General features: G+C 40.0%; 2 protein-coding genes, 2 long non-coding RNA genes and 1 pseudogene across 5 annotated transcripts; 2 read left to right on the top strand and 3 right to left on the bottom strand.

Moving 5' to 3' along the window:
* Window positions 1-14,125: 14,125 nt before the first annotated feature.
* Window positions 14,126-17,660, bottom strand: LOC120721879. 2 transcript variants are annotated; one of them, XR_005693280.1, is made up of 4 exons: window positions 17,437-17,660; window positions 16,188-16,853; window positions 16,028-16,099; window positions 14,126-14,488 (listed from the first exon to the last, which is right to left on the bottom strand). It is a non-coding gene; the product is annotated as an uncharacterized LOC120721879 (long non-coding RNA). The 2 variants fall into 2 exon arrangements; XR_005693279.1 differs by lacking the exon at window positions 17,437-17,660 and having other exon boundaries at window positions 16,188-16,980.
* Window positions 17,661-37,791: 20,131 nt separating this feature from the next.
* LOC120721922 lies at window positions 37,792-42,363 on the bottom strand. Its single transcript, XM_040012566.1, has 7 exons — window positions 42,246-42,363; window positions 41,715-41,936; window positions 40,864-41,027; window positions 39,926-40,103; window positions 39,601-39,809; window positions 38,841-39,051; window positions 37,792-37,929 (listed from the first exon to the last, which is right to left on the bottom strand). The coding sequence occupies exons 1-7, from the start codon at window positions 42,280-42,282 to the stop codon at window positions 37,811-37,813; spliced, it is 1,140 nt and encodes a 379-aa protein (XP_039868500.1). The 5' UTR covers window positions 42,283-42,363; the 3' UTR covers window positions 37,792-37,810.
* LOC120721923 lies at window positions 39,647-43,989 on the top strand. Its single transcript, XR_005693296.1, has 5 exons — window positions 39,647-39,758; window positions 39,969-42,841; window positions 43,403-43,453; window positions 43,722-43,781; window positions 43,905-43,989. It is a non-coding gene; the product is annotated as an uncharacterized LOC120721923 (long non-coding RNA).
* Window positions 43,990-43,993: 4 nt separating this feature from the next.
* On the top strand, window positions 43,994-45,871 carry LOC120721906. The gene is made up of 5 exons (XM_040012547.1): window positions 43,994-44,145; window positions 44,267-44,326; window positions 44,407-44,469; window positions 44,629-45,714; window positions 45,842-45,871. Exons 3-5 carry the CDS (start codon window positions 44,452-44,454, stop codon window positions 45,869-45,871), a joined length of 1,134 nt encoding a protein of 377 aa, XP_039868481.1. The 5' UTR covers window positions 43,994-44,145; window positions 44,267-44,326; window positions 44,407-44,451.
* A 16,966-nt stretch (window positions 45,872-62,837) lies between these two features.
* LOC120721905 lies at window positions 62,838-64,562 on the bottom strand (annotated as a pseudogene).
* Window positions 64,563-72,089: the final 7,527 nt, after the last annotated feature.

The following is a 72,089-nucleotide window of genomic DNA, read 5'->3' as shown; positions in this document are numbered from 1 at the left end:
CCTGCTTCTTGCACCACACCGAGGACCTTAACTCGGCTGCCGACCAAAGCCCGCAAAAAAACGGGAAAAGGCCATTCACTCGTTGCTCCCGTCTCTCCTTCACTAACGTTCTGTTTCTATTGCTAAGCCCATCTTTCTTTCTCTGGTTGCTGCTTGTTACTCTATCATTTCCTTTTAGTCCTTGTTTTTCTTCTCACCTTTACTTTTAGAATTTCTTAATAGAATGTACGGCTGCTAACCCTAGCTTTTATTTTTATATAGTTCTAATTATTACGCCCAGATTGATTAGGCAGACGGTGGAGGTGGGGTCATGACGATATGTGCATTTCTTTTCCTTTTTTTTCCCGAACTTGGTTCCACCCCCCCGTTGAGCATCCCCACACGACTGGTTTTCCCCTGAATCCCCCCATTTCAGTCCCCCAGCTAGAACCTTCCACACCTTTTCCCGTGCGCCCCTATCCCTGATGTGACTTGCTCACTTCGCCCCTTTGTTTTCTTTTTTGCCCCTTTCCACCGTAACGACGCCCTCCGGGACTTTCGCTTCGGGCTTAAATTACAACCATGTCCTGCTCCATTAGTCTCTTTAGCGATAACCCTCATCCTACATGTGATCTTTTTTAGACGAACACAACCGCTTAGCGAGTGCATAATTTTTTTACCCCTTGTGTGTGTTTCTCAACAGTCTTTAAGCACTGGTTTAATCACCGGCACAGTTTCAAAAGTAGCCGGTGTTTTGGCACCGGGTATCAGGGATGAAAACTAGAACAATACCATCCCCTAGTTCTGTATATTCTATCCGTCGTGTTTCCATACAAACGCTGTTCTGCTGTACATCTATCCTTGTTTCACAAATTCCGGTTGTTTTCATTCTAATTCCATTGTGTTTGATTCAGATTCGGTTTTTTCGATTCTAAATTCTTGTTTTCATTCAAATTCTACCTCTTTTTATCAAATTCTTTCAGGGTTTGTCATGTAAAATTCTGTCATTTTCATAGTATCATTGCATCTATGCTTGTTTTTTATTCAAGTGCATGTTGTTTTTTTGATTTCAAATTCGTTGTTTGAAGGTGTGTTTTCATTAAAATTCCGTCCTTAGGTTCATGTTAATTCCGTTGGTTTCTATCTAATTTCGTTGTTTTGTTTTAACAATTCGCATGTTTTCATTATCAAAAGATTCGTTGTGTTTCACTTAAAATTCCGTCCTTTTCATGTTAATATTCCGATTGTTTCATTCTAAATTCTGTTGTGTGGTGTTAAACTTCAATTGTTTTCATTCAAACTCTGTTCTGTACATGTCTAAATTCTGGTTGTTTTCGTTCAATTCCGTGTTTTCATTGAAAGTTCGTTGTTATTCCATTGAAATATCAAATGTGTTTGGATTCAAAGGCTGTTCTGTACATTTTCTAATGTCCGTTGGGTCGGGGTTTTTAATCTGTTTTTAGGTTGTTTGTTTCACGTTTCCAAACCGAAATTTTGGGAAATTTCTGTTCTGTTCTATTCGTTTTCGTTCAAAATTCCGGTTGTTTTCATGTCTAAGTCCGTTGTTCATTCAAGACTCTGTCTGTACATTCTAATTCAGTTGTTTTCATTCAAACTCTGTTCTGTACATTATAATTCTGTTTGTTTTAACATCAACGGTGTTCTGTACAAGTCAAATTCTGTTGTTTATATTCAATTTCCATTGTTATTGAGTCAATCAGTGTTCTGTACATTCTAATGCGGTGTTTTCATTTGAAATGCTTGTATTTCATTCTCTAATTACTCATCTTGTTACCCCAATGCTGGTTGGTTTTCAGTACAATTCTGTTGTGTGTGTGATTTGAATCGTTCATTTATTCTTCATTCTCTGTTGTTTTCATTCAATTTCCAATCGTTTGATTGCAAATTCTGTTGTGTCATTTCTAAATTCCGGTGGTTTTCATCAAACTCCCATTGTTTTGATTCAAATTCTGTTCTGTTCATTCTAATTCCGTTGTTTTCATTCAAACTCTGTTCTGTACATTCTAATTCCGTTGTTTTCGTTCAAATTCCCGTTGTTTCATTTCAGAACTCTGTTCTGTACATTCTAATTTCGTTGGTTTCACATTCTATTCTGTTGTTTTCAATCAAACTCTGTTTCTGTACATTTCAATTCTGTTGTTGTTCTCATCAAAATTCCATTGTTTTATTCAAACTCTGTCTGTATCTAGTCTATGATTCACTTTGTTGTTCAGGTCAAATGCTTTTATTTTCATTCTAATTCTACTCTTTTTATTCCAATTCTTGTTGGTTTTTCATTACAATTCTGTTGTTTGTTTTAATCTTCCATTGTTTTCATTTCAAATTCTGTTGTTTTCATTCAAAATTCCATCGTTTTGATTCAAATTCTGTTGTGTTCATTCTAATTCCGTTGTTTTCATTCAAATTCCATTGTTTTGATTCAAATTCTGTTCTGTACATTCTAATTTCCGTTGTTTTCATTCAAACTCTGTTCTGTACATTCTAATTCTGTTGTTTTCATTCAAATTCCGTTGTTTTCATTCAAACTCTGTTCTGTACATTCTAATTCTGTTGTTTTCATTCAAAATCCTTTGTTTTCATTCTAATTCTGTTGTTTGTTTTTAAATTCCATTGTTTTGATTCAAATTCTGTTCTGTACATTCTAATTCTGTTGTTTTCATTCAAATTCCTTTGTTTTCATTCTAATTCTGTTGTTTTCATTCAAACTCTGTTCTGTACATTCTAATTCCGTTGTTTTCATTCAAACTCTGTTCTGTACATCAGAATCAGAATCAGAATCGTGTTTATTGGCCAAGTATATGTGCAGACACATACAGGGAATTTGGTTCCGGTAGATGGTGGCTCTCAAGCACAGCAATGTAAATCTCACACACACACACACACACACACACACACACACACACACACACACACAAGTGTCTATATAGACACATTACACATACATACACAAAGCTGTGTAAACCAATTATAAATAACGAATCTAAACTTATATACATAAAATACAGAAATGAATGAGGTGGAATGAATACTACAAAATGTACATAAGGTGCAGTTGCAGTCTGGCAGTGGAATGAATACTACAAAATGTACATAAGGTGCAGTTGCAGTCTGGCAGTGGGAGCAGTGTGACAGGTCAACTGTTAAGAAGGGAGATGGCGAGGGGAAAGAAACTGTTCCTGTGTCGGGTGGTCCTGGTCTGCAGGCTTCTGTACCGTCTGCCAGAGGGCAGCAGATCAAAAAGTCTGTGTGCAGGGTGTGAGGGGTCTGCGATGATTTTCCCTGCCCGTTTCCTGGTTCTTGAGAGGTACAGATCCTGGATGGAGGGCAGGGGGGCGCTGATGATCCTTTCTGCTGCCCGTACAGTCCGCTGCAGTCTGCTCCTGTCCTGTTTAGTGGCTGCTCCATACCAGACTGTGATGGAGGAGCACAGGACAGACTCAATGACCGCAGTGTAGAACTGGATCAGCAGCTCCTGTGGAAGACTGTACTTCCCCAGTTGTCTCAGGAAGTACATCCTCTGCTGGGTCTTTTTGAGGATGGAGTTGATGTTGGTCTCCCACTTCAGGTCCTGGGAGATGGTTGTACCCAGGAACTTCAGAATCAGAATCAGAATGGGGTTTATTGCCAAATGTTGAGCAGGTTTACAACATTAGGAAATTGCTGCGGTGCTTCAGTGCAAACATGGTGTCATAAATAACACTTAAATAGACATGGAAAAAATAAAAGTAGGGATAAGAATTAAAAGTGCTACGTGGAAAGATATGTGCATGAGATATACATGAGATATATACATGAGAGTAAGAATTAAGAGTGCTACGTTGAAAGATATATACATGAGTGCAGGTGGTGATCAGTGCCAAACATGGAATGATACAGTGAACACAGCGTAGGGTCATGTGTTAGTGGTGGGGATAGTCATATGGTTATTGTTCATGTGTCCAACAGCAGAGGGGAAGAAACTGTTCTTATGGCGAGAGGTTCTGGTGCGAATGGACCGGAGCCTCCTGCCTGAGGGGAGCAGGTCAAACAGACTGTGACCAGGGTGAGAAGGGTCAGCTGAGATCCGAGCTGCACGCCGCAATGTCCTGGAGGTGTACAGGTCCTGCAAAGATGGGAGTCTGCAGCCATCACCTTCTCAGCAGAGCGCACAACACGCTGCAGTCTCTGTTTGTCCCTGATAGTGGCTCCAGCGTACCACACGGTGATGGAGGAGGTGAGGATGGACTCGATGATTGCGGTGTAGAACTGCATCATCGTCCGTGTTGGCAGGTTGAATTTCTTCAGCTGCCTCAGGAAGTACATCCTCTGCTGGGCTTTCTTGATGACGGAGGTGATGGTGGGCTCCCACTTCAGGTCCTGGGTGATGGTGGTACCCAGGAAGCGGAATGAGTCCACAGAGGTGATGGGGGTGTCAGTCAGGATGATGGGGGGGAGTGGGGCTGTGTGCTTCCTGAAGTCCACAATAATCTCCACTGTCTTCTGGGCATTCAGCACCAGGTTGTTGTGGCTGCACCAGGACACCAGACGTTCAACCTCCCTCCTGTAGGCAGACTCGTCCCCGTCCGAGATGAGTCCAATAACGGTGGTGTCATCTGCAAACTTGATTAGCTTGACAGACTGGTGGGTGGAGGTGCAGCAGTTGGTGTACAGGGAGAAGAGCAGAGGAGAAAGAACACAGCCCTGAGGGGAGCCGGTGCTGATGGTCCGGGAGTCCGAGACATTCTTTCCCAGCCTCACATGCTGCTTCCTGTCCGTCAGGAAGTCAGTGATCCACAGGCAGATGGGATCAGGCACATTCATCTGGGAAAGCTTGTCTCGGAGATGGTCTGGAAGGATGGTGTTGAAGGCAGAGCTGAAGTCCACAAACAGGATCCTGGCGTAGGTTCCTGGGGAGTCCAGATGCTGCAGGATGAAGTGTAGGGCCATGTTGATGGCGTCATCTACAGACCTGTTGGCTCTATATGCAAACTGCAGGGGGTCCAGGAGGGGGGCCGTGAGGGTCCTGAGATGGGAGAGAACTAGGCGCTCAAAGGACTTCATGACCACAGATGTCAGAGCCACGGGTCTGTAGTCATTTAGTCCAGTGATCCTAGGTTTCTTGGGGACAGGGATTATGGTGGAGGACTTGAAGCAGGCAGGCACATGACATGCCTGCAGTGAGGAGTTGAAAATGCCAGAAAACACTGGGGCCAGCTCGTTTGCACAGTGTCTGAGGGTGGCAGGAGACACGCCGTCTGGGCCGGGAGCTTTCCGAGCATTCAGGTTCTTAAACTGCTTCCTCACATCTGCTTCATGAATATGAAGAGTTGTGGTGGGAGGAGGTGGTGTGAAATCCTCTTTTGTGTGGGGTGAGGAGGGGGGTGTTGTAGGTGAACGGTTTGAAGGTGGTGATGGCTCTATGGAGGGGGGAGAGGTGGGGGAATTAGTGTCCAAAGTGTCTCTATTGTTGGGGCCGTTGGAGGTGTGAAGGCTGCCTGATGGCTCGTCAAAACGACAGTAGAAGTCGTTAAGGGTGTTGGCCAAGAGCAAGTCATCAGTGGAGTGGGGGGTTTTAGGCTTGTAGTTTGTGATATTCCTAAAACCTTTCCACACAGAGGCCGAGTCATTCTCTGAGATCTGCTGCTGCATCTTCTCAGAGTGCTGATGTTTAGCAATGTCCACTTCTTTAGTGAACCTGTACTTGGCCTCTCTGTAGCAGTCCCTGTCTCCGCTTCTGAACGCCTTTCTCTTTTCCCAGCCACAGCTTTTTGAGTTTAGGAGTAAAACCAGGGTTTGTCATTGTTATAACTCACCCTGGTGCGTGATGGCACAATGCTGTCCTCGCAGAAGTGGATATAGGAGGTGACAGTGTCCGTAAACTCGTCCAAGCTGTTAGAAGCAGCCTTCATTGTGTCCCAGTCTGTAGACTCCAAACACGTGCGAAGCTCCTCCACAGCCTCGTTGCTCCACAGTTTTTTAGTCCTCACGACAGGTTTGGAGAGCTTCAGCCTCTGTCTGTACGCGGGGATTAGGTGGATCATGACGTGGTCAGAAAGTCCGAGTGAAGCGCGGGGCACCGCGCGATAGGCCCCGCTGATTGTGCTGTAACAGTGGTCCAATGTCCTCTCCTCTCTGGTCGGGCATTTAATATACTGCTTGTATTTTGGAAGCTCATGGCTCAGATTGGCTTTGTTAAAGTCCCCAAGAGCAATGATGAGAGAGTCCGGGAATGTCCGCTCCGTGTGGAGAATCTGCTCCGCGAGTGCGCACTGAGCTGCCTGCGCATCTGCGTCTGGCGGGATGTAAACAGCAGCCAGGATGAATGAAGCAAACTCCCGCGGAGAATAAAACGGTTTGCAGTGAATAAAAAGATATTCCAGAGAGGAAGAGCAGTGCTGAGCAATCACTGTCACATCTGTGCACCAGCCACTATTGATGTAGAAGCAGAGACCTCCACCTTTGGACTTACCGGAGAGAGCGGCCTGCCGGTCCGCGCGCAGCAGATGGAAGCCCTCCAGTTTGAGCGCGCAGTCTGGGATGTTCTCACTGAGCCACGACTCCGTAAAACATAAGACACAGGAGGAGGCAAAGTCTCTGTTCATGCTTCTCATCAGGGCCAGTTCGTCAATCTTATTCCCGAGTGAGCGTACATTAGAAAGGAAGATCCCAGGAAGAGCGGTTCGCAGTCCGCGTCTCCTCAAACGCACGAGTGCGCCGGCTCGCTTCCCTCTCTTTCGGCGTCTCGCTTTCCTGGTCAGAGTCAGCAGTAAATCTGCCGCAGATGCGACAAATATTGGAAATAAATCCACAGGCGTTGTAGTCCTGTAGTTAAGGAGCTCTTCTCTGGTGTACGAATATCCAGAGGAGTGCCCAGACACAGAAGAAATGCACAAAAACAAAACAAAAGTAACGCACTGAAGCACCAGGGCGACCATCCGCGGCGCCATCTTGGTTCAACTTGAAGGTCTTCACAGTTGACACAGGGCTGTCTGATATGGTGAGGGGGAGCAGAGTTGAGGGATGTCTCCTGAAGTCCACTGTCATCTCTACAGTCTTAAGAGTGTTCAGCTCCAGATTGTGCTGACTGCACCAGAGTACCAGCCGCTCAACTTCCTGCCGGTATGCAGACTCATCACCATCTTGAATGAGGCCAATGACAGTGGTGTCATCTGCAAACTTTAGGAGTTTGACAGCCGAGTTATTGGAGGTGCAGTCGTTAGTGTAGAGGGAGAACAGTAGTGGTGAGAGGACACATCCTTGAGGGGCACCAATACTGAGGGACCGGGTTTCAGAGGTGATCTCCCCCAGCCTCACTTGTTGCTTTCTGTCTGTCAGGAAGCTGGTGAACCACTGACAGGTAGCTGGTGACACGCTGAGCTGGGAGAGTTTGGAGGAAAGAAGTTCAGGCACAATGGTGTTAAAAGCCGAACTAAAGTCCACAAACAGGACCCTGGCATAAGTTCCCGGGCGGTCAAGGTGTTGCAGGATGTAATGCAGCCCCATGTTCACTGCATCATCCACATTCTAATTCTGTTGTTTTCATTCAAATTCCGTTGTTTTCATTCAAACTCTGTTCTGTACATTCTAATTCTGTTGTTTTCATTCAAATTCCATTGTTTTGATTCAAATTCTGTTCTGTACATTCTAATTCCGTTGTTTTGATTCAAATTCTATTCATTTCATTCTAATTCCATTCTTTTTAGTGAAATTCCGTTGTTTTCATTCAAATGCTTTTGTTTTCATTCTAATTCTACTCTTTTTATTCAAATTCCGTTGTTTTCATTCAAATTCCATTGTTTTGATTCAAATTCTGTTCTGTTCATTCTAATTCCGTTGTTTTCATTTCTAATTCCATTCTTTTTAGTGAAATTCCGTTGTTTTCATTCAAATGCTTTTGTTTTCTTCCTAATTCTACTCTTTTTATTCAAATTCTGTTGTTTTCATTCAAATTCCATTGTTTTGATTCAAACTCTGTTCTGTACATTCTAATTCCGTTGTTTTCATTCAAATGCTTTTATTTTCATTCTAATTCTACTCTTTTTATTCAAATTCTGTTGTTTTCATTCAAATTCCATCGTTTTCATTCAAACTCTGTTCTGTACATTCTAATTCCGTTGTTTTCATTCAAACTCTGTCCTGTACATTTCAAATTCTGTTGTTTTGATTCAAATTCCATTGTTTTGATTCAAATTCTGTTGTGTTCATTCTAATTCCGTTGTTTTCATTCAAACTCCATTGTTTTGATTCAAATTCTGTTCTGTTCATTCTAATTCCGTTGTTTTCATTCAAACTCTGTTCTGTACATTCTAATTCCGTTTTTTTCATTCAAACTCTGTCCTGTACATTTCAATTCTGTTGTTTTGATTCAAATTCCATTGTTTTGATTCAAATTCTGTTCTTTCATCTACAATTCTAATTCCGTTGTTTCATTCAAATGTTGTATTCATTTTCTAAGTCTTTTTGTTTCAAATTCGTTGTTTTTTCAAACTTGTTCTTTACATTCTAATTCTTTTTCTACATTCAGATTCTGTTGTTTTCAGGTCAAGTCCATTATTTTGATTCGAATTCTTGTTCTGTTCATTCTAAATTCCCGTGTTTGCATTCAAATTCCGATTCATTTCATTCTAATTCCGTTCTTTTTATTGAAATTCCGTTGTTTTCATTCAAATGCTTTTGTTTTCATTCTAATTCTACTCTTTTTATTAAAATTCTGTTGTTTTCATTCAAATTCCATTGTTTTCATTTATCAAATTTAACGGAGTTAGAAGTTAGCAGGAAGTTAGCTCGCTAGTTTCCATGTAAACATGATATAGCATGTTCTGACTGAGAGATTTCTGAAAAAATTGAAATGTACAGGTCTGCTATCACTTCCAACATAAATGGAGACAGAAAACTAAACAGCAGTGACTTTTGTAGGGTTACTGAAGTCGGGCTAGCTGGTATATAATGATGTGCTACGTGATTGCTAGTGACACAGCTATGTTAGTATAGGGAGTGCAGAATTATTAGGCAAGTTGTATTTTTGAGGAATAATTTTATTATTGAACAACAACCATGTTCTCAATGAACCCAAAAAACTCATTAATATCAAAGCTGAATGTTTTTGGAAGTAGTTTTTAGTTTGTTTTTACTTTTAGCTATTTTAGGGGGATATCTGTGTGTGCAGGTGACTATTACTGTGCATAATTATTAGGCAACTTAACAAAAAACAAATATATACCCATTTCAATCATTTATTTTTACCAGTGAAACCAATATAACATCTCCACATTCACAAATATACATTTCTGACATTCAAAAACAAAACAAAAACAAATCAGCGACCAATATAGCCACCTTTCTTTGCAAGGACACTCAAAAGCCTGCCATCCATGGATTCTGTCAGTGTTTTGATCTGTTCACCATCAACATTGCGTGCAGCAGCAACCACAGCCTCCCAGACACTGTTCAGAGAGGTGTAGTGTTTTCCCTCCTTGTAAATCTCACATTTGATGATGGACCACAGGTTCTCAATGGGGTTCAGATCAGGTGAACAAGGTGGCCATGTCATTAGTTTTTCTTCTTTTATACCCTTTCTTGCCAGCCATGCTGTGGAGTACTTGGACGCGTGTGATGGAGCATTGTCCTGCATGAAAATCATGTTTTTCTTGAAGGATGCAGACTTCTTCCTGTACCACTGCTTGAAGAAGGTGTCTTCCAGAAACTGGCAGTAGGACTGGGAGTTGAGCTTGACTCCATCCTCAACCCGAAAAGGCCCCACAAGCTCATCTTTGATGATACCAGCCCAAACCAGTACTCCACCTCCACCTTGCTGGCGTCTGAGTCGGACTGGAGCTCTCTGCCCTTTACCAATCCAGCCACGGGCCCATCCATCTGGCCCATCAAGACTCACTCTCATTTCATCAGTCCATAAAACCTTAGAAAAACCAGTCTTGAGATATTTCTTGGCCCAGTCTTGACGTTTCAGCTTGTGTGTCTTGTTCAGTGGTGGTCGTCTTTCAGCCTTTCTTACCTTGGCCATGTCTCTGAGTATTGCACACCTTGTGCTTTTGGGCACTTCAGTGATGTTGCAGTTCTGAAATATGGCCAAACTGGTGGCAAGTGGCATCTTGGCAGCTGCACGCTTGACTTTTCTCAGTTCATGGGCAGTTATTTTGCGCCTTGGTTTTTCCACACGCTTCTTGCGACCCTCTTGACTATTTTGAATGAAACGCTTGATTGTTCGATGATCATGCTTCAGAAGCTTTGCAATTTTGAGACTGCTGCATCCCTCTGCAAGATATCTCACTATTTTTGACTTTTCTGAGCCTGTCAAGTCCTTCTTTTGACCCATTTTGCCAAAGGAAAGGACGTTGCCTAATAATTATGCACACCTGATATAGGGTGTTGATGTCATTAGACCACACCCCTTCTCATTACAGAGATGCACATCACCTAATATGCTTAATTGGTAGTAGGCTTTCGAGCCTATACAGCTTGGAGTAAGACAACATGCATGAAGAGGATGATGTGGACAAAGTACTCAGTTGCCTAATAATTCTGCACTCCCTGTATAACATGAACACAGTGAAGCTGGAGGATGAACACTAACATTTTGTTGTTACAGTGAAATAAATAAAACTCATAGTTGAATTTTTATCTAAAAATGTTGAATTTGAGTAAAAACCAACACTCCGTAGTGCGACACTGCCATGACAGAAAAAGTGAATGTTTAAAAACCTGTTGGCATGATGGGCATGAATTTGAAACGCAATATGTCTCCTTATCAGCTGGAAATATTAAAGCGAAAACTTACAACATCAACAACTTTTTACTTCCTGTAAAGCCGAGCTTCCCAAAGAGTGTGTGTGTGTGTGTGTGGGGGGGGGCAGAGCCATTGCAGGGGGGCGCGGTATGAATTTAAAAAAAAAAGAAAAAAAAAAGAATACATGGACACTGCTAGCATAATGTACAGGTTTTTGACAGGGCTCCCATGCAGACGCAAAGCAGAAAATGAAGCATCGCCAAATATGTTTCCAAACCAACTTCCTTCCAAGCCAAATACTAGAAAATATGATAAAGCATATCTTGCCTTTGGCTTTACCTGCACAAGTGCCAAGGTAGGTATCCCCGACAGAATTAGTTTCCCCTGCGTGGCGAGCACGCGATGGGCTGTCCAAATCATGGACAAACAGTACCTGACCTTGTTGATTTTTAGTTCACACACACTTCTTATAATGACTAATTACTCCTTAATTTTGGAGGTGTTAGTTCTTTCCCACATGGAAAAGATATATATAAATCTTATAAAGTTTGTATCTGTCTTGTGTGAAACTTGTATGAAAAGCATACAAGAGTGAAAACAGATATAAGATCCCTTGAAAAATTATAGAAATGAAACTTGTATGTTTTGGTTACTTAACAAAACAATAAATGAAAGTAATGAGAAAGTGGCCACTTTCATGAGTAAATCATATAAGCCTTATATGATTCACTGTATGAAGTAGGCCACATCTTATGCAAGTTTTTTCTATTTCCTTTCCATATGGGTTACACAGTAAAGTTACAGTGGGATGCAAATAATATCAGGCTGATCCTACCACAATTTGTTCCCCCTCTCCAAATCACGAACAAACAGCATCCCACAAGTTGTTTATGTTTTTCAACCCATTTTGCACAGAGGGGCATTTTTAAAAAAATGTATTGATAGCAATGTTGAATATTATTACACAGGGAAATAACAACTACATGTAAAATAATTACACCATGACGTCTTCTAAATGGAGCGACAGTAACTGCGTGTGTGAGCGTGTACAAACTGCAGATAGTAAGACTAACAGTAACAGTATTTTGTCTTTATCCGCCGTCAAAAACTTGACAAAAGGTACATACCTTTGACGATGCGTGACAAACTCCATATTCCTTGTCCACACATAAACGAAAAAACCTGAGTTTTCGAAAAAATCTCCAACCTGGCAGGAGTTTTAAAAAATGTCAGTATTCGGTGATTCGAAACGCTGTTTACGTATGAACGAAAGGTCCAAACGCATAGAAAAAGCTGTGTAGGTAGGTGTGGACGTAGCGTAAAAGAGTTAGTAGTTTATACCTGTAATTTATTGCAGTTTACTGTTGTTTTTGATGTGAAATAAACTGCAGTGGAATTTGAAAACAAAATGTGGATGTGTGTGGTCGGAGAATGTGGTTGTGCTGGGGGGGGGGCGAAGATTTTCTTGTAAAACAAAGGGGGGCCTAACCAAATTTTTTTTTTAAAATAACTCTGAATCACTCTATGGTAAATAACACACTATCTGCAAAAAACAGTGATAGAATTGTTTACTCCGGAACAAATAAAACACAGAAAAAAGCCAAACAATTACATTTTTAAGTTATCTGAGTGACTTATATATCATGTTTAACCTGAGTAGTGAAAGACAGCGGGGGTCTGAAAATGATGAAGCCAGGAGTCAATGTCCTATGACCATTGAGTGACCATTGAATCCCCCGGCTAGCTATCAAGCAGGTGGGTAACAGACATCTCCGAAAACGTCGGTGCACTTTTGCAAATATGTGATGTCTTGATAAACCAAGCAAATATTTGAAGTTTACACAGCTACTTTCTCGCCTGAAAATATGTTAAAAGTTTATTTTGTGACCCAGAAAGATTAATAAGTGTAATTTTAAAACTTCGTCACCTGGCTGTGACGTACTTGGCCTTCAAATGCAGCCTCCGAAGGAAGCAGCCGACGTTTTGGGACACAGCTACTCACTCACTCACCCCCTCCCTCCTGGCTCACAGCTTCTTCTTCTTGGTTGGCAACCAATGTTAAGCTAAATTACCGCCCCCTGGCTCGCGGGGGCCCATCGCGTATAGGTGTAACGGAGAAACAGCCAATCAAATTGCAGCTTTTCAGGCATTGGAAAAAAATGGGGTTTTTTTTACACTGAACTGTCGGAGCGCGGGTTCGAGTCCTGGTTGGGACAAAGGTTGTGTTACATTATTAAAAGTTAAACACCATTTTCAATTTACTTATTGTGGATAACATTTATTTTTCACTTTGCTTTTAATTTTTATTTCATTATCATTTTATTTATATTATATAGTGTTATGGCCTGTGGGGCAATTTTTCTGCATTACGTACCTATACTGTCACAAAGTACATAACTCAGACTAAACTGTATCATCACAGTCTTGAGATGATACATACCAGACATATAGTCTACAATTATGGAGACATCCAACTTTTAATACAAAGACTAAAGCTAAAACTATAATACAGATATATTCTGATGATATAGAAAATGAAGCTTATACATAATTTAAACAAGGCATGTCTGTAATAAGTCATCTGTCTGCTTCCTGGTGGCTGTTAGTTTATATCTATTCATTTTCCAGCACAAACTCAGTACTGACATCATTACTTTATTCCAGTCATGCTCTTGCCAGCCTCCACTCTGCATGCTTTAAATCTGTTGCTCTTCTGCTTCTGCCATTCTGTGTTTCAGATCCGCAGCCATGCAGCCCGCCTCCTCTCCTTTCTCCTCCCCACTGTGGTCACTCAGAACCCTGTCCCAGCCTCCATCTTCATCTTCATTACTATCAGCATGTTGACTCTGGGGTGGTGGTTGTGCAAAATCCTGTCACTGCTGGGATTCTTTCTGCTATGATGGGTCATAACTGCCAAACAGTTACATTTATTTCTGTATCTCAATAAATCATGTTGAGTTTTTCCACATGATCTCTCCTTATTGAATTATTTTTGTAGATAAGCTTCAAGCTAGCAAGCAACAATACCTAAATCAAAAATATTATCACCAGAAGTGAGAAACTGTCTGCAGCTTCAGCTGTGTGCTGCATGTATTAAAGATAACTTCAGACATTGTGTGGGGGTCATGTCTGAAACAGGCTGTACAATCACACAGATAAAAGACAGCAGTCATGTTTCTAATAATATAAATGAAAACAGAAAGATTATGAAGATAAAAGCTGTGAGACTCCTCTAGAGAAAGGATGGCTTGTTATCATTACATGAAGTGATTTAGAAATAGTATGTAAGCTTTAAGGCCAGCACTCACAACTTATTAAAACTGATTACCTGATGGTGAGCACACACAGATATATAAACATATAGGTGAACTCTAAGAAGAAAACTGTGTTGATATTTTTGCAGAAAACTATTTATTTACACTTTTATATTTACAATCAGTTTATATTTATATAAACAAAAGAAACATTCACAACTAGAACAAAACTGTCTTATATACAATATCAACCGTTTCTCCCTTATTTACTGTTTTCTTCCACCATACAGCCAGCATACAACTATACTATTAGAGGAACATCACTGGAAGGTGGCCAGAACACACAAAAACAAGAACAAGACAATATATAAAAGTTCAAGTTCAGGCTCAGCTTTGCAGAGCAATTCATGGAAAACAATTGTACTCCAGTTCTGAAACCTTTCATTTGAAAACCTGTTTGCTCCTGAAGATCCTCTGGGTGTGGACCCTGCTGCTGCTGCTGGCACAGTGACTAGTAATGCAGAGACAGAGGACAGGGACATATGAGACAGAACCAGACTTAGCCATTATCACTTCTGACATTTACCGTATTTTCACGACCATAAGGCGCACTTAAAAGTCTTAGATTTTCTTCAAAAAGTACGGCGCGCCCTATAGCGCAGTGCGCCCTGTGTGTTGTAATGAGGACGTAGTAGAGAACACCATGAGAACGCTAAAGGGTGAAGTGTGGCCGAGTTGGAGGAAAGACTCGAGCGGTGGATCATCGAGCAAAGAACGAGCGGGAGAAGCGTTTCGACGGTCACCATTCGGCTAAAAGCAGTTTCACTTTCACTTTTTATGAAACGGTGCCATTTTTCCATTAGGACCGGGACTACGGTAGCGCAGCAACTTCCAGCGGATTATAAGGAAAAGCTGGCCATCTTCCGCTCCTACTGCAGCAAACACATCGGCGACAAAAACATCCAGCCCAGCCACATCACTAACATGGACGAGGTCCCGCTCACTTTTGACATCCCGGTGAGTCACACTGTGGAGAAGAAGGGGACCAGCACGGTAGCGATACGCACAACGGGGTATGAAAAGTCTTCTTTTACTGTTGTGCTTGGCTGCCATGCTAATGGACAGAAACTGCCGCCTATGGTGATTTTTAAGCGAAAGACTTTGCCTAAAGAGAAGTTTCCAGCAGGAATCATCATTAAGGCAAATGAAAAGGGCTGGATGGATGAGGAAATGATGAAAGACTGGCTGAGGGAGATGTATGTAAGGAGACCAGGTGGTTTTTTCCACGCATCACCATCGCTCTTAATCTGTGACTCTATGCGTGCCCATCTCACAGCCGATGTGAAAAAACTAGTGAAACAAATTAACTGTGAGCTTGCTGTCATTCCGGGAGGCCTGACAAAGGAACTCCAACTGCTGGACATCAGTGTGAACCACCCGTTCAAAGTAAGGCTGCGACCGGCCTGAGAGCGATGGATGACCGATGGAGACCAGTTTCACCAAGAGTGGAAGGCAGCGCCGGGCGAGTTACGCCACAATTTGCCAATGGATTGTAGATGCTTGGGCTAACATGTCTGCTGGCACTGTTGTTCGAGCTTTCGCAAAAGCCGGCATCGTTTCCGAGGAGCCGCACGGCACGGAAAGTGACTCTGACGGTGAAGAAAGTGAACCTGGAATGTTTGATGGAGATTTAGCGCAGCTGTTCAATTCAGACACAGAGGATGAGGACTTCGATGGGTTTGATTGATGATAAAAATGTGAGTACCAAACTTTGTTTTGCTCCTGCTTTATTTTTAAATATGCACACTTGTATGCTTGTGTGTTGTTGATGATGACGATTACCAGTAATAGAAATGTGAGTAAGGTACCGAACTCAGGTTTGCTCCCGCTTTATTTTTAAATACGCATACGGTACTTGTATGCGCCCTATGATCCAGTGCGCCTTATGTGTGTGTTAAATACAGTAATGGCACACATAACTGAGACTGCGCCTTTTAGCACAGTGCGTCTTATGGTCGTGAAAATACGGTAGTAATAACGCAGTACTTACAGCTCTATAATTGTAGTTTTACAGGTGAGATGCTCAGCATTGTGTCCTCCAGGTCTTTATCCTCATCCATCCCTGTGATGGAGGCAACAATTAGACAAATATGTACGGAATTTATATTTCATGTCAACAATGTTATTAAAATCTTATTAAAACAACTTACCAAGAGATTGTTTAGTTGGGGCGTTTGTAGTAGCAGGCGCAGACTGCTACTTCTTCCGCAGGTACTGCTGCAGCTTATGAATCCGTGTTCCTTGACTGCAGCTCTTCCTCATGATAAGGTCTGCATAGCCGTCACCTCTGCCGTCCCAAATCTCCTTCCAGGTGCTCTTGGCTCATGAGCCAAAGCCAACCAGCTGATCATCCTCAGAGGCTTCTGCTGCAACACTCACTCCGCTGGTCTCGTAGCTCAGAAGAGTTTTTATCTCTGCAAAGCTGAGGGCTTACTGTACAAATGAATGCAAGCTCTCCTTGCCATGCCATTCGCCACAGAGGTCCCTGCAGCCTCTTGCTTCTGGAGATCTTTGATCAGGTACATGGTGTCCCCGACATCATTCTCCAGAAGCCACCGGAAAGATTTCTCTTTATATTTTCCAAACTGCAGGATGTACTCTCCCTGCACTTCCTTCATGTCAGAGGCATCCCCTCCTCTCTGATAGATGACAGTCAGAGCATCGTCCTCCCTCACAGGTGCAGACTTGTCCTGAAGCTTGGGGTCATTTTTAATCCTTTGAGCTTCTTTTGACGAGTCCTGGAGAAGGTATCCAAGTGGCCCCTTGCGGAACGCCACAGAGATTTTCCCTGGATATGGCGCAACTTTCTTCTGCATCTTGACATGCAGTGAAAAAATAAACAATTATATTAAACAAAATTGATTCCAAACACAAACAAAGACATTTCAGGTTACAATCTTGCTGCACATTGTGGCTGGGTTTAAACAGCAGGATGCAGGAGAACAATAACGAGACACAATTATTCATACACGAGTGGGCATTGCTCATGTTATAGTGATATCAAAACAGATTTTCGCATTGATAAGGTGACTGACCATTACAACATGAAAGCAATACATTTTCTTTTAAAGCAGGTTCAGTTATTTAGCATGTCATCTCATAACAAGACACTTATTGGTTATTTAATTGTACCACATTATAGTAATGTCAGTGTCACAGCAGTCGGAAACCTACAAAGTTTATTTAATGGCAAAACACGTCAATGAAACACACAATTTATTTAAGGATCACGTTCATTCATTTTTTACCGTGCCACTTTACAACAGCAGATAAACTCCCACCGTCTTTAACTGAGCGATGGATGCTTCGTAAATGCAATCGCAACACGCCTATTACCTGTAATATACACCTGTAAATGTATTCTGTTGGTTTACTGTTATTTCAAACGACGTTTCTTACCTTTGATCAATGAATGAGGAGCGTTGGGATGTGTTGAGTTACTTGTTTTCTCTCCCGAAACGTAAAAGAGGAGATTTTTTAAAAGTGCCGCCGCATCTCAAACTCGCAACAGCGCCGGAAGACCGTAGTGGCCAAAAATATATTACATCCATAGTGGTTTAGCACTACCATAGAGAATGAATGGGAAACGGTTTAGGCCGTTTAGCTAAACAATCCCAGGCTCCCGCACAGCTTAGAGGACATTTAGATGAGAAAATATATATTTGACACATTTGAGGAAAATACTAATAAAATAAAAATGAATAAATGTTCCCATTAGAAATCTTTTTTTGTTCTATAAAAATAGTTGTTTTTCTTTTTCAATCACTCATCTTAGCAGTAGGATATGCATGAAAAGAGAAACAAATTAAGTTTGAGTGAAAATGCACATTTTTTGCACTCTCTGATCATCTGACTAAGTAACTCAAATGATTCAAAAAACCCCAATTCACTTTGGTGAGTGACTCATTCAAACTCAATTCAGTAAAAAGAATCAAATTTACCATCACTAATTACTATACCTAATGTGACGTTGTTGTCCCTTGTCTCTTTCTCTCTCTTTCCCTGCGGCTCTGTTCCTGTGTTACTGCGAGTGTAACTACCGCTCCTCCCCCCTCTTCCCAGCACAAAGCACAAGGCTCGCATGCGGAGTGAAGCGAAAATAAAGGGCAAGAGAGGGTGAGAGAAAGAAAAAAAAAAAAAGGCAGATTCATTCGCGACTGACACATCACTACAAAATGCTGTTTGTTCCCTTGAAATGTCCTGTTAGACCTTTACTGCAGCCACCCTTAGTTTCTATTTGTTTGTGAGTCTCTCTGCCTTATCCAGATATTTATAACTGTATATACAATTACTACATTTCATCCAAAGAACAGAAATGCAAATAAAGCAAAACACACACAAACTTGCTATTGCTATCCCAGTGAGGACATCTCATTGGCATAATTAATTGTAACCCTGACACTAAAACCACATTCTGAGCCTCAAAAATGCCTTCAAACTTGTGAGGCCTGGAATTTGGGCCATATAAGGCAGCGGTCCCCAACCCCCGGGCCTTGGACCAGTACCGGTTCGTGAGTCGTTTGGTACCGGGCCGCGAGAGTTGAGGCTCAGGTGTGAAATGTATGGTTTTCAGGGTTTTTATCAGTTTTCAGCGTTATTTTGTTATCGTTTTTATCATTAACTCTATTTTCCTGGGTCTTTTCATGTGTGTTATGAATAAATCTTCTTATTTTCGGTACTAGTTTTATTTTGTTGTATTTATCCGCGACACCTTAAAGGCCGGTCCGTGAAAATATTGTCGGGCATAAACCGGTCCGTGGTGCAAAAAAGGTTGGGGACCGCTGTTATAAGGGACTGTTGGTTCCCACGAGTATAGTAACAGTCAAATTTTTAGTCCCGTTTTATGGGCTCAAAATGTGGTCATAAATATTTTGTACTTGTAAATCGGTTTTGTACTTGTAAATCAGGATTTGTATGTGTAAAAAATTTTTGTGTGTGCTTAAAAAAGATTTGTATGTGTAAAAAAATTTTGTGTGTAAAAAAGATTTGTATGTGTAAAAAAAATTGTGTGTGTGTAAAAAAAGATTTGTATGTGTCAAAAAGATTTGTGTGCATAAAAAAAGATTTGTATGTGGACTTAGCCAAAAAAAACCCTGCAAGTTACAAGTACGCATTTTGACCCTATTTTTCTTCCTTTAAGCTGATTGGTCAATGTCATTTCAATCAGAAATTAAACAATCCAATCAGAGAACAGATGGGTTTGGCTGTCGGGGGGAGGGGGGTGCTTTATGGACCTTCAGGTCCTGGAAGGGTAACACAGTTAGAAGATGGAGGACAGCGGTGGCGCTACTGCGGCGCAGGTAAGCTTTAATTTATGGTTTACTGGAACAAGCTAATTGTCCAGACATATATTTTTGAATATCATGTTCGGTTACTACACTGTGACTTTTTCACGGTGCCAAAAGCTATCTTAAAAAGGGCTCTCAACATTAGCCCTAGTGTTGCATGTGTTCAAATAGATGAGATGTCGTTTTGGTAATAATTGGAACTGAAATGCTCTGACTTGACCTTAGCACTGGTCCCAGGTCACCCCCGAGTTTGTGTTACAGTAATACTACAGTAATTACAATATACAACAACTTTCAGCAGCTACTGAAAGTTAGGGGACCTAGCTTAACTTTCAGTAGCTGCTAACGCGTTAAGGAGCAAACAGCGCTAACGTGTTACGCTGCGCTAAATTGCTAACGGCAAATCAGTTAACGTCATTTTAAGGAGATTACCGCTGACAGCACAAATATATGTGCGTGTATAAAGTATTTGATTTCAATTTTCTTCTACTTCTGTAACTATGGCCTAACGAGCTTTTAACATGTTTTCAGGTGAGAATGTAGCTGTGTAAATTTCAAATATCTGAGCCGATCGACACATCGTTTTCAAACCCCTGCGGCCTTTCGCTACTCGGGTTAAACATGATATATAAGTCACTTTGATAACTTAAGAATGTTATTGTTTGGCTTTTTCAGTGTTTTATTTGTTCGTGAGTAAATTGGTTTGGCTGAGATTAAAGTTATTAGATTAGATTAAATTAAATTAAACTTTATTAATCCCTCGGGTGGGTTTTCACACAGCTGAATAAACATCAAACAGAAAATTAAAAAATTAATTAAAGAAAGTGTGAGATGGTCGAGAGTTTACGCCAGCGCCAGGTTATATTTTAGATAGGAAGGAGCAGACGGCTGAGTTTCACTCAACCGAGGGAACTCATGCCGTACTACACGGCTTTCTTTAGACCCCGAAGGGCGGGTCCTCAGGTGGAAGCAGCCTCTGAATTTGGACACCCCCGCTGTTTCCGGACCGGCTAATAATAACGGTGACATTTAACGTATTTTATCCGATAAATAAACACTGTAAAATGTATTTATCACCCCCCCCAACAGCCCTTTTGAATGTCTCCCTAATTCTGAGGTCTCAAGGTTGGGAAAGTATAGCCACAACACCTCACTCTTGGAGCACTTTTTTGCCACATGTATCGCAAACCATGTCTCAGCTGTTTGTGGAGGTAAAATACGTCCGCACAATTACGCTCAGCCATTGTTGTGAGTGCGCGTGCCAAGGGGCTGCGAGACATTTATACAGCCGTATTTCGCACATGACTATGAAAGGCGGAAGAGGAAGTAGTTCCTTTGAATGTAGACAATCCGAATGTTATAGTTTCTTTCCACTGTGTTGCTGTTAATGATAAACTACAAATTAACCCTAAATTACTAAAAATATCGATATTTTAATGTGAGAATCGATTCTAGAACATAAATGACTGGTATCGGAGGAATCGATATTTCAGGATCGATCCGCACATCACTACCTGTTTGTGGAAATCGTTATCCTCCAGATGACTTGGTCTTGCATGCCAGTACATGTGGTGATCGGTAAGTTCATTTTAGTTGGACAACACTAAACAAATACTGTGTGTAGCACAATTATAGTTGCTCTTGCTTCTGTCTTTGCATCATGTCATAACAGGGGCTCATCCTTACCTAACCTGTTCATCTTCTATGATCATGTTGACCACATGGATGAGCTTTTATCAGTGTTCATCCTGGCATTTTGACAATATACTTTTGCTTCTTTAGAGTGCATTGTTTAGGTGACCTTGTCTTTTATTGACAGTATTCCTGCATCTATCTATCTAGATAGATGGATCAGTGTATATATGTTTAAACACTGATCTTTTTTTTTCTTTTGCACCACTTTGGTTAAAGTGAAGTGGATGACCTTCATCACACAGCACATGAAGTCAGAGACACACTTCTCAATTTTGCTGCTGAGATGAACACTGACATCCCAGCCAACAATAAGGAAGGTACTTTTCATACCAAATGTCAGAGTATATTTAAAATTCCAAATTGACGTGCTTACCAGAAAGTGTGCTGGGCCTTAATTTTTTGGCTTACTGGGTTTACAGTACAAAATGTTATTTTTGCATACAATGTACTTTATCTTTTAGTAGAACAGTGGAAAAAGGCCAGTGATCCCCAAGATCAGTTTTGTTTAAGAGGCATCTCTTAAAGGAAAAGGAGGAGAACCCCAAAATCACAGCTATCATTGACATTCGACAAGATCAAACATCCCAGAGCCGAGAGATCACTTCTTTCTACAAAAGACCACAGATTGATTGGGCAGGACCTTTTCGTTGTTCTTTACAAGGTAATGCTTATGGTGAAGCATAGAGTCAGTTAGTTTCTTTAAAGGCTGTTTAACATTCCAACTTGGTAAATGAGAATTTTCCATTAAAGGGTGCTGTAAAGCAGTTTGTAACTTTACTTGTGTTGTTGTTGTTTTTTTCTTTTTCCCAATTTTAAAATAGGTGACACAGCTGTTGGCACTGGGGTCCAGAGACATTTTTTCAGCATGGCAATGCTAAAGTTGCAACATGGCTTTACCATCCATAGCGGTATGTTTCTCTGTCCTTTTCTTAATTAATGTGAGATGAGTTTTTAAAATAATCCATCGAAAAATTTACTCCAGAAATAAAATTTAAAAAAAGATACCACTGAAGTATTTGCATCATGTTTGACAACTTCATTAATCAACTACTTACGTCAATAGATAAAGCTATAGCTTTTTTATTTTGTTTGTACTGTTCTTCTCCAGGTGCAGCCAACATGACCCTTGTCTTTGAGGGACAAGAGAACCATCTAGTGCCTTCTACTTCTCAGATTTTGGCAGACAGTAGTGATGGGATTTCCGGCTCTTTTTAGAGAACCGGCTCTTTCGGCTCCGAACCGGCTCTTCAGGCTGTTTTGTTGCTTTAATTAATTTATTATTAACAATAATATAAAATTATGCACAAAAGGAATTACTAATGTAAAAAAAAAAAGTGGTTTTATTTATATATGTTTATATATAAATATGTGGTGGCCCCTAGCAGTAGCATCCCCAGGCTTCTACCTTTCTACCTTTAGAACCCGGAGAGCAGCCAAATGGCTGGTAGGCTTTTAGCTAAGCTTTAGCTTCAGCCAAGTGGAAGCTAAATTGGCTAGTCATTCATATGTATATTAGGTTGTTACCTGGGAATTCTGGAGGGAGGGGAGTGGGGGTGTTCGGATGAGGGGGTGGGGGAGCTGCTAAAAGCTGTGAACTTCCTTTTGTGTTCGTCTTGATGCATTCTCAATCATCCAGGGAAATAAATCTCCAAAAGTCACCAACTTGGAGTGTTTCAGTTTGCCATCTTAGGGAGAAATCAACACACCTTTGTTGCTGAGATTTATTGATAAAAACAGTACAAAAAACCAACCATTTGTACACATATTTACAAATGGCCTGCTGAGTGGTGCACGGAGCATGTTCATTGGTATATTGCAAGTAAACCTGACAAGTTTGGGATCAAGTTTTGGGTGGCTTGCGACCTAAAATCCAAGTACATTTGCAATGTCTTCCCATATCTTGGCAAGGACCCCAGTCGTCCCACTGGGGAGAGACTTTCTGAAAATGTAGTAATGAGGCTGATGGAACCATTCCTAGACAAGGGCAGAAATGTTACCACGGACAATTTTTTCACATCGCTTTCACTTGCGCAAAAACTTCTTAGACGGAAAACCACCATCCTCGGCACAGTCAACAAGATCATCAAGCAGAAAAATTCCTCAATCCACTAGACAGACAGATCGCAATGAATTCACCACTCAGGTATGTTGCAGGTCTTTTGTGGTTCTATGTTTATGTGTTTCATTGTGTGTAAAAGGGCTATGGAAATAACAATGTATCTTATTTCTTAGGTGTTTTCAGGAACACGGCAACTGGCCAGCGCCGTGTTCCTCTGTGGACAGTGTACTCCCGAACCATCTGGTCCATCACATCCACGCCACACTTTGTTTTGTTGTAAAGGGTGACAGTGTTTGGCTTCCTTTTGATAGTGTTATCAGTCTGAACCACGCTGTGCATGCTGCTAAGAATATAGACTGTCTTCTTCCGTTTGGCCGCATACGCCGTCAGCGTGGCAGCAGAGGTTGAAAACACCTAAGAAATAAGATAAATGGATAGTACTGGATGGTACTTGGATTTTAGGTCGCAAGCCACCCAAAACTTGATCCCAAACTTGTCAGGTTTACTTGCAATATTCTGCAGGAAACAGCACCGAGTCTTTGATGGGAAAAGCTGTTCATCAACGGTGATATGTAGACCAGGGTTGTAGCACGTGATGCAGTTGGTGACAAATGATCCCCACACACTGGAAATTGCAGCGAACTTATCAGTCTTTGCTCGATTTGCTCCATTGTGGCATCAATCAGACCACTGGTATAATGTTGAAATGTACTCACTCACTTTTTATTATTATTTGTAAATATGTGTACAAATGGTTGGTTTTTTGTACTGTTTTTATCAATAAATCTCAGCAACAAAGGACATACACCCATGTGTGTTGATTTCTCTCTAAGATGGCAAACTGAAACACTCCAAGTTGGTGACTTTTGGAGATTTATTTCCCTGGATGATTGAGAATGCATCAAGACGAACACAAAAGGAAGTTCACAGCTTTTAGCAGCTCCCCCACCCCCTCATCCGAACACCCCCACTCCCCTCCCTCCAGAATTCCCAGGTAACAACCTAATTTACATATGAATGACTAGCCAATTTAGCTTCCACTTGGCTGAAGCTAAAGCTTAGCTAAAAGCCTACCAGCCATTTGGCTGCTCTCCGGGTTTTAAAGGTAGAAAAGCCAAATGGCTGCTCTCTGGGAGTTTAAGTGCTCTAGAGACAAAACACGTAAAAACTCCAAAACACATTTCTAGCATGAACTGAACTTCCAAAACAGAGCTACCTAGATCACTTAAATTACACAATTGAAAGCATGAAAGCATATGTGTATTGTTTGTGTATTTATACACAAGCATTCATATATATATAGTCAAATAATTAAAAAAAAAAAGTTCATTTACCCGTTATTACCACACACCAAATACGGTCGTTGGTACTTGCTGGCGTGTGTAGCCAATAGGTAACAAAAGTTCAACACTGCCCCTATCATCCTGGAGCACTTCTGTTGTCTTTTGTACGTGTTTTGAGTTTTTATGTGCTTCTGAGTTTTTACGTGTTTTGGAGTTTGTACGTCCTTCGGAGTTTGTACGTGTTATTACGTGTTTTGGAGTTTTTATGTGCTTCAGGGTTTGTACGTGTTTTGAAGTTTGTATGTGCTTTGTCTGTAGGGGCCACCGTAAATATACTTTTATTTATTCACTCCACATAAAATGTAATAAATAAATCATATAATACAAAAATCAACAATTTACATTTCAACTTTTAACTATTTAAATTTTCAGCTTTTTCCTTTTACAAATTTAAAGTGAAAACAACACAAAACACTGCAAACCACAACACAATTAAATATAAATTATAATATGAAAACAAAAAGAAGATGCATGTTCTCTGTCATATGGACCTGCATGAATAAACTTTCTGAATCCTTTATCATCTGCAACTGAAAATAGTTGTGGATGATTACTATGCCTTTCTAATGTGACGTTGTTGTCCCTGGCTCTCTTTCTCTGTCTCTCCCTCCTGCTCTGTTCCTGTGCTACTGAGTGTAACTACCGCCCCTCCCCCTCTGCCCAGCGCAAGGCTTGCATGCTGAGTGAAGTGGAAAAAAAGTGCGAGAGAGAGGGTGAGAGAAAGAAAAAAAAAAAAAACAACAACAACAAAAGAAACACGGCTCGTGATAAGGAGCCGGCTCGCGTCGTTCACGTCAAAGACCCGGCTCTAAGAGCCATTTCGTTCACGACCGACCCATCACTAGCAGACAGTGACTTATTTGTGGTAGCAGGCAGAATGATTGGGCATTCATTTTTGAACGATGAGCCACGATTGCATGGCCTCAGCAAGGCTATTATTCACATGTTGGTCCATGCTGATAGAGACACTGTCACTGTCCAGCCCGATGATGTGCCAGATCTAGATATTCGTTCTACAATTTGCATGGTGAATACTAATTTACTTCAAGCCTTAGTGAAATCATAATTTAAATTAACTCATTTTTATATAAGTGTAATTATCCCCCCCAAGAAAATGCAGATTTTTTAGGCAATATATTTGCAACATACTAAAATGGAACTTTTCTCATCCATAAGCTTGATGGTAATAAACGCCTCACTGAGCAGCAGAAGGATGACATTAACAATTTGGCCATTTCCTGGGACTTGCCACCCGTCAGTGCAGAAAACCGCAGATGGCTGTTCCAACAGCTTCTCCATCATGCAGTAAGATTGCCCTTTAAAAATTGTTTTTAGATTGTCATCACCTAAGCAAATGTCATGTGGTTATTTTTAATTATGGTTTTAGGTGATAGGCCGAACTAAAAGGCAGACAAAACACATCAGAAAAGGTCTGAAGGACAACGGATTGTTGACTATGCTTCAACAAAGACCTGACACAGCCTCAGTGGTCTTTTTCCCCAGCATGAAGACAGCATTCTTACTGCACAGGTATTTCAATGCATTTCTAAGATGCAGACTACAGTGACAAAGCTAGATTGCATGACAGTTAATGCTGCTTTTAGGGGAGGCTGTAGTTCAGGAGTTAGAGCAGGTCATCTACTGATCAGCAGCTTGTTAAGATCCCTGGCTCCCCGCTCTGTATGAATTTTTGGTAGGAAGAACTGAAAATAAGAATGTGATTGTGAGAATGATAATTATTGTAGAAAAATCTTTGAAGGGTCTGGGAGAGTAGAAAAGTAAGAATCAGTCCTTTTACCATTATACGTTAAGTGAGACAAAATGATTGATTGATAATACTTTATTCATCCTGAGGGAAATTCTTTTAAAGGCTGCCAGATAATCCAGTGCCATCATGAGCACCCCATAGAATACACCATATATAAATGCCAAGTGTCGGAAAAAAGTCCCTTCACAAATTTAACATGTAAAAAAACTGTTTTTAAGGCAGTTGCATTCTTAAGTGTGTCTCTGAAATCTCATTTTAGGCTGTTCTTAGCCACATTGTTTGGCCAGGAGATGAGGGCGATGATGAAGACGATGATGATCCACCTTAGCCACTAAGCATCCAAATGCAAACAGTGGGATTTCTGAAGACCTACATTGAAACAGGCAAGTGTAATTGCATTGTGATTCAAAATTTGAATCTAATTTGATTTCTAATGCATTGATTATTTTTACAGCCACTCCATTCCAGCTCAGCCAGCTGATGAGGTTTTGGGTCGGGTGGGAAATTCCGACTGGTACCATGAAGGTTGAAGTAGTCAAAGCAGACTACCTCATATCCTCTACATGTTTTGGAACGTTGCGTGTGCCTGGGCACTTCCACGAGTACAATGTCTTTTCCAAACATGTTGATGATTGCATTGCAACTTGTGCCACAGGTTTTGGCCTTATTTAAAAGCAATTTGTAGACACTGGATGTTGAATAAACTTTACCATGCTTGAAAAATGTTTTACATAGCCAAAAGTTTCACTGTTACTTAGGCTTATTGATTTTTTGGGAATATTGTTATGCGAGTTTAAATATAAAAATTAAAGTTACAGTTCCCACCATTAACATTTATATTTGAAGTTAAGGAACTAATGATTGTGTTATTTAGGGTTGTTTTGTTAACTTAAAGTCATTGTCATGCATCCGATTCACATCATCTCTTTGTTTGAAGCAGTTTCATGGATTACAAGAGGTGAAAAAAAGTAGATTAATACTAAAGCTGTATTAAATGTTACACACAGTCCAATGCTGTTGAATATAATGTTACTTGATTTACTGTCACCTGTTAAGTAAAACAATCAGACAATTTTCAAAGATTTACACGTTTCTCTATGGATGTATCATACACTCTCCTATTTAAGAAGGGTTTTCTCTGAAGTACCCCGTGGACGTTCCCATGATGACACAGATGACCCACAAATTTAGTATAGCACACTTCAAAACACATAACCCGATGAAGAAAGACTTTAAAAGTCCCTAAACACATTTGACATCTGTTAGAGTTGAAAATTTATTTACAAGTTTACAAAATTATTAAATAAGGCTGTTTCATTATTTTTTTACACACACAGAGGGGTTTTTTGCAGCATGCTTACAAACACACGATAATGGTTAGATTAGTCTCTGGGTTAGGGAGTCTGAACAAGATGCCGTGAACTGGGCCTTAGAATCAGCAGGTTTTTATTGTCACAGGGCTGGAAAGCCCGTTCAGCATTATCCTTTTTGGGAAGCTGGTTCACACAAAAGGTTGGCACTATAAACTTGTAATTTCAACTGCTGAAGCAAATTCAGTCTTTTTAAATCTTTTTCTCCTGAATTCCTTCTTAAATTTTTGAACACGACACATCCAGCAAAGCAAATATCAACAGACATTAGCTTACTGACACCAGACAGACACTGCACTACAGTTACTACAGAAGCATTCTTGGTCAATCTGGTACTGTATAATCAGAATCAGAATACTTTATTGATCCCTGGGGGAAATTATTAATTTTTTTTTCTAAAATTTTCTCTCCCCTGGTGGGACAGTCCACATATTGTCTGAATGTTGTTAGTGTATTGTCCAGTGATACATGGTTGAAGTCACCCGAGATCACAATAAAGGCACTCGGGTGCTGAGTCTGTAACCGGGCTATGGCAGAGTGGATAGTGTCACATGCAGCTGTGGGGTTAGCAGAGGGAGGAACATAAACAGCCACCAAGATGACGTGAGAGAATTCCCTGGGTAAATAATACGGCCTGAGTCCAACAGCACACAGTTCAATGTCCAGGCAACAAATCTTTTCTTTGATTGTTATGTTGGCAGGGTTACACCACCGGTTGTTAACTAAAACAGCAAGCCCACCTCCTTTCCGCTTACTGCTAGCGATGCTGTCCCTGTCCGCCCGAACAGTGTGGAAGCCTTCCACGGAAGCATTCTCATCGGGAATGTCCTGGTGCATCCATGATTCGGTGAAACACATCAGGCTACACTCTCGGTATTCCCTCTGACTCCGTACCAGTGCTGAGAGCTCGTCGATTTTATTTGCCAACGATCGCACATTTCCCATCACGATAGATGGCAGACACGGTTTATACCTCCTCCTCGCTTCGAGCCTCCGCTGTCTCACCATCTCCTTCTTTCTTCTCTTCTGTCCTTGACCTCTGCATCCCCGATGTGTTTTCCTCCAAATTTCAGCTGGTACTTCTGCGGGCCTGGCCAGCGAGCCGGCCGGCATCAGGGCGATCAGCTGATCTCTGGAGTAAACAGTCCGTGAGTGTAGGAGATGTGCCGCGGTCCCGTTCCTTGATAAAAGTAACAGTTCCACGGCCACCAGAAGAACAAAAACTCTCTCAATCCACATGATTGAGTAAGAGATAATAAACGGATGAAAATACAAGTCAGAAAAAAAAAAGAATATGTAAGAAAAAAGAGCTAAACTAAGAGAAAAGCAGGAGCGACTGTAACAGGCTGCACGCTGGTTGGCGCATGCGCACTATTAATTAACAGAGTACTTCTTAATGTCACTGCCTATAAGCTGTCATAAATCCCAAAACGCTCACTGAAGCTAGGTCCCCTAACTTTCAGTAGCTGCTGAAAGTTGTTGTATATTGTAATTATTGTAGTATTACTCTAACACAAACTCGGGGGTGACCTGGGACCAGTGCTAAGGTCAAGTCAGAGCATTTCAGTTCCAATTATTACCAAAACGACATCTCATCGGGATTAAACTTAAATCCAAACACGTAATTCTCCACAATGCTGATGTTTAAGCAGACAGACCGTGCAACACTAGAGCTAATGTTGAGAGCCCTTTTTATTAAGCTAGCTTTTGGCGCCGTGAAAAAGTCACAGTGTAGTAACCGAACATGATATTCAAAAATATATGTCTGGACAATTAGCTTGTTCCAGTAAACCATAAATTTAAAAGCTTACCTGCGCCGCAGAAGCGCACCGCTTCCTCCCATCTTCAAACTTGTTACCTTCCAGGACCTGAAGGTCCGTAAGCACCCCCCCCGCCCCACAAACTAGTGATGGGATTTCCGGCTCTTTTTTAGAGATCCGGCTCTTTGGTTCGGCTCACTAAAAAGAGCCGGCTCTTTCGGCTCCGACCGGCTCTCTCGGGTTGTTTTTGTTGCTTTAGATTAATTTAATTATTAACAATAATATAAAATTATGCACAAAAGGAATTACTAATGTAAAAAAAAGTGGGTTTTTATTTATATATGTTTATATATAAATATATGCGGTGGCCCCTAGAGACAAACCATGTACAAAACTCCAAACACAATTTCTAGCATGAACTGAACTTCCAAAGCAGAGCTACTAGATCACTTAAATTACACAATTGAAAGCATGTGTGTATTATTTGTGTATTTATACACAGGCACTCGTATATAGTCAAATAATTTTAAAAAAAAAGTTCATTTACCTGTTACTACCACACACCAAATCCAGTCGTTGGTACTTGCTGGCTTGTGTAGCCACGAGGTAACAAAAGCTCAACACTGCGCCCTAGCATCCTGGAGCACTTCTGTTGTTCTTTTGTACGTGTTTTGAGTTTTTAAATGCTTCGGAGTTTTTACATGTTTTGGAGTTTTTACGTGCTTTGGAATTTTTTCGTGTTTTGGAGTTTTTTCGTGTTTTGGAGTCTGTACGTGCTTTGTCTGTAGGGGCCACCGTAAATATACTTTTATTTATTCACTCCACATAAAATGCAATAAATAAATCATATAATACAAAAACCAACTATTCACATTTCAACTTTTAACTATTTAAATTTTCAGCTTTTTCTTTTTAAACAAATTTAAAATGAAACAACACAAAACGCTGCAAACCACAACACAATTAAATATAAATTAAAATATGAAAACAAAAAGAAGATACATATTCTCTGTCATATGGGCCTGCATGAATAAACTTTCTGAATCCTTTATCATCTGCAACTGAAAATAGTTGTGGATGATACGATACATTTCTAATGTGACGTTGTTGTCCCTGCTCTCTCTCTCTCCCTCCCGCTCTGTTCCTGTGCTACTGAGTGTAACTACCGCCCCTCCCCCCTCTGCTCAGCGTAAAGCACAAGGCTCGCGTGCTGAGTGAAGCAGGAAAAAAAAGTGCGAGAGAGAGGGTGAGAGAAAGAAAAAAAAAAAACCCACGTGACGGCTCGCGATAAGGAGCCGGCTCGCGTCGTTCACTTCAAGGAGTCGGCTCTAAGAGCCATTTCGTTCGCGAACGACCCATCAGTACCACAAACCCATCTGTTCTCTGATTGGATTGTTTAATTTGTGATTGACATGACATAGACCAATCAGCTTAAAGGAAGAAAAATAGGGTCAAAATTCGTACTTGTAACTTGCAGGGGTTTTTTTTTGGCTAAGTCCACACACAAATCCTTTTTACACACACACAAATCTTTTTGACACATACAAATCTTTTTTACACACACACAAATCTTTTTTACACATACAAATCTTTTTTACGCACACACAAATTTTTTTTTACACATACAAATCTTGATTTACAAGTACAAAATATTTATGACCACATTTTGAGCCCATATCCGTTTTTACTACCTGGTTTGACCACCTGACTGGGAGGGTTTTGGTGGGATTAACTTTTCTACATGGTTTACAAAATTAATTTTAATTGCTAAATTCATGTACATTTTTTGTAAAGAGGAAAATCACTTTAAATATTAAAAACACATGAAAGAAAGTTCTAAATTTTGCTATTCCCGTGGGGACCCTGCTATTTAAAAAGAACAACTTTTCACTAGAAATAATTAATATTTCCTACAATGTTAAACTGAACAGCTATAATACTACAGCAGCTATACTGACAGCGTAACACAACCACACTTAAACTTCTCAATCCAAACAACAATTGTTGTCTTTATTTAAACACATGGCACCTCAATATTACCTCAGGGAAAAAAAGCAAAAAAAACCCCAAAAAACAGCAAATGGCAGTTTTATTTCAAAATAAGCAAAGGCCAAGTGTTCACAAAATCCAAAATTTTAGCAACGTTAAAATATTTACACTGCACAACATTACATATAGAACCAGAAAAGTACAGAAAAATAGGGCTGGTTAAAATGTGACACTGCTGTTATGTTTGTAGATTGAAAGCTAATTTAAACCGATGAGTCTTAAGTGAGGATTTGAAAAGTGGAGTAATATTTCTGATGTTAGTAATTTGCAGAGCTTAGTGGTGAGACGGGTGTGAGGGACAGACAAGTAAATAGGAAACTGAACAAGTGAAAATACAATATGTGAGCAAGTGAAATAAAAAGTAACGACCATTTATTTTTGCCAATTCAGAGCAGATATTGTACTGCATGTCAATACCTCAAGAGTGACAAACGTCTCAGGGGGTGTCAAACTCCAGACCTCGAGGGCCAGTATCCTGCTTGTTTTTGAAATATTCCTGTCTTACCTGCTGATTACCTGGATCAGGTGTGCTTTGCCATTAAAAAGCTACAAGGCCAGGTTAGTTGGAAAACGAGCAGGACAGTGAGGTCTGGAGTTTGACACCTGTGCTGTATGGTGTTATACAAATGCTGTAATCATTCAAACATACATCCAGAGCTAAATGAAAACCTGTACAGTACCGTGAGAATCTTTGGACTGTGTTCAACAAACTTATCAACTGAAGATAAAATCGTTTTAGGCAACAAGGAACAATGAAATTACTAAACTGATTTACAGTCCCCTGCAAAAGAATTTGGACAGTTAGGCCAAGTTTGTTGTTTTTGAGTCAACTGAAGAGGTTTGATTTTCTTTGCTGTGGACTTTAAGTTTCACTTCAAAAGATGAATATCAGACAGCAGATTTACCTGACAGCTTTGAATTTCAGGTTTTTACATCGAGATCTGATGAACAATTTACAAGATCACAGTTTGTTTAAAACCACCCATTTTTCATATAACCAAACATATTGAACAGAAAGAATTAACATTGAATGAAGTAAATAACACTTAATATTTCATTACATAATAATTGATATTCGGCCCCCAAAAAAACATATTGGTGGATCTCTAGTTTAAACAAACGATATCATCCAAGTTGATTGTCTGTTTCAGATGTAAATAACTGGAAATAAAAGCTGGCAGGTAAAACTCTTGTCTGATTTTCATCTTTGAGGTCCAGCCTACACAAGGTTTTTATCCACAAAAATAAAAAAATATCACCATGGCTCTTGAGTTGTACATGCATTGTAAAAATAGCTTTCACAGGAGTATGTTGTGACCGAAGGGCCTATTTATAAAAAACAAAACAAAACATTAAATTAGAAACTTCTCTCCAGACAGCTTAGACATTATTGACTATGTCTACACTAGTAATATCTCAAATTACATAAAGGTAAACAAACTGAAACCGAAATTTATAACCTGTAAAAGTTAATTTTAAAAAGAAATCTTTACATTTTAACACTGACTGCTAGACTGATCTAGCACAGTTGAAACTTTTTGTTTTTGTAGTTAATTCTAATGTGTCAGGTGGGAGCAGTTTGAGTGAATGGATGAAAGAGCAAACAAGTCAAATGTTAATTAGGTTGTGCAGAATGTGTGTGTGAGCCTCTAAATGCTGGATTTTGCTTGAAGATGCAGGTACTCTCAGACATCTAAATATTCTTTGAGCTGAAAGGCTATCACATATTTCTGGATAATATTGTTTACATTATTCGCTTATACATAAAAAAAAACAACTATATTATTAGCACACAATAGCAGCCCTTTTTGAGAAGTACTTAAAGTGTATTATAAAGTTTGGGAAATACAAGTTCTGGAGGGACACTTTTCAGGCTCCATTGTATGCTTTTTTTTCTTCAATCTGGTGGTTCCTGGTAATAAAATTAAGAGTATTTTACAAGATGTCAGACAGAAAAAAGCACTTCTTTTCCTTTTGGCTACGCTCTTCAGGGGTCTCCACAGCGAATCACCTGCCTCCATCTAACCCTATCCTCTGCATCCGCCTCACTCACAACAACCACCCTCATGTCATCCTTCACTAAATCCATGAACCTCCTCTTTGGTCTTCCTCTAGGAGGAAGAGTCCATGCTGCCTTTCTGGCAGCATGAACCTCAACATCCTTTTACCAACATAATCACTGTCCCTCCTCTGAACGTGTCCAAACCATCTCAATCTGGCTTCCCTGGCTTGATCTCCAAAACATCCAACCTGAGCTCTCCCTCTGTGTATGTCATGTCCCTCGTCACTCCTAAAGAGAACCTCAACATCTTCAGCTCTGCTACCTCCAGCTCCAGTTTATTAAAATAAGATAGCATTAACAGTTTGAGCGTAGTTACAGTCAACAGTGAATATAAATGCTAAAACTGAATATATTGCATAGTGTGTCCCCCCTCCACCATTTACAAATGGTTCAGCCCATAGTAGGACCAGCTTTTTTCTTGTTTTCAGTAGCAAGCAATATTTATGATTGTGCCAGAGCACATTTTGAACAACACCATGGGAATTTTGCTTTTTACACAGGTGGTTGGATGTTACACTCTGGAAATGGAAGAAGGTGAGTGTTATTAGTCCTCCGTGGTCCAGGGACACGCTGCACCTCCAAATCACATGACTGATCTAAGCTGACATAGCAACAAGCTGCAGCCACGCTGAGTCTCTATTTCAGCCCACATTGAAAGTTCGGACTTCAAAGTTTTTAAATTTTAATTACAGGCCAGTAAATCAAGAGTTATGACAATATATATAAGCCACGCTTTTTTCTAAATACTGTAGTCACATTTTTGTGTGTGTGTTTTAAGCGTTTTCTAAGGACAGCGCGAAAACAGGGGGAAAAAAGGAAAAAAAGCCACCTCTTTCCTATCAGTGGAAAGATGTACCATGTCGACCAATTTAACACATGGGATTTGGTTGTTCAGGAAGAGGGGAAAGTTTTGGAAGTGACGGTAACAGCAGCGAGACAGAGCGAGCTAGTGAGAGAGAGAGAGAGAGTTAGTTTTTAGATGTGGGAGATTTGTGACATTTAGTGTGGAGTGTATACTTAGTGTGTTGTGCTGTCTTGTGTAGTTGTTCTGTTGTGTAGAAGTAGAGCTGGGCGATACAAGATTTTTTCATATCACAATATGCTTTTTTCATTTTAAGGCGATAATGATATATATCACGATATAAGCCAAAAAACTATATATGTACGATTTAAATGTGCTGTTGCTCACAAGTAAAATGTGAAATAATCAGCAGCTTGTTTTGATTTAAATATTTATTTCCCATAATAAGTTCAACAGGGCAGATGTACTTAAAATGAGGCTTCAGTTTAGGCAAAATAAAGGCAAATATTACAAACTACACAAAAGGTAGCCGCTAAAGCATTTAAGTTTCAAAATAGAACAAACAAAACAGACTACTAGATTGTCAGTTCCACTTAGAAACAAAATATTAATTCTAAAAATAAATCTTAGTTTATTTTACAGAAGAAGAGACAAAATTGACTAACTTATTTAATATTGCTTTGGAAGCGCTGTCTGAGAGAAATGTTTATGTCCAAGGAGTTGGAAACAAGGATCCATTACCTTAATTAGCTGCTTGAATCCTTCATTTTTGACCGTGTATTTTGGTAGCATGTCTTTAGCAAGACAGTAAGCTATGGCATTCGTTATGTTGCTATGTCTCTTAGCTTTTTTGTCATATGGTAAGACGCTGGAGAAACCAGACTCAATTGACTGTTGCTGCTTCGCAGGGATTCCCCTGGTTGTTTTCGATGACAAATTAGCGCTTCCAGTCAGAGATTGAGCGTGCTTAAGTGGGTGGCACTGTTTCAGGTGATAAAAAAGGTTTGTTGTATTTCCAGACTTGGGAACATGCTTTCGGCACAATTTACAGTGCGCGTTACTGTTTTTTGTCAGACTTCAAATAGCCGAAATACCTCCACACTACGGAACTTCTCTGGCCTTTCCTTTCGACAATCTCTCCCGCATTGGAACCGTCATCTGTGTTGTCTTCGGTAACCTGGTCACCCAAGCTCTCGGTTGATTTTTCTCTAGTCATTTCCTCGATTACCCAGCCGCATGGCAGCTGGCTGCTTCCCAAACAAATACACATGTGCGGCTTGTCACTTGAGCTGTACGTAACAAGTTACGTGACGTGACGCTGCGGCTGTGATTGGTTTGGCTCTGTGCTGCTTAATTTGTATTGGTCTATCGCAATAGTTTCATTTTTATATCGAGAAAAAGTTATTTCACGCTGGGAAGAGGGGGGAGGGGCGGTAATTACACTCGCAGTAGCACAGGAACAGAGCAGGAGGGAGAGAGAGAGATTGAGAGCCAGGGACAACAACGTCACATTAGAAAGGTATAGTAATCATCCACATCCAATAAAGGATTCAGAAAGTTTATTCATGCAGGCCCATATGACAGAGAATGTGCATCTTCTTTTTGTTTTCATATTTTAATTTATATTTAATTGTTTTGTTGTTTGCAGTGTTTTGTGTTGTTTCATTTTAAATTTGTTTAAAAGGAAAAAGCTGAAAATTTAAATAGTTAAAAAGTTGAACTGTGACTAGTTGGTTTTGCATTATATTATTTATCACATTTTATGTGGAGTGAATAAATAAAAGTATATTTACAGTGGCCCCTAGAGACAAAGCACGTAAAAACTCCAAAACAGGTACAAAACACAACAGAAGTGCTCCAGGATGCTAGGGGCAGTGTTGAGCTTTTGTTACCTCGTGGCTACACGAGCCAGCAAGTACCAACGACCGGATTTGGTGTGTGGTAGTAACAGGTAAATGAACATTTTTTTTTATTATTTGAATATATATGAGTGCTTGTGTATAAATACACAAACAATACACATATGCTTTCAATTGTGTAATTTAAGTGATCTAGGTAGCTGTTTTGGAAGTTCAGTTAACGCTAGAAATGTGTTTTGGAGTTTGTACGTGTTTTGTCTCTAGGGGCCACCACATATTATATATTTATATATAAGCATATATAAATAAAACCACGTTTTTTTTTTTACATTAGTAATTCCTTCTGTGCACAATTTTATGTTATTGTTAATAATAAATTACTTAAAGCAACAAAACAACCTGAAGAGCCGGTTCGGAGCCGAAAGAGCCGGCTCTTTTTAGTGAGCCGAGCCGAAAGAGCCAGTTCTCTAAAAAGATCCGGAAATCCCATCACTATTGTCGTTTTGTTTTGTGTGTCAGTGAGGGCACTAATGAATGTCACAAAGGCACATTTGCAACGTAAACACTGTCACTACCCATACGGAAAAGAAATAGAAAAAACATATAAAACCCATATGTTAAAGAAATATAAAAAACTTAGAAAACATTTGCATCAGCTTTAGTTCCCATACGGAAAAGAAATAGAAAAAACATATAAAACCCATATGTTAAAGAAATATAAAAAACTTAGAAAACATTTGCATCAGCTTTAGTTTGCTCCATATATAGTGAATCGTATAAGGCTTGTATGATTTACTCCTGAAAGTGGCCACTTTCGGGTTACTTTCATACATGATAATAAAGTGGATCACATAAGGATCATGTTAAAACTTAGTATGAGTTATATAAGGAAAGTACATGTCAAAGTATGTATTCCATAGATGTTTCATATAATATTTGCATAGTTTTTAGTACACAATTGTCATAAAGACATATGCTTCACATATATGAACAAAATCTGTTAGATAAATTTTTTTTATATGTAAAGTAAATGTAGTTTGCAGGGCAATAATCTCTTTTTTTAAATGCTTTTTATACATATATTCTAAGACTATGTTAGATTACATATGTTTTCTCTTTATGTTCCAGCAATACATTTTTATGGTAAACTATTCTTTTTTTTTTTACATTTTTCTTCTAAGAATTCTTAAATCTCATCTCATAAAAAACCTATAAACTTAATTATTAATTTTATACAAATTAACATTACTAGAAAAAAAAAAAATCTATCACATATGAAAAAGACAACAGTATCATTTGCCCCTGCTTGACCAACATCAGTTAAAAACTAGCAATGCAAAGACAAACTCGTAAGCCAACGTAACTTTCTGTGACAGGTCGGCAGTCAATGTATTGTAATACTGAAGAAAACAAAAACAAAAAACATGAATACTGGGCAATCTTTAAATTCAATTAACTTTTATTATTCTGATATAACAGTCACATACTAATATTTCACAGAAATATTTAACCTAATCTAAGCTCTATTGTTTAAAGAGCATGCTAAGCTGCATACCTTTTTGCTGCAAATTTGTGGAACTTTTACCTGCTAACATGAGTAAAACTTTGGAGGGCAAAAAACCTGCCCACTTAAAAAACAAAACAAACAATCTATCTTTAATAGATAAAACATGAATTGGCATTATAATAACATGCCAAATGAGACATCGAAAGTCAAGTTATGGGGATGCTGTGACAGAGACATTTTTATTTCTGGCCCGGAGTTCTGTGATCTTGGCATTGATTGTAGTACCAATGCTGGAAGGATGGGTCCCAGGCCACTTCTCAAGGGTTGCACCTATATATGTACAAAAATGCAGGGGGGGGTGTGATGACAAGAACAGAATTAGTAGTGTAAAAGAACCCAATGATCTTAAACAATAGTGCAATGATCCTGCATTAATCAGTCTTAATATCTAATGGTGCCAGGTTTGAAATTTGCAGAAGATGCATGGAGAGGTTCACTAGATTGACTACATTTACATGCAGCCAATATTCAGGTTATGGTCGAGTTAGGCTCACTATTCAGGGTTCTGAAACATTCGGAATAACTCATTCACATGCATGAGATGAGAGAGTCACAGAGAGCCAGACGGCACATACACAAAGTTCCTCTACTCAAAAGACCAGGATTCCGCGGGAATAGAACATGTGCAAAACACAAATCCATTTTCATTCTGATGGCGATATGCCGATAGAGGTTTTACATGACCCTTTTCTCACAAAAATATTTGGTAACTCCAAGATTTATATTTGGATTTTTGCCGGTATTTTAAAGCCATGTGTGACCGGGTTATTGCTAACATTCCAGTTTTGAATGGGTTATCGGCTGCATGTAAACGCAGTCACTGAAATACATCAAATGCAAGAACATTCAGAATGTAAAATACTTATCTACCATCATTTGTTACTTTGTAGTTGGACAAACAAAATGCACCATAAAGGAAATGAAAGGCCTACAGAGAAATCTAAGGCCTACAATAGTATGTCATGAAAAGACCATTCATTCATCTGGATATAACTCAAAAAAGATCAACTAGAATCCTCTATTTGGTGGAGGCCTTTCTTCATCAACAATAATATATGCATAAATGTTAAGAAGATATTCTTCATATGTGTGGCCCTTGTTTTTCATTGGTCCTTTGTTATCTTTAAATGCCAGAAGTGTGGACAACTGCGAAAACATGCCATAAAAAGCTAAAAACTTACTGTAGATGGCATCCAATTTATTTTTGTCGAGCGGTAAACGTGCATGTCCTCTGCCTCGTTTTCCCCCTCGAAGATTGCTCACTAGCAATATTTCCACAGGGAAGACTGCTGTGAGCAGATGCCTCACAAAGGTTGTAGATGAATTTGCATTAGTAGCATAGGCCCAGGCCAGTTTCTCTACCATGACTCCAGTCCCAGGATAAATCTCCACCTGTTCCAACAAAAAGACATTTTGATCAATGTAAGAGACGTAAAGAACAACTACATACCTTTCCAGACTTAAAACTCTGTTTCTCGTCTAGTTTTGAAGGCAGTGACATTTATGTATATTCCCGGAGCCGTCGTTCACCTGTAATGTCCGGATGCTAAGCTACTGGATTGCAAAACTTTTTTCTGCATCACTTGTTACTCGCACAGGCATTCCCATGCAAAAGTGAAGCTTTTGTAGAAAAATTGTAGTTTGCCTCTGCTCCACCAGGGGCTGGCTCTAAAACAGAGTCAATCCCCATAGACTCCTTTGTTAAGAAGGGAAACTTCACAGCAGAAACACAGTCAATGAATTTAACACTTGAATTAGATCCATCATACTTATAAGTAGAGTACCAATTTAAAAGTTTTGACATATTTTCCCATTAAATCTAATAGGAAAGTCCGTCCAAACTTTTACTGGTATTGTGTTCAAGGTTGGATCAACTGTAAGTAGAAAGACAGTAGATCCAATTTATGCACTTCATCTATTTATTCTTTAAAATTCCATTACCTTTGATGACTGGGATTCCTTTGTTGATAGAATGACAGATGCTGGTGTTGAGAAGGATGAAGTAGATTTGGGAGGGGGCAGCAGCGAACCATCTGATGATGAACCGGGCGTGGACTGCGGAGAAATCTGGGGAAGCTCAAAACTGGATCTCTTAAGAGGTTCAGCCAAATTAATCACCTTTTTCATCGTCTTCATGAGTTCTGGCACATCTATATATAGTAAATGAATAAAAAAATGATTACCAGAATGGTTTATACATAGGCTAGAGTGACTTTTTCAAATATATTGGCTGTTTAATTGTAAAATTAGAGATAGGAAGTTATACCTTGGACAAGCAACTCCTTCAGTTTATCATTCTCTTGTTTCAGGTCTTGGATCTTCCGCTTTAGACCAATTACTGTCTTTTTTGGACTTTTTTCACCATAAGCGACTGAAGGTGGTGAATGACTGTACATTGCAAGGAATTCCTGTGCAGGGTCTTTCTTTGAAGGAGCCTTTGACTTCTGGACATGAAAAAAGATAGCGAGAAAGAAGAGGAATTTACATAAAATAGTCAAAGCTGCCATAAAAGTTATGAATCTAAAGTGTAAAGACAACAGATTCAATAGCTGTGCCACAAAGTGTAGGGTGCATACTTCAAAGAGCTGATTTCTTAGCCACATACAGTACCAGTCAAAAGTTTGTACAATTTTACAATTAAATATAATGGGAAAGTGTGTCCAAACTTTTAACTGGTACTGCACATCACAGAACTGTAACTAGGCCTGTTCCAAAGATTGGGCTCATTTGAATACAGTTAAAAAAAAAAAAGTTTACCATTATTCAATTTAGGTGGCTACAAGTGATTTTTTCCTTTAACAAATCATATCCGATCTGAAAAAGGTAAAAATCAGTAAAATATATTTTTTTTTTAGGGAAAGAGAAGTACTACAGTCATTGCTTGGTGACAGAAATGGTGTGTAACATAATAGAAAGATGGTGAGGATGTTCAGACATAACCAGGAAATGCTACTTGCAGGCTACACTGTCCCGTTTCATAAGGCTGTAGCCTGCATAGACTCCATCCAATGGTAGATGTACAATACAATAGTGTCAACTTTTTAAAGGAGCCATCACCTAAAATGTTTCATTTTCCACATGAAAACATGTATATAATGGTTTCCTAATGACTGACACTAGCCTAGAAGCCAATATTTAAAGATGGAGTGTTTAGATAACATGTAAAACACGGATACTACAAAATGGTTCCAAGTGAAATGTCACCTTGAGTTGCAATGGCTGCGACAGAATCAGAGTCTCATTTGGATCGGAGTCATCAGAATCATCCTGATAGTTTTCAGGATGGACAGATACCCTCTTGGTCAGGTCCTCTGGTTCATTTTCCTTCAGCAGTGCATTAATTTTCCGAGCTGCCTCAAAACGAGTAGCTAGAGCACAAAGGAGGAAACAAAAAGACATTACAACAATCCCCTCATTACTCCACAGGTGTTTTTTTTTTTTTTTAAATCACCAGACTATGTCCTGTTTTCAGGTAATTGCAGTAATGAATGTTATTTTTTACTCCTGACTAAAAACACAACTGAACACTGGAATGGTTCTTCGACCTGTGTGAAAGAGAGAGCTAACAAAGAAAAGAGAACATTTGTATATGGGATAGAGAAAGAGAAGAAGAAGACAGCAGTAACAGTGTCTAGTTTTGTGTTGAGTTGTGATTCACATAGTGCATTTAGCAAAAAAACAAACAATTCCTATTTCACAGAATTTCCATACATGTGAAACATAAAATATACAACTATTCAACATCTAAAAGCAACCATCTCATTAGTCAGGGGTTAGGGTTAAAAGGAGTAGGAGCCAAGTTTAGGAGATTTACTGTGTTAATATGTAAACTTTTACTTAGAGCAGAGTAAAGACGAGTGATAAAATACAAAACTGTTGCGACTTTATGTAATGTATACTTAATGTATATTAAGTAAACATGTAGTAGAGTCTTCAGCTCCCTGGAAAAACGAAGTAAGCACATGACTTTAAAGACTGAATTCAGTTTTTCTTTAGAGAACTACTTTCAAGTAGAGAAGGACATTCTACATTTCAAATCATTAACAATTACTTACCAGAGACAAAAACAACAGTGCCCCTGTAATGTGGCCACCCTCCTCGCTGTTTCTTCCCATGGCGCCATTCAATAACTGCCGAGTAAGTGGAAATGGGATTCCCATGCTGGTCCATCTTGGAGTCATCATACCCCCGTATGTTAACAGTTTTTACTTCACTAAGCTTTCCATAGTCTTCCCCTTCACTCCACTGCACCACTGCAAACTTCCTCTCCTCGTGTTCTGTAGTAAATGAAGGGGGGAGGAAAAAAAGAATTGCTATTTCCTAGCTAGAATGCTACAGGCTATATGCTAATAAAGGCTTTTTCTTATCAAAAAAATATTCTATTTGACATGGTTTCTATAGGCATACTTTTACCGTTTGAACCATTTTAATGCCACCAAGTGCTATGTCGCATGCATAATTCTCTGAAGAGAGCATTTCCACGTTGGTCACTTGTTTCTATGTGACCCGTAAAACATCAAACCACTTTTAGCAAGCTATTAGCTTAAGCTAAGTCATTCAAATTCGAAAACATTTAGGCGACTTACCTCTGATATTAGTTTTATTCGTCTCCGTAGTCTCCATCTTTGCAAGACACACTTTATTAGACCGATTTCCCGCTTGTTGTTAAATTACGTAAGGAAGCCGTTACCTGATGAGGACCGTGTGAGGTCTCGCGGTGAAAGCTGGCCACCTGTACGCTGCAGCATGGCCCGCCCTACTTTGCCTTTGATTGGTGTATCCTCATATTTGACCGTACACTTAACCAATCATGGCACTCACAGCTGAAAACAAATTTTTGAGTTCATGCTCTACGTCAGTATTTTCTCTATTTGGCGGTAGGATATTTTTTTCACAGATTATAGACTATACTGACATTCCAACTGAGTTTTGTAACTTAAGAGCCAGTGATGCCGAAAAGAAAACATTATAGATCTGACACAAGTGAAATAGACTGGATGCGGAAAAACGTTCCTTCACGTACTTTGACCAGATGGAAAAAACGGTATGTGCACCTTTGCCAATAAGTTAATACAGTTGTCAGTTTCTGTCATTGTTATGAAAGCTACAAGAATTTATTAATTTTTTTAGAAAAATCGACAGAGCTTTGACTGACATCGGACAGCACAACACACAACAACAAGTAAGTGAATGTATATCGTTAATGTCTTATCAGCTACCATAGTAGCACTTGATACAAAGTGTTTGGGTTTTAATACTTTGGTTAAGTGGAACATTTCAGTTCTAATTTGACACCCATAACTTGGCTTATATTTTTGTCTTGTGTGTACTAAGTAGGTTAACAAACGAATAATTCCATACACTTACATAGATATTTATTTTCAATGATAAGTTATGCAACATAATTTATTGTGTTTGCCAAATGACTGATAAATTCTGTTTAGGTTAGTTATGATAAGAAAATGCAAAGTATTTGAGAATCTAGACTATATTCATAATGTTTCTGCATTGAAAGTAATCTGAAGTGCTACTTAAGTAATTGTGAGATGATAAATATAATAAAAAAAATGTAGTTTTTTACTTAGAAGACAACCTCTTTCATTGTGTTTATTTAAAGGTCAATAAAAACATTAAGAATAATAACAATCACAATAATAACAACATGGAAATTTCATCCCGACTGTTTTCACCGGAGCTGTGAAAAATGTATCTTAAACAAGTTGTTCATTTGTATCATTTCAAGGACAATGGTGAAGATGACAGCCAGAGAGAAGGAACTTTCACAGTTCCAATGGTAAATAAAAATACATTATTATAGTCTCTCTCTCCCTCTCTTTCTCTCTCCTTTTAAAAGCAACATACAGAAAAAAGGCCACAATAAAGCATTACTTTCATTCTTATGTCTCTTCTACGCTACTCCATCACATTGTAAAAGTGAAAAGTACAGCTCACCATTAAGCTGTTTAAATATGTCAGTGACAGACTCACTACTTGTTCTGGAATATATCATTCGGATATTTAATTCATATATATATTCAATACTTGGGTTGTATTCCTCACAGGAAAGTGAAGATGCTGCCCAAAGAGATGAGCAGATACCAGAACCACAAACGGTTTCACTGGTAAGAAACAAATGCAAGATGTGCTCCACTTCCAGTGACAGACTCACTACTTTTTCTGGAATATATCATTTGGATATTTAATTCATATATATATATTCAATACTTGGGTTGTATTCCTCACAGGAAAGTGAAGATGCTGCCCAAAGAGATGAGCAGATACCAGAACCACAAACGGTTTCACTGGTAAGAAACAAATGCAAGATGTGCTCCACCTCCAGTGACAGACTCACTACTTGTTCTGGAATATATCATTCGGATATTTAATTCATATATATATTCAATACTTGGGTTGTATTCCTCACAGGAAAGTGAAGATGCTGCCCAAAGAGATGAGCAGATACCAGAACCACAAACGATTTCACTGGTAAGAAACAAATGCAAGATGTGCTCCACCTCCAGTGACAGACTCACTACTTTTTCTGGAATATATCATTTGGATATTTAATTCATATATATATTCAATACTTGGGTTGTATTCCTCACAGGAAAGTGAAGATGCTGCCCAAAGAGATGAGCAGATACCAGAACCACAAACGGTGTCACTGGTAAGAAACAAATGCAAGATGTGCTCCACTTTCTATGGCTCTTTTTTCTTTAAAGAGTAGTTAATTTGAATACTTCTCAGGGAAACAATGAAGATGCCACCCAAAGACAGGAGGAAAGAATAGAAATGGTCACAATGGTGCAGGTAAGACTTGCGGTTAATTGCATTTTTAACTATGACAAACGTCGCTATGACTGCTGTTTATGTTGTAAATGCAGTTTTGCAAAAAAAATAAAACAAGGCTACATATGAAAATAAGTGAAACCTGCTCAAATATAACACAATTCTTTTTCAACCATTCAGGAGAACGCCCCTGAAGCAGGAGTTGATGTGAACTGCTCCAGTGGACTAACAGAAAATCAAAGCATCATGTCAATCCTCTCCTTTGCTTTGAGACACAACACTACAGGTGTATTAATGGAGGACTTGCTGAAACTGCTCAAGTTACATTCTGCTGGGACTACTGTAGTTCCATCAAGCAGGTATTTTCTGGAGAAACCCTTCGCTGATATTACAAACCAGTTTAAACGACATCATTACTGTAGAGTTTGTACTAAGTACATTGGGTCTTCACAATCTTTGGAGGAAACACTTAATTGTGTGTCATGTTCTTCATTCACAACAGTGAAAGCCAGTTTAGAGGAAGGTAACTTTTTTATTAGTATACCATTAAAAGATCAGCTAAAAGACATTCTTGAGAACCACAATGTGCATGATCTATGTTTCAGAGGTGATCCCAGTGGTAGCCGTGTAATAAAGGACATATGTGATGGCAGCTTGTATCAGACCTTAAAGTCTACCAGTAAAGATGATTTTCTGTCCCTCACTTTTAATTGTGATGGTGTACCAGTTTTTCAGTCTTCCAAATTTAGTATTTGGCCAATATTGTGTTGCATTAATGAGATACCACCGGAGAGTAGAGACAAACATGTACTTCTATGTGCTTTATGGTTTGGATCCAAAAAGCCAGACATGTCCTGCTTCTTTAAACCATTTGTCGAGGAGTGTACAAATCTTTCTCAAGTTGGTTTTGAGTGGCAAGATCCTAACAATCAGGCACGGAGACACATGAAAGTACACACATTGTGCTGTGTGTGTGATGCTGTAGCAAGACCATTGTTACAAAATTTCAAGCAATTTAATGGTGAATATGGCTGTGGAGTTTGCCTTCATCCTGGGATGCAAACAAGGAAAGGGAATGGAAAAACAAGGGTTTACGCATGTCCTGATGAAAAGCCAAGTGACAGAAATCATAAAACCACAGTAGAAATAGGACAAATAGCTGAAAGACAAGGGAAGACTATTTTAGGGATAAAGGGCTCATCTCCTCTTGCAGATTTGCCATTGTTTGATCTTATCAATGGAATGGTCCCTGACTACATGCACTGTGTACTGCTTGGTGTGTGCAGATACATGGCATCTTTATGGATGGATTCTAAAAACACTTCTGAGCCATGGTACATTGGTGTACAAACAGCAAGCATAGACAAACACCTCTTGTCTATTAAACCTCCAGGTATCGTCGCTCGAGTTCCAAGATCTTTAATTGAACGCAAATTCTGGAAAGCTCATGAGTGGCAGCATTGGCTTTTGTACTATAGCTTGCCAGTTCTGAAAGGCACACTGCCACAGAAGTATCACTGTCATTGGGCATTACTGGTAGAAGGGATAAGCATTCTCTTGGGGTCCGAATTAAATACTGAACTGATAAGCCACGCACACGACGCATTAGTGTACTTTGTTGGAGGTGTACAATCTCTGTATGGAAAACAGCACATGACATTCAATGTTCATTCATTGTTGCATTTGAGTAAAAGTGTTGTGCAATGGGGTCCTTTATGGGCTCACTCAGCCTTTATGTTTGAAAGTTTCAATGGGTACCTCTTGAAACAAATAAAAAGTAGTCAAGCTGTACCACAACAAATATGCAAACGAGTGGCAGTCTCCCGTGCCTTTCCTCGTTTAGCTAAGCAGTTCTTAACAAATGCAGCTGCAGAAGTTAAACAGTTCTGCAATGAAATGAGACAAGGAACCCAGCATGTCAAGAAGCATGTAAAGTTTACTCAGGTGACTGCCCTTGGTTCACCAAATGTAAGACAAATATCTCTGAGAGATCAAGCTGCTCTCCACCCAGTTAGAGAGGTTCCCACAAACTCTGTGGTGAGTTACTACAAGAGAATTTCTATGAATGGAGACATTGTTCACGGTTACACGTACAGCAAAACAAAACAAAGAAACAATTATGTGGTGCTTTTAAAAAATGGAAGTATTTTTGCTGTCTCACACTTTGTTGAAATGGATAGTCATTGTTTATATGCTATAGGAAAATATGGTAATTGCACAGTGCAAAAGTTAGCCAGAGGTTCTCTTATAAGAACTCAGCTGAGCTATATGTCAACTGTTCACTTTCCCACAGGCTTTTACAAAGCCATAAATGCTACTCAGATAGTTAGGCCACGTATGTACATACAGTGTCCAGACTCTACCTCAATTGTATGTCAGCTACTGAATACGTACTATTGTAAATAATTTAATCTTAAATCTTATTGTAAATGATTCAATCCAAATGTGAAGGTGGAGCTACTGATTATGGGGTTGATTATGGGAGAGATTCAAAGGCTTTCAATTGTGTCAAATGTCATTCTAATTAAGAGTGAAATGTGCAGCTAACAAGGTCTAAAGCCATAGCAGTTCATAAAGGTGGCGCATTCACGCTGTCATTTCTGAACATATTTCTTATTGAAATATGGGTTTCTGACTTGGGGGAAAAAAATAATTCTGTCAAAACATTTTGCAATGCATTGTTCACAACATTTATGTATTTCAATGTAATTCCATTAAGCTAGTGGTGTGGTGTTTAAATGGTCCTTAAAGCACTGTCATAATGAATCTGGGTCATGTAAAAAGACAGAAATATATTATATATAAAATGTATTTTATCTACATCTTTGTGTAATCTGCTGATTCTGTGCAAAATTAAAAATATTTCTACAATATGAATATTGTCTAATATCTTTTCCATCTATATAGAATACATTTGAGATGTATTTTGAATATTTACTGTGTTGATTTAATCATTTGTCAAACTTACTGTAAAAGTTTGTTCTTTAAATGTCAATGCAATAACGGGAAAAAACATTATTTGAAAGTCAGGAATAGGATGCCTAGTTTTGCAAAAATGCTAAACAAAGAAATAAATAAACTTTACACAAATGAATGAAAAGCATTTTTATCAATCCCAGAGGGAAATTCTAATGTAGGGTTTTATTTAATCACATGTTCAAAGCAAACTTCTCGTAAATTTGTGGCTTTCCCCCACATCTTTTTGTCATTCAATGTTAATTGTTAGTTGTTTCCTGTTTGTGATAACACAAGTAAATCTTTTGTTCTCTATGAAAAACTTACAATAGTTTAGTTTCACTCATGATTGTCTAACTCATATAAGTATGATATTACATTTTTCTTCTTAGGATAATATATGTCGGGTTAATGTCATATATATTTTTAAGAAGTATCCAAAACATGCAAGTTTCATTTATATAATTTTTTAAGGGATCTTATATGTATTTTCACTCTTGTATATTTTTCATACAAGTTTCACACAAGACAGATAAAAACCTTACAAGATTTATATATATCTTTTCCATATGGGTAAGTAGAAAATCAGTGGAGTGACACACCTCCTGTTGTCAGGCCTGCAGGTTTATCCCTGTGCTGTTCTCCTCTGTCTTTTGGTGGACAAACTTTTTTTTTACTGGCACACATAATTTGTGGGGCATCTTAGACTACGTCCAACAGTACCCGGGTATTTTTGAAAAAGCAGATTTTTCTATGCGTTTGCACCTTTTGTCCACACGTAAACGGCGTTTTCGGTCACTGAAAACGGAGTTTTCTAAACAGGCCTGCCAGGGTGGATATTTTCGAAAACTCAGTTTTTTGCATTTACGTGTGGACGAGAAAAACTAAGAAAACGCAGCGTCAAAGGTCTGCTCCTTTTTTGACCTCACACTGTGCGCCACGTTATTGTTTCGGTGAAATGAATTTCTACAATACTGTTACTTGTTAATTTTACTCTCTGCAGTGTTTAAATGCTTACATATACACACACGGTTACTAGGGGTGCAACGATACTCATATCGATATTGAACCGTTCGATACAGTGCTTTCGGTTCGGTACGCATATGTATCAAACAATACAAAATTTTTAATTTATTTTATCAACTTTCCTTCTGACGATGCTGTCTGTGTTGAGCGCTCAGTGGATCTGCGCTCGACGGTGCAACCTAGGCGGAGTAGTCAAACCCAGATTCACTGAGCGCAGGGCAAGCTAGCAAGACAGAAGTTAAGCTCTCCTTGCAACATGGCAAATTGAACCTCCCCCACCCTCATTCAGATGTGGCATTTAGAACTATTTTGGTTTTCATGTGACGTATGACCCTGAAGGTAAGCACGTCATGGACAAAAGTAAAACAGTATGTTGGATGTGCCACGCAATGCTCAATTACATTGGTGGGAACTAGTGTGTTAGCGCAGTTAGCTCGTTAACGTGTTGGCCGTCCAGCCCCACGCACGGGGCGATCCGCGGTAGCTCGTTAACGGACATTTGCCGTGTTGTGGCGTTAACGTCATTTCAACAAGATTTACGCTGACAGCACTAGTGGGAACACAACGAATATGACTGCACATTTACGCCGACATCATCCTAGTGCAAAGACAAGTGGAAGCAGGCAAAAACAACAAGCACGCATGCTACAAACTTTACCCGAGTCATGTAGACAGCCGTTAGCACATGATTCTCCTTATGGGGACCTGATATGTTTAATATGCTGCTGAGAATATAGCCCAGAAGGAGCGTATAGTATAGCTTTTATTTTGGAAAGAGCCATTTCTCTGTAATAAACTCTGTTTTCCAAAGATGAGTGATTTGTCGATCAGATAGATTTATTATTTTATCCCTTTGTTGTTTCAGCAACATTAAGTTTAAAAACTGTACGTTTGAGTTAAAATATATATTTATAATTTTAATAAATGACAAATTAAAAAAGCATGAACATTTTTTTGTATCGAAAAAATATCGAACCGTGACACCAAAGTATCGAACCGAACCGAACCGTGAATTTTGTGTATCGTTGCACCCCTAACAGTTACTGTCCCTCCACACATACGACTCGGTTCTGCTTCTAGCAGCGTTTTCCTTCATTTCTGCGTTTACGTGTGGATGGGATTATTTTTTAAAACAAAAACGGAAAACCTCAGTTTTCAAAATTACCCGTGTACGTGTGGACGTAGCCTTATTGCGACACCTGATTGTTCTCTCATTTTAGTTTTAGTAATATTTTTAAGTGGCTGTACAAAATGAAAAAAAAAAAAACGGCAGGTGTATTGGCTGCATTTTCAGATAAATAGTTGTATATGTATATGTTTACAAAATGTACATTTTATATTTGCATTTCAAGTTATAAAAATTGACTCAACATGTCTGTGGGGGGTTTTTTACAGTAAAAAGCAGTACAAGTTCTGGAGGGACAGAAAAAAAACAACTAAATTCAGTTGAGCTGAAAAGAATGATACCAAACCAGGCAAGGGGAAAAAAAATAAAATGAATCAATTTGAGGGTGAAATACAAATGTAAACTCAAAAGGAGTCAAAAATGGCCGGTTGTATTTCAGACCTCGGTGGGTTAATCCAACAAATCATGAAAAATTAGGTTTAAATTTTTGTTCATGACAGTGCAGATTTCTGACATTTTGTGTAATTTAAGCATGTAACAATGTGATTATTTTCTGACAAAAAACAGTGTGAAACTTAAGTTAGACTTGTGTTTGTAAATGAACCGCCCCATGTTGTGTAGCTTTCTGGATTTTATACTTATTGGGCTACACATTTATTTATTATACAGGCTATACAGTACATAAAATCAAAACTCACATGTTTTATGTAACTAAAGTGTTTAATTATGTGGGCTACAGACAATAATTATGTTATAGACTATATTTATATGAAAAACGTGTATACTTACGTGAATTATTTTAACCATATGTAACCACCTGCATATGTGTTTGAAAAAAAAAAAAGGCTTTGATTTTGCCATCCCATTTGATTTCTATGCCACCCTAAGAAAATTTCTCTAGATCCGCCCCGTAGCCACGGTCTTTATCAGTATCCATGTCCTGCTGATGCTGTGACTCCATTCACGCAGTCACAGCATAACTGACACCCGTCACCTGATTGGTTGTCGTGGCGCGACTTGACGCTGGAGTTCAGATTTTTCCAACTTGAGCGGCAGATGCGATAAGCACGAATGCACAAAATGCACGACATAAAATGCAGCGCGTATTTTACTTTGCGCTTCAAACGCATCATTCGCGCTAATTGTTTGTGCAAATCAGGCAGAAAAGCATTTTCGCCAAGCAAATCTGCTTCTGATTTGGCATGGGACCCACAGTCGCACTTCATCATCCTCCTCCATCGACTTTACATGCAAACCTGACTCTTTGGTCTTCTATTGCGTGCAAACCCGTGGATGGACCATGCAGTGGGAGGAAGCGTCCTAAAACTCTCTTTGCAGACCACCCTGTGTGATTCTCCACTCTCCAACCAGAAAAGACAAACCGCGGGTCTCAGTCGCAGCACCCCATCCACGTCTGATCTTGCTTCGGCAGATCCAGCAACACTGCCAGAGACTTTCTGTTTGTGTTATCTATCAAACTATATTAAAAAACGGTCCAGGAACAGGTCAATTTTTCCTGTGTGAAAAATTGTAAATATTTGTATATTTTTTTTCCTTCTTTAACTAATATTCATGTTTTAGAAATATTGTTTTATTTTTATTTACCTTTAATAAATATAATTTTAAAACTGTTCGAAGTTTGATTAATGTTCATACATGTTAAAAACAACTGTAAATTGTTTTCATCAATTTATTCATAATGAAAAACTTTTAGAATAACACAACAAATAGAAAAAAGTAAGAAATGTATTCGAATAAAAAAAAATATCTGAAGGCACAACCGATTTGGGAACAAACTTTAATTAATCAAAAACTTTTAGAATGAAACAACAAACAGAACAAAGTAAGAATATTATTTGAATATATTTGTAACTTATTTAGGAACCAATCTTTCTAGTATAGAAAAAAGTCTGTCCACCCTGTCCCTGCTCTCCTGTTCTCTCCTCTCCTCAGCCTCCCTTTGGTATCTCATGTCCTTTCATCCCCCCTATCCCTTCACCTCTTCCTCACTGTTGTGGATGGCTGATCTTCTTCCTCATCTGTCTCTTCTTCCCTCTCGCTTTTGTCACCCACTGCTGTACTTGGCCCTGGATTGTCCTCAGGGAGAGAGGAAATTAGGACAGGAGGCCTAATGGAAGGCCTCTGCCCTGTCACGTCATCCATGAGGCCAAACCAGAGCCAAGTAGCAGCAGTGGGCTTCCCACTGACTCCCTCTCCTGACCCTGGATACTTGCAATCCTAAAGGCTGAGGAAATCAGAAATGACAGGCAAATAAAAACAACACAACTTTTAGTAAATGTACATTTTAATGTACATTATTAAATTTTGTTCTTAAAAATCTTCTTGACAACACACATACTTTGTATCTTTTCTTTAAGTTGTCCCATTTCTTTTTGGCCTGCAAGGGGTGACTTTCCCCTGCAGGCCCATCTTCTCGAGAATTGTCCTGATCGCACAAAAAAAAATAAGAGAAGAGAGAAAATCATGACAACTATGATAATCCCTAAACCCAAAAGTTTTCACAGCAGAGCACAAGAGGAATACCGTCTGGACATCACAGGTTCTGTACAGAATGAGGGTTATTGAAACCGTACTCAGATGAATATGATGTGTAAATTGATTTATTCTTGTACCTCCATCCCACAATGCCTGAATTTTTTACCCCGGTGAATAGGTGATCGTTTTCTCCTCTAATTTTTATGAAGTCCACTGTTTGCTTTTTGGTCCCTATAAAAATATCACAAAAAAGCTAATTGCGAAAAATCAAAATTAGCTGTATGTAAGCGGCAATGAAAAACCACGGGACCCACCGTACAAGCTAGTTTTCGGTCACTTTTTACGAAGATTGTTTAAATAAATAATACAAGTCTATGCAAATTCATAAACCTAACAACATAACCGCTATAAAAATTTAACTTTATCTTCTACTTGTGCCGCCATCATTACATGAAAAGTTCCACATTGAATTCTGGGCCGGCTAGCTATCCAGCTGGTGGATAACAGATGTCTCTGAAGACGTCGGAGCACTTTTGCAAATATGTGATATCTTGATAAACCGAGCAGATATTTGAAGTTTACACACCCACATTCTCGCCTGAAAATATGTTAAAAATGTATTTTGTGACCCAGAAAGATTAATAAGAGTAATATTAAAACTTAGTAGTGGCTGCCATTGCCGGAAACTGGAGTTGGCCAGTTTCCGGAATGAATTCTGGGATATGGTGGGCCACGAAGGACACACCCGACCCATCCTCCAAATTCAGGGAAAAGGAGGACGCATTTGTTGGCTGCATTCAGAGGAGTCTACAAATTTGGACAGCCTTTGGTGCGTCGCTGTGATGTAATCGATCTACAAATGCAGCCTCAGGAGGATGCAGCCCATGAATTTCGACACCCCCAGTGTTTCTAGTTTTGCTTCCCATTGGTCTCGTCATGTCTGACTTCTCCCAGCTGTGCTCTCCTCCTGTGTCTCATTCCCCTTGTTATTCCCCAGTGAATTTAAGCCCTGTGTTTCTCTGCGTTAGTGTTGCGTCTTCCCTCATGCTGTGTCTTTCCTTGTGTGCCTCTTGGTGAAGTTTAATGCCGTTTTGAACTGTTTGGCATGGGTGGCCCAGGCAAAGAGGACTCAGCCACCCTTCTAAAAACCCTTGCAGCTTGGTTTGCTCAATCATTAGCTTCGCCGTTAGCCGCCCAGCCTTCTGTTCAATTGCCCTTAGCAGCCCAGCCATTAGCTCTGCTACCAGCAGCTCAGTCTCTAGTGCAGTCATTTACTCAACCACCAACTCCACTTTCACCACAACCATCACTACAATCACTAGCTCAGGCTCCTGCTCAGTTGTCAGTTCAGTCAGCTGCCCAGCTAACCTCAGTTCAGTCACCTGCGTCTCCCGCAGCTCAGCTGCCCCTAGCTCAGTCTCCAGTGTCTCCTGCTCAGCAATCAACTCCGCCACTAGCTCCATTTTCACCTCAACCATCACTTCAGCCACGAACTCAACTTGCTATTCAGCCACCTGTGTTGTCATTAGTCCAGTCTGCTAATCAGTATGCAGCTCGACCTTTAGTTCGGCTGCCTGTGCAATCCATCGCTCATTTGCCTATTCAGTCAATCGCTCACCTACCTGTTAAGTTCCTAGCTCAGTTTCCTGCGCCACAATAGCTCATTCATTAGTTCAGTCTCCTACAGCTCTGTCGCCCTTACTTCAGTCCCCTGGAGCTGTGTCGCCCTAAGTTCAGTCCCCAGTTGCTCTGTCGCCAATCTAGTCTGCCTTCTGGCCCTGCATCAGCTCCTGCTGGAAGCTCGACTGAGACAATCCAGGGCTCCACAGCTCCCATGCCACTCTCTGTCACTGCTGGCAGTTCAGAACTGTTTCAGCAGCCTGTCTCCCCTGGAGGCTCCGAGGGGCCCGTCCAGCTGTATCCCGTCTCTGCTGGAGGGTCCGAGGGGCCCATCCAGCCGTCTCCTGCACCCGCTGGAGGGTCCAAGGGGCCCGTCCAGCCGTCTCCTGCCTCCACTGGAGGATCCAAGGGGCCCGCATTTTTATTATATCTTCTGTGAAAGGAAGAAGCTGTGGTGTGTTCCATTTCCCTTCACTCAGAGTTCGCAGCACACGTGATGAAATGCACACATCCCACTTCTTTTCCAGTAGACTTCTCGTCCTTTTTATGTCAACATACATCAACATGCTCCGACATCTGTGTCTCACACTCCAGAATATCAGCAATCTTTTTCAAGCTATGACCTAGTTTGAGAGCCAAAGACTGAGTTTTGTGTTTGTGTCATTATCAAAACCAAACACTTTTTTTACCATTTCTACAACCACATTGAAGTTGGAGTGTTTTAAAAAAAAAAAACGCCTCCATTCTTTGAATTTTACCCCCTTTTCTTGAAACTCAAACCAGTCTTCCCATCTCTCTCAATTTCTGTCTAATGTATTCATGTTTGGACTTTGTGGCCATGCTTAGCTTACAGCTGCTCTCCAAGCTCTATGATTTTTTTTTTCTCCTCATTTATAACTTGTGAGATCTCATCCTGATCCATCACATTTAGTAGTTCCCAAATTTTATGGCTCACACCTTCTGGTGCAGGCTGTGCGAAGGCACAGACTGAATTCGACTTCTGCCTGGCTTCTGTTTACTGCACTTTTGTGAGAGTCTGCATAGTAACACGTGTCTCCATAATACTTTTCTTTTGAGCAATGCCTCACAGTTAATACAGTGCATGTAGTCAAACGCATTCTCTGGTTTGGAAGCCTGCTCACTTGGGATCAGGGTATCACTTCCTTATTTAAGGACCTCATTATTATGAGCATGATCTCCTTTATTTCCGATGAGGCCAAAATGTAGTTTTCTTTGTCTTGATGTCAAAGGGTAGCTTATTGCTTTTGAAACCGCTGTTTCAGAACTGTGTTTCCACAACAAGTGCCTTGCCATTTTATGGCAACTAATCGTACAATAAAGACAATGCTTCTTACTGTAAATTCACCATTCTCCTTTTTCTGCAGCTTCATGGCAGACACCTTGCCTGTGTTAGTTTCCTCCTCATTCTCTGTGCTCCTGGAATCTTTGTCTGAGCAAGTAATTGTCTGTTTGGCTCTTTTGGAAATCCTTAGAGGTTTGGTTTTCTTTTTTTTTTTTTTCATTGGGGCCTGAGCAGGAACATCAACAGATCCTTCAGAACTGCTTTCCTCCATCGGCTCCTGTGGTGGGACAAATTCATCGTCAGTCAATTCGACGCAGCTTAAAGGATCTCAGATTAATTCAACACCTTGGATAGCTGGTCAAGGTAGTCTTGTGGCATATACAATAAAAAAAATTTAAAAAAACCCACATTGTTCCAATTTTTTGCAGTAGTTCAGGTATAAACAATTAACAGGACCAAGGCTCATGCTTGTGCAACAGTGGTAATTAAAAAAAAAATCTTGGAAAATCAAAATCAAATTAAACATGTTTTTTTTCCCAACTTGAAACAATAGCATTTGTAGAAGTCCACAGAGATGACTCAAATGTAAGACATGTTCAAACTAAGTTAGTTTTCCACTCAAACCGAGGACAACAATTATTTGACCTTGTATTCTAAATGTTAAACTTTAAAGCATAAAAAAACAAGGATGTTCAAGTACCAATTTAGCATTAACAGTATTTCATGGATTAAGCATTATATCTAAGAAAAGTAAAGATAATCCTGGTGTTGTGTAGATGCCATAAAGCAAACTTGCATAGATGCTGTCTGTTCTCATCAGCGGGGGAACCTCAGGATCTTCCAGCACAGGAGGCGGTTCTTCTCCAGTAACTGCCATTACATTGCTGTCAGAATCTGAGTTGTGTTCCTGCAGTAAGAAAAAACAAAACAGGTTACTTCAAGCTCAGAAAAAATAAGCCTTTAATAACTTCATATTAGTTTAAAAATGTACTTTCTACTTAAAGTCTGTTAAAGTCTTACTGTTTGATTTGCAATGTTACGGCCCTAGCTGGGCCTCCTGAAACTGCCCTTGTGTGGGCGTGGTGTTTTTCCTCCGCCTCCTCCTCTTCTTGCTCCATCCCTCTGTCGCTCTCTTGCTCTTCTCTCTCCCCGGGACACAGCTGCTGCTCATTGGCCTCATTTACCACCTGGGCCCAGTCAGCAATCACCTCTCTGAGGTTATATAAGCTGGGGATGGGCTGGATGTGGGAGGGTGGCGTTCTCTGGTGTTGCCGCTTTGAGTGCTAGGTGTGTGTGAGAGTGCCGTGCCGTGCGTGCCGTGCCGTGCCGTGCCGTGCCGTGCCGTGCCGTGCCGTGCCGTGCCGTGCGTGCCGTGCCGTGCCCGTGCGCAGGTGGGAAAGGTAGTGATGGCAGTGATGGCCAAATTAAGCTTTCTGAAGCACTGAAGCTTGTATTGAAAAACGTTTCATTACTCGAAGCTTTTCAACACAGTCCTCTCCGGTGACATCTGGTGGCGAAAATTACGAAGAGCAGCTTGAATCTGCAAAATAAAACGTACTGCTTAATTATCACTGCTCATTCCACAGAGTGGAGTTCTCTCTGATATTGTGCCACCGTTGCGTTGCTTTGAACATGTAATTGTTCTTTTTTTTTTCTCGATTGGGGGGCTGAAAAAAATGTAATGCTTATTTGCATTTTGATCAATAAACTTTCCCTATTTAAACATGCACTATGGTGTGGCCTTTCTTTGCTCATGACTCCTTGATGTTGGTAAATACAATAAGTGAGCAATATATATAATATACATATGATAATGCACAGCACATGATGGAGTATGCTCCTGCTGTGACGTCCTGCCTCCATTTACTTGTGCATTTAATCACTGGACAGCTGGACAAGTTCATACAAAATATTAGATTAGGCCAATTGTCCTATACATATTTTTGACCTAGGGGTAGGATTGATTGTGAACTGGAAAGGGAAAATGCTTAGGGGGCTGAGTACGGCTGCATCGTCACTGATTTGTAGAATCATTTTGATTCGATACAGGATCTGATTCAATTTGATTGGAATCTGGAAAGTTTTGCCTCAGACAGTCAGAAATATTACAATTCTGATCATTTATCAGTATATATCCATAATTTCGTATCTATTAAAAGAAAGCTGACACTTGTGAGACTTAACTAGAGATGTAAACAGAGAGTTATGAAACCTGCAGCTGCAGAAGCCAGCGGGGGAAAAAAAGAGGTAAACACAGGGCGGACCCGCCGACACATCAAAATCTGATTCTGACGTGTCGGGTCCGCGCTCTGTGTTTACGTTTGTATGCAGAATCCGTAAACCTGCTCCCAGTTACTGTTTTAGCTGTTTGGTGTTTGATGACATTTTGTGAAGTTTAACCTGAGATGCTGGCGTTTCAGGCATAATAACGTTTAATTTACAAATCGACACACGATTTTAATGAATCAATATCACTTTATTCAATTTAGCATGGATTGTAATCAGAAAAGCGATAATCAAAACCCACCCCTAATCATGAACTTGCAAAGTAAAAACATGATCTATGTAAGGTAGCCCTTTTGTTATTTTCATTTAAAAAGGCGGAGTCTGTTTCTTTTCTTAGAAATAATTTCTCCTGCCCTAGAGAAAATCCTCTCGCATGGAACAGAAGAGGCTGTGGAGTGCAGGAACTGCTTCCTGGGTCCTGCAGACTATCACCTGAAAACAATAAACAAAGTGATTTTCTAAAATGTGTAGCAATGTAATTTAATCTAACGTATAGTGTCAAATACATTTTTTTTTTAGTCTTTATTAGCTTTAATTCACATGGAAGTGTTTCTAAAGTCATATGCTGTAATGATATTTACATTATGGAAACATGATTTTGGACATTTCAAGTTTTTCACTTCGGCAGATAAAATAAATTGAGCAAAATCAGCTCAAAATCCTGCGAATGATTCACTTTCCTATAAACCAGCGGTCACCAACCCCCGGGCCTCGGACTGGTACCGGTCTGTGAGTCGTTTGGTACCGGGCCGCGAGAGTTGAGGCTCAGGTGTGAAATGTATGGTTTTCAGGGTTTTTAACGGTTTTCAGTGTTATTTTGTTATCGTTTTTATCGTTAACTCTGTTTTCCTGGGTCTTTTCACATGTGTTATGAATAAATCTTCTTTTTTTCGGTACCGGTACTAGTTTTATTTTGTTGTATTTATTCGCGACACCTTAAAGGCCGGTCCGTGAAAATATTGTCGGGCATAAATCGGTCCGTGGCGCAAAAAAGGTTGGGGACCGCTGCTATAAACCACTGAATCACTTGTGTTCTAAATGAAGCTTCGGACGTCACTGATCACGTGACTCTGGCCAAACGACACAGTGCTTCTGCAGTGTGTTGTTTTTTGGGTACGCACCGGAGCGCCAGCTTCAAGTGGGCCATCAATAGTCTAATGGATAGATTTAATCAATAAACCGTTCTTATGTAAACATGCACCATGGTGTGGTATTTCTTTGCCTTTCACTTCTTGATGTTGGTAAATAAAATAAATGCAAAATACATATAATAACATACAACACATTATGGCGCATGCCTCTGCTGTGAGGTCCTGCCTCCAGGTACTTAGCAATTAACCACACCTGGACAGGTCTGTTTATAGATCATATTATATTTGCTAAATCTCTGATATATTTTGAAACTGGGGAAAGAACTTATTGTGAACTGGGAGGGGAAAATTCTTGCGAACATGTCCAATAAAAACATGATGCATTTAAGGTTATCCTGTTTGGTTTTTATTCAAGAAAAGAATTAGTTCCACTGTGCGAGAACTGAGTTCCTTTTCTTGGATATAATTTCTCCTGCCTCCTCTCACATGGAACGGATGATGCTGGGGTGCACAAAAACTGCAAAGCAAGTTTATAAAGATGGGGGTATACAGTCTTCCTGGTTGCCCAGAAGTGGAGCGGATCCTCTGTCCGGGGAATCAAAGGATCTGCCATGTGCCTCTGTACTTCCACTGTGGCATCTGCTGTGGCATTCCTCACCTGCCTCTCCACCTTATGGCTGTCCAGCAAATCCCACAGACCATCACCTAAAAGACTAATGAAATTAAATAGCTGCACATTTTGTAGACTGACATTTCCAGATGTATTTTAAAATGAAATATTTTGGTTCACTCATTACATCACATGTGAATATTCAAATGTAAGTGATACTAAAGATATCTAATGAAATGTATATTTTGACAAGCAGATTGTCGTTTTGTTAAAAAACTTCTTATAGTCACATATTTCCAATAACAGAATTGAAACTTTGGGATATTAAAGCATATTCTTACTGTTGAGACATTTTTAGCATATGCTGAAACCCTGTCATTGTGTTATGGACTTCAGGTCAACAAAAGCCATACCTGACTGAGTTGCAGAACTGGTTGCTGGCTCTGGCTGTGACGAGGTAGATGGGATAGGAGGGACGGGCATGATGTGGTCTTTTTCATTTTCAATGATGGTGGCACATTCTGCAGTCAGACGTCTCACTGCAGCTTGAGCATTGTTCTGACTGCAAAACCCCACAGCCTTGAATCTTGGATCAAGCAGGGTAGCAATGGTCATGACACTCATTGTTTCCAAGTGAGACGAACATTCACCCAGCATCCTTGTGAGGTTCATGCACAGCTGGCGGGCTTTGTCATCCAGAACTTGAGGTTGTTTTTTAGCAATTGCATACCGCAGCATGCAGACAAGTGGAATGACTTTGGACCCAGATACTCTCTGCTCTCCAGAAAGTTCAGTAGTGGCTGTGTAAAAAGGAGAAAGCACCTCCAGGCACTCTTTAACTGAGAGGTACTCCTCAGCAGTGACAGGTGTGAGATCTGGGGCGATTGTGGCTCAAGAGTTGGGAGTTCGCCTTGTAATTGGAAGGTTGCCAGTTCGAGCCCCGGCTTGGACAGTCTCGGTCGTTGTGTCCTTGGGCAAGACACTTCACCCGTTGCCTACTGGTGGTGGTCAGAGGGCCTGGTGGCGCCAGTGTCCGGCAGCCTCGCCTCTGTCAGTGCGCCCCAGGGTGGCTGTGGCTACAATGTAGCTTGCCATCACCAGTGTGTGAATGGGTGGATGACTGGATAAGTAAAGCGCTTTGGGGTCCTTAGGGACTAGTAAAGCGCTATATATAAATACAGGCCATTTACCATCTGTTCTCACTGAGACAAGGGCAGCACTAACTGACTCTCTTTCCTCATACAGACACTGCAGCATGGTATATGTGCTGTTTCACCTGGTATCCACCTCCTGAAGGAGCTTTAGATGTGGTCTCCTCATCTGCTGCTGCATTTGTCAGAGCTTATCCTTTGCTGTTGTGCTAGATCGGAAATGGCTTACCAATTTACGTGCCTTGACCTCTGATCTCCTCAAGCCCAGGCGTGTTGTCAATTGATTTTCTCACAATGAGGTTCAGAGTATGTGCAATGCACTTTGTGTGGCGCACTTTCAATATTTTAGATGAGGCAATCATGTTTGGTGCTGCATCAGTGACGAGGCATCTGACTTTATTTTGGATGCCCCACTCCTCCATCAAAACCTTTTTCACCTCAGCAATATTTTCTGCTGTATGTGCCTTGGAGAAATGTCCCACTCCTAGCAACACTGTGGACAGTGTATCTTGTTCATTGACAAAATGACATGTCACAGCCAAGTAGGCATCCATATGAATGGATGTCCACATGTCACTGGTGAGGCTGACAGCTGTAGCCTTCTCCACTTCTCTCTTTGCTTTCTCCTTTTCCTCCTTGAACTTTTCCGCCACCATTTCCTTTAGAGCCTTTCTGGTGGGAATTGTGTAGGTTGGGTCCAAGACACCAACAAACTGTCTGAAACCAGCATCGTCAACAATGGAAAAGGGCTGCGAGTCCTTCACGATCATGTTCACCAAAGCAGCATCGACCACCTGCTGTCTGGTCTGAGTGGGATTTGTGTGCATGATCCCTTCAATACACAAAAACATTTGAATGTGAGGATAAAATAGGCTTAACTGTGTTGTATAAGTTGATTAGTCTGTAATGCCAGTATTCACAGGTAGTTCAATGGTTATTATGTGTTGTGGGATAAAGTAAATGGGCCTCCCATCTTACCAATAGCCTGCGGACATTACATAGGAAGCGGAAGAACCACCAACCGGTGCATCCTCTCACCCAGAAAGTGAAGTCAAACGCAATTAGTGACATTTTGTGCTAGTGATGTGAGACATGAATGAATGACTGACTAAATAATGGTTGATGTCCATACCATGAATGCTTGGATTCACTGTCATTGTACTCGTAGATGAGACCGCATTGTGCTTAGCACGGAGATGCCTCAGCATCGATGAGGTGTTGTTGTTGTAGGCCAGCTGCTGGTCACAGACCAAGCACCGAACCTAAGTAGTACATGGAGTGATCCTAGTGTTATTTATACACCCCCCCCCCCCCCCCCCCCACACACACACACACACACACACACACACACACACACACACACACACACACACACACACACACACACACACACACAGATATCTCTCTCTCTCTCTAGATATAAAAAAAATTCCCCACTCGCCCCCTGTGGGCAGTCAATCCTTTTCTATATAAACACACATATACAGGGTGGGCCATTTATATGGATACACCGTAATAACATGGGAATGGTTGGCGATATTAAAGTCCTGTTTGTGGCACATTAGTATATGTGAGGGGGGAAACTCCTCAAGATGGGTGGTGACCATGGTGGCCATTTAGAAGTCGGCCATCTTGGATACAACTTTTGTTTTTTCAATAGGAAGAGGGCCATGTGACACATCAAACTTATTGGTAATGGTAATATCACATATATATCATATATCAAGGTGATCCCTCACGTGATCCAAATGTTTGTTTTTTTTATCTGGTTAGTGTGCCAATTAGAAATGAGAAAATTACATTAAATACACATACATGCAGAGGTATCACAGTAAAAGCCATGCTTACTGTATTTCTAAAAAGGCACAAGTACTCACCAATAATAAACTAAGATGATTAAACAGGTTATTTAAACAGTTTCTATTTACATTTATGTTCTCCCCCTAAATCCATAGCTGTGTTGTTGTAAGCAGTTACCTTGTAGGTGAACAGTACTATCCCCCCACAGCAAGTGAACCTCTCCTTAACTCATATTTAAATATTAACGGCAGGCTCCCCACACAGGTGTATGCTCCACACAATCATCAAGTATGTTAGGATGGAAAAAAAACAGCTCTGACAGAGCCGCAGCTCTTTGCTCTGCCGACATGCAGCTGCTTGCACTTTACACGCATGGAAAACCCACAGTTCTGTCCATGTCACACACCAGGCATGTGCGTTTTGTTTACCTCTCTAACTGAGCCCAGGACTGAGACTAATTTTACATATGTGCGTACTAATGCTGAAGGCGCTGCCATTAAAGACTGCTGCGGTCTGGATCATCTAAAAAGGTCCATGGTGCTGGCCATTTACCAAACTTCTCTGTGGATCACAGATAGACAAGAGACAATTACTGTGTAGCAGTGGGCAATATAGCTTCAAAAGTATATCGCAATACTTACGCAAATTTGCGATAATGATAATTCTGATGATATACAAACAAAATGCTAATTAGCAATGGGTGAGTTCAGATTACAGGTAGCAGCATTTAATAGTGCCAACATGAAAAATATTTTCCATCCTTCTTTTCCAACAAGTTACTGTCATCGATGACACAGTGATACTGACACAGCATCATTTCCAGCGCCACAGAATAACACAAAAGGAAGCCCAAAAGTAGCCAACCAGTAGGGCAACAAAATAACTCAACAATTGTTCAGTGTTCCTTTTATTTGTTTATTTTTTTTTACAGAATGCTAATCTTGCAGGAGCCAGGCTGCAGTATGTGTAAAGAGATTATGAGTTTCACAGCTTTTCTAAACCAGGGGTAGAGCAGTGCATAGATCAAAGGGTTTAGACATGAGTTAAAATAGAACAGATAGAGCAAAAAGGATACAGATGAACTATTGAGTAGGTCGTCCCTGGCAAGAGTAACACAATAATAAGGGCAGAAACACAGTAGAAACACAACTACAAGAACACCCAGAGTCCTGGCTGCTTTTAACTCTGATTTCTTTGTTGTTAGAGTCACTGAAAGCTGCAGAGCAGCAACTGTAACATGAGAGCGCATGGCGCGAGCCTGAGACACAGCCACCACAAATACTCTCAGATACAGAACTACAATGACAGTAACTGGAACAAAAAAGGTTAAAAGAAGGTCAATCGTTCCTGTAATTAAGTCAACAACAATTGTACATTCTCCATAGCAGGAATTATGCTTCCCTGGTTGAGTTAGATCATCCTTTACAAACAGGCTGCTATAGAAAACAGAAGAGAGCCAACACAGACAGATAGAGAGTTTCACTCTTCTGTCTGTGATTCTGGTGGGGTAATGCAGAGGGTCACAAATAGCCACATAGCGGTCAATTGATATTAACACCATGTCTCCCACTGAGGTAGAGGTAACAATTAAAGACATATAATTGTACATAGAACAGGTGAGGTCACCGAGAAACCAACAGGCTGTACTTCAGAGGATTTCTGCAGGTGACAATAGGAGGCCAACAAGAAAGTCTGAGACAGCCAGAGAGAGGAGCAGGATGTTAGTGGGTGTGTGAAGCTGCCTGCAAGGAGACAGAAAAATGATTAAATTAACAGTCCTCAAATCGCTAAATTAAAGCAACCCAACAAACAATAAAACATTAGCTCTTGGTAAGAGAAAAACAGTTTTGATCATTTCTAATCGACCACTTCTATATCAGATGGTTTAATTGTATACACCACTGAGGTCACAAAAACATCTTAAGTCAATTAGCTCACAGAATGTATAAGCTACACACGGCCATTAAAAAAAAATAACAACAACTCTGCCTGTAGTGGGAGACTGAGATGATGACGAGCAGGTTGAGAGTCACAGTTAGAAGCGAGATGGAGGACAACACAACATGAAGGAACACAAATTCTGACAGAGGAGGTTTCTTGCAGGAGGTGTTGAAGAGTTGTGGAAAACAGAGCTCTGCCACATCCTGTGTATCCATTTTCAGAGAGACCTGTAGCTCTATGTAGCATTACAAACAGAATTAGTTATATAACTCACCCCTTCTCACTCCGCCCCTCGTCTTTTTCTCAATGTCAGTTGGATATCTATGTTCTCCATCCCTCACTGTGGATTTCAATTTCTTTTCTGCAGTACCGTTGGCTGTGTCTCTCTCTCCGATCTTTCTAACTGGTATACTCAGCCTTCTTCACCATTTACAACTTCTTTTTCTTCTAAAAAGAATGTCCTGTCGGATGCCAATATTTTCAGACTAAGTGACTTCTTACATTTGTGTGTCTCTAATGCCTGCTGAGGAGCACTTCCACTTACATTACAAATTTTTGTTTGCCAAGACCAGGGTGAAATTTGTGCCAGAGTTAAATTCTACTTCAAGTTGGCACTTGTTTGCCATTTGACTTACAATGTAATAATGTTGAATTTCAAAAGCAAAAATGTTCTCAATAAAAAAACAACAACATACATATCAAACTTATATCAAACTTGGACTATTTCTGCCTTTTATGGCATATCATCTGTAGAATCTATACTCCTTTGAGTTGCTTGAAGACGTTTCACCTCTCATCCGAGAAGCTTCTCGGATGAGAGGTGAAACGTCTTCAAGCAACTCAAAGAAGTCCAGACGCTTTTCTTTCCAAGCTCCTTAGACTACAAAGACCTGGATGACTGAGAACCTTCACAGACATATCTATACTCCGCTTTTACCCATCTCTAAATCTCTGTACAGGAAGTGAGTAAAGTCTGTTTACTGAGATCAGCGGCAGCACTTTCAGCTAATAAAATTCAAAAACGATCCAGAACCTCATAAGTCAAGACTGTGTTGATGTGGCCAAATAATACTCTGTTTGAAAATACAGCTGTTACATTATCTGAGTTTTTTTTTTCATTGTGTTGGCTAAAATAATTTTATGTTCACAATATTATTGCAGTATCTAGAGAAAATGTAAAAGATAAAAATTAATTTCACCCAGAGCATTTTTTTTACTTTGTTTATTGCAATGTTGGATGGCTCAAGAGGTTTAGCCTGGGGCAATCTGAGCTAGTTAAACACAAATTATCAATTGAGAATAAACAATTTAATAGAATGTGTCGTGTCTTTTTTGAAGGTAAAAAGATGACTTCTATGACGACCACCAGAATATCCAAAAATATGTTTAAATTCTCTACAGTCCTTTGTTTTTGCTTTTTCCAAACATATCTTGCCCCGAAATCAGTTGCGATTACAAGAATAAAATAAATAAATAAACAACAAACTGTAGTGGCTATATTATCCTTGCTGAGTTTTCACTTTATTGTACATTTATAATAATCACATTTGGGACAGACAAGCAACTAGTTTTATGCCTCGGTTTGTTAGCAACAACGACGGTGAAGCCATAGTGTTGGCTCTGCCAGCCACTTGTTTATTTTCCACATAAACCTTTCACAATAAAGCTCAACATTCTTGAGACTTTTCAAAATAAACTGAAATAATGATAAAATGTAAAATATTCTCAAACATCAATTTTCAGAATATGCATCAAACAAGTTACCTCAAGTATGAACATGAAATGTAAATGTGTGTATAGTGCGTGTGGCACGCTCCTGACTCTGACTGAGAACATTGTCAGGTGGTGAAAAGGATACCACTGGCATGTCTTCTTTGGAGGAAGCAGTCTAGGGACAAGGGCGATGACTCGTCTATCTCCAGGGTGAGGCAGTTAAACAACAACTCCTTGGTGGCAGGGGCCCCTGGGGGTGGATGAGGTTCGTCCTGAGTTCCTGAAGGGTCTGGATATTGTAGAACTGTCTTGGTTTATGAGCGTCTACAATGTTTTGTATTCTTTCGTTTTTGTATTCTTTTTCCTTACTTGGACTTTGGTCTGTTTGAATCTCTTTCGTTCAGTCATGTGGATCGAGAGAATTTTTGTTTTGCTTGTGACCGCAGAACTGTTACCTTTATTGAGCAATGGGACCACAACACAACTACTACATACACACAGGCTGCTTACTCGAGAGATCAGCTGATCGCACTGATGTCACCTGCTCATCGGTCAGAACCACAGACGTACCTAGCTGAAATCTGGAGGAAAACACACCGAGGATGCAGAGGTGGAGGACAGAAGAGGACAAGGAAGGAGACGGTGAGACAGCGGTATTTCTGACTTCTCCACGGAGTCAGAGGAAATACCGGGAGTGTAGCTCGATGTGTTTCACTGAATCATGGATGCACCAGGATATTCCCGACCACAACGCATTTGTGGAAGGGAAGGCTTCCACGCTGTTCGGGCAGACAAGGACAGCGCCGCAAACGGTAAGGTGAAAGGACGGGGGCTTGCTGTTCTTGTTGACAACCGTTGGTGTAACCCTGCCCACGTAACAATCAAAGAAAGGATTTGCTGCCCGGACACTGAACTGTGCACTGTCTCCCTCTCTCTCCACATAGTTGCCTCCCGTGAAAGTCCTGACACCTCTCCCCCACATATTACTGTCACTCATGACCAGGTTCAGAAGCAAATGAGGAGACTCCACTCAGGCAAGTCTGCTGTACCAAACAGGGTGAGTCCCTGGCCTGCACCTCCCAGCTTTGTGGAGTCTTTCATAAACTGTTCATGTTGAGTCTGAGTCTACAGGGGGTCCAAGTGCTGTGGAAGACATCATGCCTCATCCCTGTACCAAAGACGCAGTGGCCCCCAGCATTACAGGCTGTGGCACTGACCTCCCACATTCATGAAGATTCTGGAAGGACTTATCCTGGACCAGCTCCGACCCATAGTCAGACCACATCAGGATCCCCTTCAGTTTGCTTACCAGCCCCGCCCTGAGGACACCATCATCTACCTGCTCCATCGTGTCTACACCCATCTGGACCAGCCGGTGAGCACTGTGAGGGTCATGTTTTTTGACTTTTCCAGTGCATTCAACACCATCAGGCCGACCCTCCTGGGTGATAAGCTAACATAAATGCTAACAGCGAAGACCACAATGTGTGCGTTTTCCACATTGTGTGTCTGACAAGGTAATCATAGGGAGGGAGCTGAATGGAGTGCTTTGGGGGCTTTGAGGTGGTGACCACCAGGGCCACCACAAGGGAACGTCCTCTCCCCCTTCCTCTTCACCCTCTACACCACAGACTACAGTCACTGCACAAAGACCTGCTATCTTCAGAAGTTTTCTGATGACTGTCCGGTGGTTGGATGCATCAGCAGGAGTGATTAGTCAGAGTACCGGGCTGACCAGGTTGATTCCTTTGTTACATGGTGCAAGCAGAAACATCTGCAGCTAGACGTGGCAAAGACCAAGGAATGGATGGTGGACTTAACCCCTGTTTCAATCCAGGGGATCAATGTGGACATTGTGGAGGACTATAAATACCTTGGAGTATACATAGACAATAAACTGGACTGGGTTAAAAACAACACTGCACTTTACAGGAAAGGCTAGAGTCATCTCTATTTTTTGAGGCGGCTGAAGTCCTTCAACATCTGTCAGACAATGCTCAGGATTTGTCTGTGAGTCTGTTGTGGCCAGTGCTATGCTCTATGTGGTTGCATGCTGGGGGAGCAGGTTAAGATTCGCAGATGCCAACAGACTCAATAAATTGATCCACAAGGCCAGTAATGTTATGGGGATGGAGCTGGATACCCTTAAGGTGATGTCAGAGAGGTGGATGTTGTCCAATTTAAAGACAATGTTGGATAATATCTCCCACCCACTCCATGACATGCTTGCTAGCCACAGGAGCACGCTCAGTGAGAGACTGAGATTATCAAAAAGCACCACTGAACAACACAGGAAATTATTCTGCTAGTGGCCATCTCCCTGAACAACTCCTCCATCTTGTACACTGTAAACACTACAATAGTTTCATCCTTTTTGCACACCCTCTTTTCTACTCAGTAATGTTGCTGTCAGTATTCTTGATATTTATTTACAATCACCTCTGTCAATCCTTGATATATATTATTGAGTGATTTGTATGTATTGCACTATTTCTTAAATGTGTAAATCTGCGACATATTGTATTGTTAAATAGCCTAGTCTGTTTCTGTTACTGTTCTGGAGCAACTAAACCTACATAATTTCCTTAGGGATTAATAAAGTATGCTGATTTTGATTCTGATATAGGGGGATCACACTCCTCAGCATCCCTTGGAAAGATACAGGAGGAACAATGCGCTCCACTTGGAGCAGGAACTCGTTCCTAACCCAGAGTGAGCACCCCACCCTTTTCCTGGTTGTGGAACATTGGGCCATCTCTTTATTCTCTTGAGGATACTGGAGGATGCATGGAGTTTGCCCCACCAGTCTATATGTGTTTTGTGGATTTGGAAAAGGCATTTGGCCGTGTCCCTCGGAGTGTCCGGTAGGGAGGTGCTCCAGGAGTATGGTGTGTGTCTGGTCATTGTTACGGGCAATTCAATTCGTTGCAAAATCTTGGTCCACATAGCTGTCAATACATTGGACTTGTTGCCGGTGGGTGATGGACTTCACCAGGGCTGCCCTTTGTCATCTTTGTCACTGATTCTGTTCATAATTTTCATGGACAGAATTTCTATCATTTGTCTTCATCAGGTGATGGCCTCCAGCTCGTACAGGAATAGTTCGCAGCCAAGTGGGAATGAGAATCAGCACATAGAACGCAAGTACAGACTTGCGTACTTGAGAATTGAGTCTTCGGCCGGAGTCTTAGAATTTGGACAGCCTTCGTCAGTCGCTGTGACATATTTGGCCTACAAATGTGGCCTCAGGAGGCCTTTTTTTCAGTACCGGTACTAGTTTTATTTTGTTGTATTTATCCGCGACACCATAAAGGCCGGTCTGTGAAAATATTGTCGGGCATAAACCGGTCCGTGGCGCAAAAAAGTTTGGGGACCGCTGGTTTAGAGGGTCTACATTGTCTGCACTGTATATAGTGAAGTTTTTGAACAGTGAAATTTGTGCCCAAATAAATTTGCACATCATTAGAATGAAAGTTATTGGCCATGTTTGCATAGCCCTTTTTTTTTTTAAAAATATACATGACATATTGTGTGTCGGGTGGTGGACAGGGCTATCCAGATTGATATCCTCCCCTCTCCGGTGGGGAGGGGGCCTGAGATTGTCTAAATTGGAGTCTGATCTATACGCAGTGCAGAAAAAATGTTTTAAGAAAGCAAATAAGTTGGTGTTCCAAAAACTATGATTGTTTGCTTGCAGGACACAAGGAGAGATGAGTCCCCCGTCACAGATGGTGTGGTCAGTGAAGATGGTCGCCTGCAGGTTCAAGCTCATTGCATCTCCAACCCACATCCACTGCCACTGTACTTAAGGGAAGTTAAAGACTTTCTTCTGCACCTACATTTGGATCACCTCGATCCATGACAGTCATTCAGGCAATATTGCCTGGACTGGAAACAAGCCATCCTTAAAATATTATAACATTCCAGCTCCTGTGTTTGAATGAAAAAAAAAAAGTGTTATTTAAACTAGAGACTGCACTTGTGACTGAACAATAAATACATTTTACGTTTAATATGGCTTTTGTGTTTAATGTTATGTATTTTCTTCTATTTAATCTCAAAAAGCTCCTAAAACAGTCAGTGATCACTGTTGACCTCCCTCGGCTTTTATTACCGCTAATCATTTATTTAAGATCAGTTTTTAAAACCTTAGGATGTAACTACAGCCCAGCCCATGCAGCAGTATATGAATGACTAACCTCGTATTGTGGATGGATTATCTCAGTTGCTCTCCTGGCTGAAGTTTGGTCCTTTTACAGCATCCTGCCATGCCATTACATTTGTTCCTGACCACCGAGAACACTCACGTTAACTTTTATCGAGTGAAAAAAAGTTAGCTTGTTTATATTATGCTAACATAGCTGTGTCGCTAGCGGTCACGTAGCACATCATTATATACCAGCTAGCCAAACTTCAGTAACCCTACAAACGTCACTGCTGTTTAGTTTTCTGTCTTCCTTTATGTTGGAAGTGATAACAGAGCTGTACGTTTTAATTTGTTTCCAAAACCCCGCAGTCAGGACATGCTATATTGTATTTAGATAGAAGCTAGCGAGCTAACTTCCTTCTAACTTCAAACTCCACTAAATATCATAAATTCCGTTTTCATGGATGCCTGGATGTTAAACTCAATTGTTACACCTGGTAGAGCAGAACGCTGATCATTTTATTAAAGATGAAAGACTTTAGACAGTTTTTCAACTCTCAGTAATGCCATAGTGATCGTTTGATATATGGACCTGCAGTGGAGTTTAGGTCCAGACACGGCTAGTGACGTCAGACTTTACGACCGGATTATACTTTTTTGCATTTGAAAATAAAAGTTGGGCCGATTTTAACATCATTACAAAAACTGTTGTTAATTATTTTTTAATCATATTCAGGTTACCACAAATTGGTTTTTAATTTAGTTGAACTTGAAATGTTTGTCAGTAGGGTAAACAATTAGTATTGCACAGTCAGAAATATCAAGTTATTCTTAATACTGCATACTTGCATCTTAAGTAAGCTTTACTTAGTTATGCATAGCTTTTTTGAGTTCTGGAAACTAAATAGGTTTTATACTCTGTACTCAAAGTGAATAAGTTGCAAAAACTTAGTCGTCTTAAGTCAACTTTACTCAATTTTTTTGAGGCAACAAGTTTGCATAGTTTTTACAGTGCAGTCTTTCACATTGAAAGGAGCCAGTTTAGATTGCTTGGGCATGACACACTTGGAGGAGACCCTGGAGCAGGCACTGGAAATGCTTGAGGTTACATCTCTCAGCTGGTTTAGGAATGCCTCTTAGAGCGTTTAAGTTGCTTAAAGCATTACAAAACTATATATTAACATAATCATAAGACAAATACTTTAATTTTCTATTTGTAAAAAACAGACAACAATATTTAGGTTTTCTGAGGAAGTACTGTACCTTTGGTCATATGGGTCCACATTTTTGTTGCTGTTCAGATCAACTTAGTATGGTAGGCTGTCTTTTTTTTTCTGTCTAATTGATTGTAAACGTTTCTCCTTCCTTAACAGGAAAATGAAAGTCTATAGACACAATTAATAATATTATCCTGTAAATTAACACCTTCCACTATAAAGTCACAGGACTGAACGTCACAGAACGTTTGTTGCCCAGCTCCTTCATTACCATCTTTGTTTTACAATGAACCAAAGCCACTAACCACAAAGCCACTAACCACAAAACCACAAATAACATAACAAAACCACAAATACTTTTATATAGGGAATAATAACAGTAGTAGAAAGGTTGAATTCAGTTGGTTAATTCAGCTGGTTAATTCAGCAAAGTGCAGTGGAGTACTAGTCTTCTGAGAGAAATTAGGTTTTGTATATAGTGTTGTAAATAGTCTGTTCCACTTGTAAATAAGCACTGAAGCAGAAGGGGGTGAACTACCTATTTGTTGTTTTCTTTTGCTTGTTAAATTAGGGCGTTAACATTAGTGCTTGTCTTTTGTTTAGTTTTGTTTCATGCAGGGTTTAGGTAGCACTTTTTTGAAATAGCTTCTTTTGTTTATTATTTTGACCCTTGGTAACCCTGGAGTTAATGCTTTCAGTTTTGGTGTTATTGGTGGCAATAAACCTCACCTTTAACAGTATATTGGCTATTTGGGTCTGGCTTTGGGGACCCTTTTTAGCCTTTATGTTGCACTTGTGTACCCCTAGACCGGGATGTAACATGGACTCAGGAAAATATATTGTATAAACGCAAGCAAAAAGTGCCAGCAGTGCAATGTAGGCTTTTGCCTATAGCTTGAGAGGGGCTTCATTCGGAGCTATTCAAGGGGCCAAAAACACAGTGACTTATTTAGAAAAAGATTTCCAATAACAAACCACATGGCCAAAGGTCACATACTTGATATTATTCTGTATTTTACAGCTTAGAGTTCAAATTGAAAATGATATATATATATATTTTTTGCATATTTACTGTATGTACATTCTGAGTGCCTTATTCAGGAAAATGTGTTCTTCTGTTTTTAATCGTTGATAACACACTGGTAGTGTAATAATAATA

This window comes from Simochromis diagramma, unplaced genomic scaffold (assembly GCF_900408965.1).
Source record: "Simochromis diagramma unplaced genomic scaffold, fSimDia1.1 OVJJ01000612.1, whole genome shotgun sequence".
Lineage (NCBI taxonomy): Eukaryota > Metazoa > Chordata > Actinopteri > Cichliformes > Cichlidae > Simochromis > Simochromis diagramma.
This window is presented reverse-complemented; position numbering and strand designations above follow the sequence as displayed.

Bases quoted from the DNA above. Each gene is read 5' to 3' on its own strand.
- LOC120721922 (XM_040012566.1), bottom strand. From the start codon at position 42,282: ATGGAGACTACGGAGACGAATAAAACTAATATCAGAG. The intron at 41,028-41,714 runs GTAAGTAATTGT...TTTGTGCTCTAG, and splicing joins CACTGTTGTTTTTGTCTCTG to CTACTCGTTTTGAGGCAGCT. The intron at 39,810-39,925 runs GTATAACTTCCT...TACTATATATAG, and splicing joins GAAGGAGTTGCTTGTCCAAG to ATGTGCCAGAACTCATGAAG.
- LOC120721906 (XM_040012547.1), top strand. The intron at 45,715-45,841 runs GTACTGCTTGGT...TTAAACCTCCAG, and splicing joins TCCCTGACTACATGCACTGT to GTATCGTCGCTCGAGTTCCA.